At 40.5% G+C, this 70,994-nt stretch overlaps 5 protein-coding genes across 5 annotated transcripts in view; 2 read left to right on the forward strand and 3 right to left on the reverse strand.

The window, feature by feature from the left end:
• Nucleotides 1-3,339: 3,339 nt before the first annotated feature.
• On the reverse strand, nucleotides 3,340-33,530 carry pgbd5 (piggyBac transposable element derived 5). The gene is made up of 7 exons (XM_015944819.3): nucleotides 32,776-33,530; nucleotides 23,189-23,619; nucleotides 18,435-18,569; nucleotides 14,058-14,238; nucleotides 11,502-11,699; nucleotides 10,224-10,329; nucleotides 3,340-10,131 (listed from the first exon to the last, which is right to left on the reverse strand). The coding sequence occupies exons 1-7, from the start codon at nucleotides 33,149-33,151 to the stop codon at nucleotides 9,936-9,938; spliced, it is 1,623 nt and encodes a 540-aa protein (XP_015800305.1). The 5' UTR covers nucleotides 33,152-33,530; the 3' UTR covers nucleotides 3,340-9,935.
• Nucleotides 33,531-39,447: 5,917 nt separating this feature from the next.
• Nucleotides 39,448-50,785, reverse strand: LOC107375968 (THAP domain-containing protein 6). Its single transcript, XM_015944820.3, has 5 exons — nucleotides 50,419-50,785; nucleotides 50,049-50,244; nucleotides 49,836-49,943; nucleotides 49,550-49,754; nucleotides 39,448-41,593 (listed from the first exon to the last, which is right to left on the reverse strand). Exons 1-5 carry the CDS (start codon nucleotides 50,496-50,498, stop codon nucleotides 41,490-41,492), a joined length of 693 nt encoding a protein of 230 aa, XP_015800306.3. The 5' UTR covers nucleotides 50,499-50,785; the 3' UTR covers nucleotides 39,448-41,489.
• Nucleotides 50,786-51,308: 523 nt separating this feature from the next.
• On the forward strand, nucleotides 51,309-59,396 carry cog2 (component of oligomeric golgi complex 2). Its single transcript, XM_015944821.3, has 18 exons — nucleotides 51,309-51,492; nucleotides 51,925-52,086; nucleotides 52,403-52,468; nucleotides 52,550-52,630; nucleotides 52,854-52,957; nucleotides 53,183-53,291; nucleotides 53,490-53,669; nucleotides 54,260-54,384; nucleotides 55,257-55,383; nucleotides 55,466-55,602; nucleotides 56,847-56,908; nucleotides 56,987-57,138; nucleotides 57,239-57,415; nucleotides 57,817-57,889; nucleotides 58,134-58,276; nucleotides 58,475-58,614; nucleotides 58,703-58,886; nucleotides 58,967-59,396. Exons 1-18 carry the CDS (start codon nucleotides 51,436-51,438, stop codon nucleotides 59,063-59,065), a joined length of 2,178 nt encoding a protein of 725 aa, XP_015800307.3. The 5' UTR covers nucleotides 51,309-51,435; the 3' UTR covers nucleotides 59,066-59,396.
• A 1,825-nt stretch (nucleotides 59,397-61,221) lies between these two features.
• agt (angiotensinogen) lies at nucleotides 61,222-65,630 on the reverse strand. The gene is made up of 7 exons (XM_015944822.3): nucleotides 65,489-65,630; nucleotides 63,320-63,745; nucleotides 62,858-63,224; nucleotides 62,644-62,768; nucleotides 62,370-62,518; nucleotides 62,079-62,235; nucleotides 61,222-61,994 (listed from the first exon to the last, which is right to left on the reverse strand). Exons 1-7 carry the CDS (start codon nucleotides 65,495-65,497, stop codon nucleotides 61,818-61,820), a joined length of 1,410 nt encoding a protein of 469 aa, XP_015800308.3. The 5' UTR covers nucleotides 65,498-65,630; the 3' UTR covers nucleotides 61,222-61,817.
• Nucleotides 65,631-68,794: 3,164 nt separating this feature from the next.
• cuzd1.2 (CUB and zona pellucida-like domains 1, tandem duplicate 2) overlaps nucleotides 68,795-70,994 on the forward strand; it is a 9,059-nt gene continuing 6,859 nt past the window's right edge. Inside the window, exons 1-7 of the mRNA XM_054750318.2 lie at nucleotides 68,795-68,933; nucleotides 69,061-69,102; nucleotides 69,181-69,325; nucleotides 69,431-69,615; nucleotides 69,702-69,800; nucleotides 70,568-70,603; nucleotides 70,684-70,782. Coding sequence (XP_054606293.2) covers nucleotides 68,885-68,933; nucleotides 69,061-69,102; nucleotides 69,181-69,325; nucleotides 69,431-69,615; nucleotides 69,702-69,800; nucleotides 70,568-70,603; nucleotides 70,684-70,782 — 655 coding nt within the window. The 5' untranslated portion in view covers nucleotides 68,795-68,884. The remainder of the gene's footprint in view (nucleotides 68,934-69,060; nucleotides 69,103-69,180; nucleotides 69,326-69,430; nucleotides 69,616-69,701; nucleotides 69,801-70,567; nucleotides 70,604-70,683; nucleotides 70,783-70,994) is intronic.

A 70,994-nucleotide genomic window follows, 5' to 3' on the forward strand; every position in this document is an offset into this window, starting at 1 on the left:
GTCCGATGAATCCTGGCATTGTCATCTTGGAATTATATGCCCGTGGCATCAGGGAATATGGAACAACCTGGTCATTCAACATATTCAGGTAGTCAGCTGACCTCTTGCTTGGAGTGCATCCTGTTGCTGAACCTAGACCTGACCAACTGCAGCAAGCCCAGATCATAACACTGCCTCCACATGCTTGTACAGTACACTAGGCATGATGGGTGCATCACTTCATCTGCCTCTCTTCTTACTATTCATGATTATTGTTTTGGAGCTGGATTTTGGCAAAAACACAAAAAATGTTTTGTCCTAGACCAAAAAACTGTTGGTGCAGAATTTAATAATATCCTTTATGACATTACCACGGAGAGGCTAGCTGTTGAGAAACTTTCTATTTTATTTTATTTATTTTTTGTTTATGAGTCTAAAAATTGGTGGATTGAACATCTGCTCAGATCTATTGAGATATTTATGAAAAAAGGATAAGGAAAATAATGGAAAGAAACTGAAAAAAATAATGAAGTAAAACACAACAGAAGCTGTTTGAGGAGCAACCAACGAGAAAAAGAAAGTGTTGTATTCTCTGACTCAGCCAGAGCTGGACAATGGTCTTCCGAGGCCCTTTAGCAGATAGAGAATTGTGGTCCCCACTCTAAGCCTATACTCCAATGGCGCAGCACCATTATGATCTATTATACTATATTTATATTAATCTCTATTCTAGTCTATTAGCATTCTGAAGGTGAGAAAATGAGTCAGTTTACTGAAAAACAAGATGTTGCTTAACATTCACAAACCACTTTCTTTGAGTTTATAATTGAAAGACAATTGGAATCAATGGTAATGAGACACTATGATAAATAAAAAAGCAGGAACTCAGGTATTTTTTTTGCCATTTCTGTCAGAGAAGAAATTTTTATGACAGTCAGTAGTTAAAAACTAAGGATTCTTCTTGATTTTCGTTCATTTAATGAACAGGGTGGAGTGCTTTTATCAATGTCATTACATTATTGTCCTGGATTCACGACTGTTTAGGTGATATTGACAGTGATAAAACATACACACACATAAGTGTATCAAACCTATAAAATTTGTCAAAGAAGCTTGGAAGAGAAAGAGAAGGAGAAGTTTAACCAGAAACTAGTCTACATGAGAATATGACTGTGGTTGGTTGGAGTGCTGATCCAGTCCATTTCCCTATAGGTTAATTACACAGAGGTTGGAAATTATTTAGTCTTTGCTCCACGTCTGTCATGACCCTGAATGAATCTGTCAGGGGCTTAGAAGCTTACAACCAGATTTTTTCTGGATCGGTCAGGGATATAAAGGTTTTTGGACACTAACATCATGACAATAAAGGCAAACTAAAAATTTGCCTTATTTGTAACTCATTTTCTGCTTAGCCTCCCTGAAGGTGATCAGGTATGATTTTCAGACCTCAGCTCCACCGTCCTTTAGTAATGCAGCACAGTAGACCTGCAGACCAGGGTTAAGATGCCTCACATTCATGCAAATCTTTCAGGCCTATAAAAATGGAAGGTGAAAGGAGACATGTTATGCAAAACTCATCTTCTGCATCCTTTTGTGTAGCCATGTGGGTCTCTAACGCTCCAAATCTGAAAAAAATAAAAAATAAAAAAATAAAATCAAGCTGGATACACAAGCTGGATGGGTATGGGCACAACCAGCTCCAACTTGTTTTCTTAAAATTACAGAGCCCTAAAACAGCTCATTCTGGTACTGCAAACTGTCAAGAATAAAACAGCTGGAATCACTTCATGTGAGGGATGTGACCATAGAACTATAATTATTTTAAGATGTAAAAAGTAAGAATGAAGTAAGTATGACATCCTGTGGTAAAATTTGGTTACTGCAATCACTTTTTCGCTGCTGTTCCATGAGTTTCATGGCTGTTGCCAGTTACGGATCAGCACCAGAAGATTCTAAATGACAAGCATAAATGAGTCATACAGTAAGTTGAGAGGAGAAATACATTTTCATATTTGGTATTAGCACTCTTGGGTGTTTTACGGTAGGGCGCCCTTACCACACTTATTATGGTATTTTTTTCTCCAGCATTAGAGGAAGTGTGGGTGTTTGCTGTCTTGCTGTTAGCTTGTTGTTATAGATCTGAACAACTCATTAAAGGAAGTAAAATGCTGGGATTGACTCATTATTCACTTCACACACATTGAATATACTGTAATGTAGTATTTCTTCATAGAAAAAGTTGCTTGAGATATTTTCCATGCCAGCTGTTCTAATTCATTATTAGCATTATTAGCTCAATGTTAGCCTCTAGCCTGTTTCACCAGATATTAGAGTAAACAAAAAGATAGTGTGGCTTCTTCAGGGTACAACTTCTGGGTCGCTCATCTTTAGAGACTGCTTCCGGTCAGTAACAAGATGGCGCCTGTGCTTGGCTTAGCCTCGGTCACCGGCCACTTTTTCAAACTTTTCTCCACTAACCTCCTCTTTTCCACCTTGCTCCTGCCTGCGATCCTCTTCAGTAGTGTCCCTGCTACCATCTCCTATGATCACCAGACTCTTTTGTCCTTCAGTTCGTTCATGATCGCCCAAGATGCACCAAGGACGTACCTCCCTGTTTGGTTATCTGAGTGGTGCACTGGCCGGGAGTCAAACAATGATTCCAACCCATGCGCCTCCAGCAATGTTTATCCGGCCCGGGGAAAACGTCGGAGGAAAAGAGGTAAACGAGCAGGAATCCAGGTGAGAATAAGACTTCTCTTAAAGCGTGGTTTATCTAGTAAACATTGGCGTGAGCTTCTAGCTTCTTATCCTTTGTTTGGCGACTTGAGTGCCAGTTCCGCATTCCCGCCAGGCCGCGTTGCAACGCGGTTTCTCCATCCAAGTTTTTTAAGGCCGGTTTATCCTCATTCTTCAGTGGGTTCTCATCCTGTTCCCTCCATAAGTGGTTTTTATAAACTTTTATGAACTTCAGGGTTCATTTCAAGATCCTGGTTCTGGTCTATAGGGCCTTACATGGACAAGCACCATCTTACATTGGTGATCTTTTTTTTTTATTATCTTTATTTCATTCAATAAAAAAATAACACAACAGATACTAAACAATATTCATAAAAACACAATGTATATTTGAATGAAAGGGAGCAGATAGAAGAACAATCTTATTATTTCTGCCCCCTTTTTAAACTTAAATATCAATTTATATTTGTGCAGTCCCTCACCAGTTCTTTCAGTCCCGTAACTGTTCACATTTGTTAATTATTATGTCCACATCAATTGTCCGTTGTCATATACACTCAACACACGTGATTTAATGTGTAGACTGAACACTTTTAGAGTTCTTGACTCTTTCCATTCTCTGTCCAGGCAATTCCACAACTTCACACCATTCACAGATATGCTCATTTCCTTCATTCTTGTTCTAAATTTAGGTTTTTTGAAGATTTCAAATCCCTTCAACGAATAACTGCTATCTCTCTTTTCAAATATATGCTGAATATTCTTTGGCAATGTACCTTTATTTGATTTATACATTATATGCAATATTCTTCAGTTGACCAAACCATGAAATTTAATTACTTTATATTTTATAAATAATGGGTTAGATGGAGCTGTACTATGAGTGTTGTCTATAATTCTCATTGCTCTTTTCTGCAAAACAAACAAAGGTTGTGTATACGTTCTATATGCAGTTCCCCAGATTTCTACACAATAATTTAAGTATGGCAGAATCAGTGCATTGTATAGTAATAACAATCCTTCACTATTTAGTAAAAACTTTACGCTATATAATACTGCAATGGCTTTGGCCACTTTACCTTTTATATAGCCTATATGTGATTTCCAGCTTAGAGCTTCATCAATCATTACTCCCAAAAATTTGATTTCTTTTACCCTTTGAATTTCCATGTTATCTATTTCTAATATTACGTCTATATTTTCTTTGTCATTAAATAGAATGAAATTAGTTTTTTTAAGATTAAGTGTTAATTTATTTATATCAAACCAGTTTTTAACTTTTATCAGTTCAATATTTATCACATTAGTTACTTCATTTATATCAGACCCTGAATAAAACAATGTTGTATCATCTGCATACAAAACATAACCTAGTTTGTCAGACACATTTACCAAATCATTAATATACAGGTTGAACAATTTTGGTCCAAGGACCGACCCTTGTGGCACTCCATAAGCAATATTTCGTAGCTCTGATGTAATGCCATTAATCTGAACATATTGCTTTCTGTTATCTAAATAACGTCTAACCCATTGATGAGCAACCCCTCGTATTCCATACTGATATAATTTTTGCAGTAACCTTGAATGATCGATAATGTCAAAAGCTTGCTTTAAGTCAATAAAAACACTAATAAAGTATTCTCTATTGTCTATCGCTTCAGATATTTTCTCTGTTAAATCCATTATTGCCATTGTTGTTGAATGTTGGGTCCTGAATCCATACTGTTCATTATGTAAAATCATATTTTTTTCAATAAATTTATCCAACTGTGATGCAAAGACTTTTTCTAGTATTTTGGAAAACTGTGGAAGTAGTGACACTGGCCTATAATTTGTGAAATTATGTTTATCACCATTCTTAAACAGTGGAACCACTTTTGCTATTTTCATAGCATCAGGGAAGACTCCAGTAGAAAGTGACAAATTACATATATAAGTAAAAGGATCAATAACAGATTCTATTATGGTCTTTACAGTCATCATGTCCAAATCCTCACAATCAGTTGATCGCTTATTTCCACAGTTTTTTACAATTTCTCGTATTTCCTCTTTTTCTATTTGCCAAGGAAAATACTACTGACATTATTTACTACTGTACTCAAATTGTCTTCAATTAAAGTGTCATGACCCATCAAACTCCTCCCTACATTTACAAAAAAATCATTGAATTCATTAGAGATTTCTTTTACATCATAAATGTCTACATTGTCTTTGACAAAGTAATTTGGTACCTTAGATTTAGTTTTATTTCTGTTCATCACACTATTTATTATTCCCCATGCAGCCTTTGTATTAGCCTTATTCTTTTCCAATAATTCACCATAATAATCTTTTTTCCTTTTCCTAATTAATGCTATTAATTTATTTTTATATTTTTTATATCAGTCTTCTGTTACTCTTGTCTGTGATTTTAAAAAATTCCTATACAGCTGGTTTTTTTTTGCACATGCATTTCTTATTCCTTTAGTCATCCATGGTTGATCTACCCTTTTACCACTACTTTTGAATAATTTACAGTTATTATTATATAATTTCATCAATTTTTTCATGAAGGACTTATATGCAGTGTTGACATCCCTTACATATACTTCCTCCCAATTCTGCATTTCAAGATCCTTCTTTAGCGCTTCCCATGCTCTAAATGATCTATCTCGTTTGTAATTTAACGAGGTTTCTTGCTTTATCAATTGTTTATTTTTCATTACTGCAAAGACAGGCAGATGATCACTAATATCGGCCATCAATACCCCACTCCTCAATACATCATCTTTTTTATTTGTAAATATATTATCAATTATAGTAGCACTATGTGCTGTGATCCTGGTTGGTTTGGTGATTAACGGAAATAATCCTAAACTGTACATAGAATTGATGAAATCATTTGTTTTCTGTCCAGCAGGCAGCTCTATATTAATATTAAAGTCTCCACACAAGAGCAAGGTTTTGTTCTTTATGTGATCACCCAATTCACTGATTCTTTCAGTGAATGTCTTAATACAAGCACCAGGTGCTCTATAAACACAACCAACCAGGATATTTTTTGATGTATTATTATTAATTTCCACAGTTATTACTTCCATGACCCCATCCTCAATCATTGTCATGTCTTCAACTAATTTACATTTCAAATCTGTTCTAATAAACAAAGCTACCCCACCTCCTCTTTTGTATGTTCTATTAGCAAAAAAAAGTTCATATCCCTCTAATAAACTTCATCCATCATGTCGTTCCTGAGCCATGTCTCTGTTATTGCAATCACACTTAATTTATTTTCGAGTTTACTGAAATAATCTTGTATTATTTGTAATTTACCAAACAAACTTCTACTGTTGATGTGGATAATTGATAGCCTATCTCCTGTGATTATCTCACTGTTCAATTTTTCATCTTCATAATAATCACAATTTATGTTTAAATCAAAAAAGCTTTCATCTATCTTATTATCAATATCATATATTTTTTCCTCTGTGTCCATGTAAACTAATTTATTTCCTCATTTTTTTACTATTCAGTAGCCCTACTGGTAGCCTGCAAGTTCTTCATAATTTTTATTTTCTTTAATTTATCAGTATTTCTTATCCATATTATTCACTTGTATCTTTCTAGTTCTGCCATTTCTTTGATAACCAAAATCTTTGCCTGTTCTGGAGACCCGTTCAATTTAATGAACACTGCAGTTTGAGGTCCATGTTGATTGTATTTTTTTCTGCTTTCTCAGAAGTCTTGCTTGCCTTGCTATGTCTGCATATTTCTTAATCAGGTGTTCGTTTATATATACATTTGTTCCCTTCAGCTTTCTTCCTTGTTTAAGCAATTCTTTCTTTTGTTTTCTGTTCACCAATCTGATAATGATTGCAGGTTTCTGATTTTTGTTCTTACTTGGAAGAGGATGGCACCCCTCTATATCCTTGCTATCTATGTTTATCCCTTTGCTGCCAAGAAAGTCTATTACCTGTTTCTCTAAGCTGTTTAATTCATGCTCTGGTGGATCTCTACTTTCTGCTGCTGTTACCCTAGCATAAGTCCTGTGCATTGTTTCAAGTCCAGTCACTATTACATCATTTATTCTAGAGTATTGTTCCAGCTCAGACACTCGAATTTCCAGCATAGCAATTCTTCTTAATTTTGTCTTCTCAAGTCTTTGATCTCTTTTACTAATTCCAATATTGCTTTCTGCTGCTTCGAGATTGTTGACGTTTCTTCTGACATGAAGTTTAGTGATCTCTTTATGTCTTCCAATTCCTCCTCAGTCACGTTATTATTTTTTCTTCTTAGTCCCTACACCCCCAGCAGGTTCCTGAGGTCCAGTGACCAAAGCCTACTGGTTGTGCAGCACACCAGGCTAAAGACCAAAGGTGACAGATCATTTGCTGCTGTGGCCCCCAGACTCTGGAAATCTCTCTCTCTCTCTCTGAGCCTGAGATCAGTGGACTCAGTGGTCTCCTTTAAAAAGCAGCTGAAAACGCACTTGTTCAAGCTGGCTTTTGTATGACCTTCTTCACCACTCTCTCTTTATTCTGCTCTCCCCACCTATTCCACCTTCCTCAGGATCCACTGATTTCCCTCTTTCCTATTCACTCTCTCTCTCTTTCTTTACATTTTTTTAACCACAATTGTCTATTTTTTGCTCATTTTAAATATATTTTTAACCATTTTATAAATTCATTTTTTGTATTTTTTGTTTTTGTGAAGAGCCTCGTGATTTTTATCTTGAGACACGCTATAGAAATGATATTTTCTTCTTTTCTTCTTTACCAGCTTCTGTTCTTCAACTCTGGAACTTTTTGCCTGCCGGTGATGTTGAATTACAAATATTGGTGCTGCAGTGTTAGCTTGTTACAGATTCGGCAACCTCACAAACTCACTAATTGTAAACAGTAACTACATCCATTTTTTAAAGATTTTTAAAAAGAGAAAAACTGACAACCCCCCAGCCGACAGGAAATTAAATCTGTTCCAACAGGATTGAGATATTACTGTTTTGTGATTTTGGCACTGTAGAATTCTCACATATTGCTCCTTCAATCCATCTCTTCATTTGCAGCTTCTATGTTCCTTCTCATTTATTTTGTTCACCGCTTGATAGAGTTCCATCTTTAAATCCTACTTTCTTGCATTTGAAATAAAAAAAAACATCTGCAGGTGAAAAAAAAACACGAAACAGGTCAAGTCAAAGCGAGTATGTTGATTTTTGGGATCTGCCCATATTTCTACAAATGAAGCCTTATTTTTTAAGAATTCCTTTTCCCTACTGAGATCAAACAATTCTTTATTTTAGACACCTAGAAAGAAAATAAATTCATTGACGTACACAATTTTGATTTGCCACTGAAACAAACAATGCACTGTTACTGTTAAGATCCCCCTACTGGTGTGGATAACCAATAGCAATGCTTAACTGGTTAGATTTTCTAGCTGATAAAATATATTTTCAGTATTTTTTTTTTTAGAGTTTTTGTCTCATCAAGTGAAAACAACCACCATGGCATGATATCAAACATTGTATTAAAATCATGAGTTAACAAATAGGTGACATATATGTGAGATAAACAGAGTTAGTTGATAGTGGACATTGTTTAGACATTCAGTGGTTTACACACACATTAATGATTTGGATTATAGTGAGAAAAATGAAAAGAAAAAAAATCACAATCTTAAGTCTCAGTGACTTAGTCCTTATCAACATATTCACAGTAAGTTAAAACCAAAATATACACACGTACTTGCTCCCTAACGGTACACTGGAAATTCTTTTGATGTTAAGAGTTCTACTTATTGTGTTTTTACATAAAATTAGTCATCTCATTTCTCTAGTATTTTTTATAGTTTTGACCTAAAAGAGCAATGTATAATCATTTACTTTCAGTCAAAACTAAAAGGAAACAGTTCATACAAATTTTACAGATTTCAAAGTGCAAGACTATGATGGAGGGGAGAAAAGTGCATGAGTCCTGCCTCACAAAATTCCATCGTGTCACTGTTTTAGGTAATCACACATCAAAACCATGCGGATACCGCGACCACACACCAGAACTTTTCACGTAAAATCTAAAAAAGAAAAAAATGTTCCAGCATGAAGATGTGATCACCTAGTGAAGCAATGCAAAGGTGCCTTTTGCCAAGCCACAGGCAGCAGTGTGGTACAATAACAAGAACATTTTCAAAAAATATATAGTGATACATATTGCTAGCAAACATGTAAAATTACTCAATTATAACTGCTTTTATAGCATTTAGTCAAATAACCAATGGTTTTACTTACGAGGTTTAGATACTTTTACAGCATTTTTTTAATTTATCATTATTTACCGGTCCTGTCGTTAATGACCAAATAAACCTCTGCTTGGGGGGCCGAGGCTGGAGATTTGAGGCATGTTATGAAAAAACGTAAGGGACTTGGTGCCACACACTGCTGTGTGTGGCTTTGTCTTCACCGACATTTGTCCGGCAGCAAGCACAGTGTGCAACAACACGACACATTTGGGTCACAAGTGCCATACATTTACATCCTCAGGCTCAATGTCTCTCTCTCACACACACTCACACACACAAACACACAGACACACACACACACACGCACACACACACACACACACACACACACACACACACACACACACACACACACACACACACACACACACACACACGAGTGGCAGTTCCGTTTACTAAACACATACACAACTTTTCAAAGCTCACCTGGAGCAGAAATTATTTTCACACAGAACAAAAAATGTATTTATATTATCACAATCCAGAGTCTTGATGCATGCAGTGCTTCTAGGGTTTTGTTCCAGGATTGGACATTATTAGTTTTTCAGAGTGTTAATATTGATGCATGTGTAGTTTTATAACCTCAAGGCTAACTAACTAATTTCACTCTTAGATGTGATATAAGACTATAGTTGACATCATTTTGGAACAAAAGTGAAATTATGTTATTCATCTTTGCTTCAGCTGACAAATTTAGTTTGTGTGGTTAGCCTTAACATTAAGTGTGTGTGTGTATTAGTGGATATTTATAGGGTAACACAAACAAAACAACTAGAGGGAAAGGGGAAAAAGCCTTGGCACTGATTTGGTATCATCACACTGACACAGACCAAGGAGTCTGTACAACAGAGTGTAAATAAATGCGTCAAGGATTGTGTTTCCTTTTATGTTTACTTCTTTTCCACATACTCCTTAAATCTTCATCCACCTCCTCCTCTTCTTTCTCACTGTGTGGGAGAGCAGTCGTCCAGATCCAGCAGCTCCCTGACCAGTCTCTCTCCAAACTGCGCTCGGCTGTAGCGTTTGACCGTGTAGGCGTCGGACATCTTGTAGAGGATGTATGCGTTGTTGATGGCGATGCTGATGCTTAACCAGAACACCTGCTGCCAGGTCTTGTTGGGCTTATGGAAGATAAAATACCTGTGGGACAAAAAAATAGCAGCTTACAGCTAAGTTTTTTTTTTCTATCTAATGTCGGAGAACACTTCAGTTCTGGTTGATGTTGCACATACTTGCTGTACTTATCATCGTATTTGCAGATGTAGCTGAGGTGAGCTGCAAATGCCTCAACAGCCAAGGGACATGGGATTTCACCACTTTTCCTCTTAATGATCAGACCTGCCAAGAACACACAGACAACAAACATGAAGTGAGAAATAATTAGTTTTTTTTGGACTTTGTTTCAGCACCGGCGATCACTTTGTCATGCCGACTGGGCTAGTACAGTAAACTGAAGGCTTTAAAAAGAGGTTTTTATTTTATTTTAATCATAGTTTTTCCTCCTTACCCCATGATTACCTGTATAAAACACCTGCAGTCATCATTACTTTGCAGAAAATGGCTTCTCAGGCAAAAGCATTAAATTTCCTCTAATTAAAACTCTTTTCTGATTGTTTGGGGCATCTAGAAAAAAATGTATGGAGAAGACAAGGTGAGCACTATACCATCAGTCACATGTCATGCCAACAGTAGGGGCTGCTTCTCAGTAAATGTTAACTCACGTATGGTTTCGCCTCAAAAACAGACACGAATACAGAACGGTAACTAAATATCCTCCCAGAGGAACTCCTCCAACCACCCATGAACATCATGGAGCACCGTCCCTTAAAGATAAAGCTGGGATCTGCAGCCTGTGGCTCTTGTACCATAGGAATGATAAACAAATTCATACTTTTATATATAGATATAATGGAAAAAAAAGGTTTATGCAGCTTACTCTTTGATGGAATAATTTCCAATAAAGGGGGTAGACTAATTAATGCTGTGTATTTTTAGAGCTATTCCTGTTTTTTATGATTTCTCACAAGCGTCAACATCCCATATTAAAAAATAAATCTACACTCATATCTGAGATCTGAATCTTTTTTTCAGAATCCTGACTTTAATCTCAGAATTCTGCCTTTCTTAGCAATCTTGATTTTAATCTAAAATGACTAACTCTGCCTCATCCTTCCATCACATAAATCTCATTTAACAGTTCTAAACAAGTTTTATTTGGGTGGAAAAAACAGCTCTTTGGATTGAAAGAGTGGCAGACCCTTGGGCTAAAGTGAAAGCATTAATATTTTGGTTCCATGAAAAGGGAACTCCTGACACCTGATTTCCATCCAGAACTTGTGGTCAATCTTTAAAAGGGGAGTGGACGGACGGGATGCTTACTGACGTGCCAATTTTAACTTACCGGTATGTTGTATTTCAAAATGTCAATAAAGCTTGTTTTTGCAGAAATTTGCAAGTCATGTGAATACACTTTTAAAATAAAGATCTTAATGTCTTTCCTTCTTTTGCACCTTGTTTTGTTGGGGAGTATGCATTGGAGAGGAACCTGAAGTGTCCCTTGTTGTACCAGCTGATCAGAGACATGCTTCCTTTCATCATCACACGGGACTGGCCCCGCTGTGCTGGTGTGGAGCTGCAGACCAGCATGCTTTGTGGTAAACCTGTGCAGTCACTTTTCCTGGTGCTCAACAAACCACAGCAGTAGATATCTGGAGTGGGATAAAGAAAGAATTCAAATTACTTCAATTTGTATGAAGATAAGACCTTTGTAGAATTTCAATTGACACTTTTATTAATGTTACAAAATGACCAAAAAGTGATTTCGCTGGAGCGGTTCGCAGCAGAGTGTGAAGCAGCTGGGATAAGGATCAACTCCTTTAACCCTCCCACTGTCCTAATGGGTGTGACCCCGCGAGGAAAGTTGACCATTGAGCAGGGTTGATGGCTTATCCCTTGGGTCCACGTGGCAGGGGTGAGGAGTGAGCACCACCTCACCCCTGCCATGTGGACCTCAAGGGATAAACCATCAACCCTGCTCAATGGTCAACTTTCCTTGCGGGGTCACCCATAAAGAGAGTGGGAGGGTTTAGCTGAGACCATGGTCTTGGTAGAATGCCTTCTCTGGGTCAGAGATGAGGTCCTGCCTCAAGTGGAGGAGTTTAAGTATCTCAGGGTCTTGTTCACAATTGAGGGAAAGATGGAGCGGGGGATTGACAGGCTGATTGGTGCTGCATCCGCAGTGATGCGGGTGTTGTACCGGTCTGTCGTGGTGAAGAGAGAGCTGAGCCGGAAGGCAAAGCTGTCGTTTTACCGGTCGTTCTACGTTCCTACCCTCACCTTAGTCACGAGTTTTGGGTAGTGATTGAAAGAATGAGATCACGGATACAAATGGCCAAAATTTTCTCCGCAGGGTTTCTGGGCTCTCCCTTGGATAGGGTGAAAGCTCGGTCATTCGAGAGGAGCTCGGAGTAGACTCCCTGCTCCTCCGCATCAAGAGGAGCCCGTTGAGGTGGCTCGGGCATCTAGTTAGGATGCCTTCCTGGTGAGGTTTTCCGGGCACACTCGTGAGGAGACCTAAAGAAAGACCCAGGACATGTTGGAGGGACTATGTCTCTCACCTGGCCAGGGAAAACCCTAAGATTTCCCCAAAAGAGCTGGCCCAAGTGGGTGGGGAGAGTGAAGTCTGGGCCTCTCGACTTAGGCTAGTGCCCGCGCAAGCCGACTCCGGGTAAGTGGATAAATATGGATGGATGCATGTTTACAAAACTATTCCACATCAGTCTGATCTTTAAATTGGAAAAAAAAAATGTTTGCCACTGCACAAAAAGAACAGACTCTTTATCTCTAAACAACAATTCCATATCTTTATTTCTTACAATAATATGAGGATGCAAAACAATCGTGAGCAGATTTAAACTTCTTCCATCTGCGTCCACAGCCATTGCTGAAGAATAATGCAGGATAATTAAATGCTAATTAATTCTACAAGATAAAAATGCTGGACGTCTTCCCACAAAGAGGTTAATAGCTTCACTAAATTAGAATGGCAAATGACAATTTTATCTCTGGAATTTTCCTCTTTTACTTGGTAAACTCAAATTCCAGCTGTGCTTTTTGAGTCGAGGTCAACTCAGAAACCAAAATGAAAAACATCTTCTTCAGCTTCCACCGTTTTTAGACTCCTGACTTGAATGCATGATTGAAAAAGCAAATTTTTCTTTATTCTTTTCAAAAACATCATGATTTTTTCCTAATCAGCTCCCATCAGGTGTTAAATGGAGGCTTTTTTATTAATCATATCATAAAAATATATACAGGGTCAAATTTTCTTCAAAATACCACAAAATCTAAGCATAAATTCTAATTAGAAGACAAACACTGATGCAAAAGATGAAGCTACAAATAATTATGGGATGGAATAATCTATTTTTTCCTTTTCACAATGACTGTTCGATGTTCCCTTTGCTAAAGGAGATAAAAGGGAGAATCAAAATGTCCTTCTCTAGTATTTCGAGAGTGCAATCACCTCTTATTATACCACTCAGATTATTCTGAGTCATTTCACTCGATTATAATTTTTCTAAAGGAAATAATCAATCACCATGATCCTCAGTGATGAGAATAGCGATGTGAAATACTCTTTCATCTTTCTACTTCATTTTCTCTTCCTTCCTGGACATTTAGAGTCATTATCATGAACATTTCGGAAGAAAACAAAGAGGATCCACGGAAAAATAGCATTTGATTGTGTAGCTGAGAAAAAGACTGGAAAATACAAATTTATATTAAAAAAAATTTTAACTCATGCTTTGTTTGAGCTTTTCTTATTTTTTTCTTTGGCATGGAAATCCTTAAGTGTATGTTTTTGAATTAGAAGACACCCCCATCTTTTTTGTGCCTTTTATCTGTGGATGCGTCATTAAACCACAATTAAAATTAAATTACTAATAAATTACAAACACAAAAAACACTTAAAAGTGAAGGGGTGATGTGATGAGAAATATTGCATTGTGCTCCCAATCAGATACAGGTGGGAGAGAACATACTACTACAACATGTTTGTGCACCTTGTTTGCTGAATTTGGAGAAGAGGCTGAGGCTCGTGATGGACGGTCCGGTAAAGATGATGGCGTTCTTGCCTGAGATGTTCTGGCAAAGCTGTTTGGCCACAAGGCTGTGGAGCTGAGGTTTGTTCTTCAGGGTGGCCAGACCATCTGTACCCTGTCCATCCTTAAGATGGACGGAGATCTGCAGTGTAGGCGGTAAAATAGGTACAAAAACAAACGTTATTCCACTTCTAAATTGAGCCCCATCGTGTTTAGATGGAGGCAACATGCAAAGTCCAAATCTAGGCTGTGGATATTCAGATTCTTTTGGTCATGCCCATCTGCTAACAAACACACACACACACACACACACACACACACACACACACACACACACACACACACACACACACACACACACACAATGACAATGTGACATCATAATGTACCAGCTAACATCATAGTGTACCTCTTGGTCAATAGCGGTGGCAATTTTAAATTTAAATGCAGCGCAGTTTTTACCTGAAGACAGCACAACACTGACAGTTTTAAGCAGTTTTAAGATGCACTAAAGTGCCAAACTATTGACCGCATGTGTCTACAGCACGATTAGACACTCGTTTATATAGTTTATCAGCAAAAAAAAGTTGATTTGGGGGTGACTTGCTCTTTAAAGAGGATGCAAATGAAGACACAACTGGCCAGATCCCACTGTGGATACTTTCTGCTTTGTTGACCCAGAAACAGGTTTTGGAAAAAAAAAAAAAAAGTCACAAAGATTTTTCCAGTATCTTTCAAAGTTAAATTGAACAGACTTGCACTTTGATTTCAAATGATTAAATGCAAATGTAACATATTTTCTGGAGTTGGTTCAGCCACATTTAGGCAAATATAATCTTTATAATTTCATTACTTTTTCACCAGTTTTAAATCTCTGGAGGCAAAACTCAGACATTGGTTTCCTCTTCAATTGCATATTGGGGAAGTACGAGTATTTCCATTTAATATCTTGCTCTGAGTGATGCTCATAATTTTTAGAGAATCAAAATAGAAAAACAAAATAGTTTCTGAATCCACGTCCCTACTGGGAGCCGTGAACATTCACAGGATCAGAGTGTGCTGAGACATGATGCTTTGCACAACGTGCCAAGTCTTAAAAGCAACACAATGCTACAATCAGCAATGAGAGCCAATATTAAGCATGCCAAAAAAAGTTTGCAAACAGTTCTATGAAACTTTTGCACTTTCAGTTGGGTTGAAAGGCAGTAGCCTGATCAGCTGGGGTCTACTTTAGTCTTGCAGCTGTTTGAATAAAGTGTGTTATCACACCTTTGTGTATTCATGTGTGTATCCACTGGCTAATGGAAATGCATCGATTTGTTTCACTAATTCATTTTATTTCCTTGCCCCCCCCCCCGACACACTTCATTTAGGAAGAGAATATATCAGTGGAGACATAAGTTGGTGTGCAGACTGTCTGCTAAATGGCTGCAGTCAAGTTAAATGGATGGGAAAATACAAAATGACTCCAATGACCAAGCATTTATGCTTTCTGCACAATACTCCTTTATTTACACATAAAAGACGCAAGATTACAAGGAGTATGGTGCATTGATGAACTAATCTATTTATTTTCTATTCATCAAAAAAACTGTCAAATTAAAATTCTATTTCTATTTGCTACTCACCCTTGTTAATGCCATTCTGGCCTGCCTCCAGTTAAAAAAAAAATTGAAACCCTCCTCTTGTACTATCTGTGTCCCTCAGTCCTTCAGAGGCACTTCTCTAATTGCTCCCAAAGTCTGGCTATGGTTTTATTCTTGGGCAGGTCATTCTCAAATAAAGTTCTCCAGTTGAGAAATATTAGTTCAGTTAAAAGCCATGAATATGAGTTTGTTTTATGCTGTGCTACTACAGTTTTTCACAGCGTTAGTAACAGGGTAAAAAGTGTGAAGCTGTGACATCAGACACTGTTATCTTCTTTCTCCAGGTGTCTCTGCCTGTCCTCCTACCTTCGTCACTCTCTTTTTCTGCTCTGTCTCTCTCTTTCTGAGTGTGCATGCCCTGTTCACTTTGGTTTAGCCCTTCAAGTTTGTACATTTTTCCAGGTCATTGTTTTAGATGAAAGTTGTCAAATAGCCTATTAAAAGATTGGCTTTTCACAGAAAAACACAATTCCCTCATCTTGATTGCTTATACTTTAGAGATGTTGTAAGCATACAATGTTTAGATAATTTTAGTTATGTTCTTTTTTGTAATCCATTGAAATCTAGAAGTGACCTTTTTTCTCTCTTATTTTCGCCAAAAGCAGAGAAACATGGTACTGAAGTCTATCATCTCGAGATGCAAATAACTGGTTATATAACTAAAACTGACTTTGCTATCATTAATTATTTAATAATGTGTTGTTGGCTACTAAATTCGGTGACATTTAGCTGTTTTCCTTTAAAAAGCACTGCAATTTCCAGAAATTAGTCACAGCTGCAGAAACTCCCTGCAGCATTCAAAAGTGAATCATAGAGTAATGGGGAAAAATGTGTTGCTTTAATGTCACACATCATTTTCGTATCATGCAAAGAGCCAACTGTATTTCTGTCTTCAACTGGTGAAGCAATGGCAGCAGGAACCTCTATATACAGCATGTGAAGAAGGGAAACCAGTAAAAGCAACGTGACTCACAGGTGTCACGTTGTTTTACGCTAGCTACCGCTAGCTGCACACATCAAATTCAAATCACTAGCATTGTGATACAAAGTTCTGTTTGGTACAGCTCCCATCTATCTGAATCCTCTTGTAAATGCTTACGTCACAGCCCGGCTGCTCCGGTCATCGTGGGAATGTCGGCTAGCAGTGCCTACGCCACTCTCAGGACAATCCAGACTCTTTTCATGTATGGAATAACCTACCAAGCACTACTAGAACAGAGGCTTCCTTGTCGGTTTTCAAGAATCTCCTGTAGACCCTGTAATTAAGAAAACATCTTCTAAACTAGCACCCTGCCAGCACCTGTACCCCACTCAACTGCACACTCCATGTTCGCTTCCCTCTATGATTGATTATGCTGCCTCACTGCCACACAGGATTGACCAAATAGTGTTTGTTGTTAGCCTCAAGGGTAACCTGCTGGCTTGATTATCACCTGTAAGCTGCTTTGGACAAAAGTGTCTGCTAAAAACATAGACATAAACATTAACATAAACAATACTGGAGGGCAAACACACAACTTTGAGGTACTCCTGATGCCTGTTGTTGTTTTTTAACAGGAAAAAATATGAGCTGATGCACAACAAAAGGTGTTTGATGTACATGCTGACTCTAAATCCAACTAATCATCTTCGGCATGTGCTGAAAAGTCACAATTGGACTAATTGGACTTAATAAATGATGAATTTTCAAAAATATTTTTGCTACCAACCACATTTACTTCTAAATGCTAAATTAAACCACATTTACTTCTAAATGCTAAATTAATTTATCTGCCATAAAAAACAGAATTTCAACTAAAACTGTTTTCCATCAACCACATTCTTCCCCTGACAACAGGGTCATCACTGAGTAACTAGGACACTCAGTTAGAAACATGTTGAAGATGAAACTTTAATTGGGTTTTTTAAAGCACAATTCCAGTCACTTTCATTATTATGAGCAGAAGTTCCAGCGGCAAAATTCTCCAACCTTTCTGACATAAATGCCTCATGTCAAAGACGCCATAGGGCACACATACAAAACACCTGCGCATTGCCAATGGTATATTTTAGGATAAAAAATCTGCAGTCTGAAAGTGGAAAAATGTTGAAAAACCTGGGATATTAATACAACAAAACTACGAGTGTGTGAGATGGGACTTCTTATCTTATGGAAAGCCTGCAGTGTTTCTGAGAGTTGGACAGGTCTGTCAATCTCTTTACATTTGCAGTCCTGCAAATAAGTCATGAATGTGGTGTTACATAAGAGCCAAGCATAGGACTGAAGGTTGAATAAGGGCAACATTGTTAGTCAGCAAAGCAGCTGTCTGAAGTTGCTGCAGCTCTGATCTTATCCAAATCCAGGAAGTACTTCACTTTTAAAACTACTTTATAAAACTGACCCTTGCATCTTTTGCACATCAGTGTGGAAAACTGTGATATGAAGCAACATAAACAACCTCAGAATTAAGGTTCAAACTTGGTCAGATCCTCTGATGTTTTCATGAAAGCCTTTTTGACTTTGATTTCAGGCAGAACAGAAACTTCTAGCTCTCATATTTCATGTACCACGCTCAACTTTTGCCATTTAGTCTGAAAGAAAAAAATTAAATAGCATCAAAGCAGACACGTTGTCCCTTCAGTTTTTCCTGAAACTAAAACAATTGTAACCCCTGCTGACTGTCGCACCCCTTCTATCGGTCTGCAAGTCTACCTGACAGATAAATCCAGTGGAGGTGCACTGTCGAACCCAGAGGCTGAACTTCCTCTTCTTCCTCTTCCTCAGCTCTCTTTCTGTACAGGTGGTGATGAAAACAGGATCCTCATCTATTAACGGCTCATGAAGAACCTTCAAATACAAGAACAATGGTTGTAAAATTATTTTTTAAATCGCTACAGGAAATTAACCTGAGATTAAAGAATTCAAATATGTAATTAAACAGTCTGAAGACAGTACAAAAGTGTTAAAAGTCAACCAATGTTTTATTGGTGATTTGATTGAAGTTTAAGTGAGCGATGATCAGAAGCCCCGATCTACCATTGCACCAGTAAGAACTGGGCATTTACCAGTCAAATATGGGGTTATTAAAAAATTATGAGGCTACAGCAGCTCTTGAACACATTACAACCTGGGGCTTTTAGTTCTCTGTAGGTGTCCATTAAAATATTTTGTTTCACTCTGAAGAAACTTGAAACATGAAATCTACAGCACTGGTTTTAAACATCGTGCAACACAAGAGGACAGCATGCAACTTGTTTTACTGGTCTCAAATTTTTTGACTTTTTATAAATGAAATATTTAAGTAAATGAAATAAAAAATCACAAAATACATTAAAGGGATACTATGCAACTTTTTCATATTTTAAAGAGCGGGTCAATTGAGCCTCGGAGTCCTTCTCCACCCACGTATCAATTTTAAAAAATGCAACATTAGTAGGCGTTGCCTGGAGGACCGAGAGGGCGGAGCCGCGGCAGTGACGAAGACGATGGCTAACTAGACGAAGCTAGCTCCCTTCACTCTGAGCAGTTGATAGAAGTGGAGGACGTTTCTCCCCCTCCTTACACAGACACTCGAGAAGAAAGGGACCAAGTCTATTTGGAGGAGACAAGCGGACCTGAGTCTTATTGTTTTGAGCTTGTGAGTTGCCTGAAACTCCCAGAACCGACCCAACAGAATCACCTCTGAAAGGTAAGTAGCCGTTAGCCATAGCATTGGATTAGCTGCAGGGTTTGTCTCCACGGCCCTAAAAAGCTAGTATTCAGCATGTTTTAGAGGTTTATCTGCTTCAGCACACCTGGTTTTAATCAGCAACAAATAGCTGAGCTGCTTAACAGCTAATCTAACCTGTTAAAGCAGGAAAATCCACTGAAACATGCTGGATAGCTCTCCGGTAGCCCTGGGCTCAAGTTACAGTCTGCTGCATATAAAGTTATGAAAATACCCCATGAGAAAATCATTCTGTAATGTGTTCAGCCCACTAAAACTGCCCTGATTTCTTTATTTATTTACTAATAACAGCTGCTCTCTCGGTTCTAGGTCCTCTGGTGTCTGCAGCTGGTCTCTGCTGGTGTCCTCAGGATCAGGAACTTCCAGAAGAATGTGCCTTTCGATGACTCTTTCCCCCTTATTTGTTATATTAATTAAATAAATCTCAATATATATATTTCCTGTTTTTGTTCATGTCCATAAATACTTAAACATGCTTGAAATTAGAACGAGCTTTTAACAGTGAGGTGCTAGTTTAATTAATTACAATAGAGCTAGTTAAACATGCAACAAAAATGTGATATTCAATGTAATTTATAAATATCCATTAAAATATCAAAACTGGAATCTAAATGAGATATTTGGCAGCACAAAAAACTTGTCAAACACAATATTTATTATAATAATTGTAGGCAGACAGGAGACAGAGCTGATGGAGGTTCTCAGTCATCGAAGGATGGCTGAAGGCTTTCCAGGAACAGGAGATGTGGTGTTGTCTCTTCTCTCTCTATTCTGCCAGATGATCTGATAGGTTACAGGTGTGTGAGGACATCCTCATGCTGTCATAACCAGATGACAGGAGTTATCAGGTGATCAGCCAGGCTAATGAGATGCAGAAAGAAAACAAATTCAGGACAGTGTACAATATGTGGTGTTGCTCACCTTATGTGCTCTTATAGAATATTAATGTGTGCATGCCTCATGGTGTAGAGTCCATATTTTGCTGAATGTCCTGCAATAATGCAGGTTATTAGTTACTTTACTTTTGATAGCAAAAACAAAATATTTAATGTAAAAGTTATTTTCCAGGAGAATCAGCTCACACGTCACCACCAAGTGTCACAGGGCAGAATCAGTAGCCTCCTTCATGATGTAATCACATACTTATTTAATTGTTAATATCTTAAAAATTCTGAAATGTTTTAATTTTTTTTTTTTTACCTTGAACAGTTCACTGAGCTTGCACTGTCACTGAGGTGGAAGCTGGAATCAACAGCAGACACCTTACATCTTGGTCTTTTCAGGGGGTCTGGACGCTCTGGGACCTTCTGGAAGATGAATTTTCATCATGGTCCCTGTGGGTCACCAGACACACTGCGGCTGTGAACTCCATTCTGGGTGGCTATGTAAAAACAAAGAAGCAGCACATTTATAAATGTTTAAAAGAGCATAAAATCACGTGTAAAAATAATCTGTAAAACAAATTAAAACTAGACGGTAATAATAAAATGTTTACATAGAAGATTATTAAAAATAATTCACCTTTGCTACAGGGAAGGTTTCACGTCAGCCTGGACAAGTGCATTCTTGCAGCTAAATCAGTCTGACAGCCAGTGTCTTGGGTAGATTTAGCCTGAAAAAAAAAATAGAAGCACATTGTTGTTGGGAGTTTATAAAGTCAGATAATATACAAAAGAATCTCCTATATAGGCGCTTTATAACATTCCTAGTGTGTGATCGTTGTTATAACGTAAAAGTCAGTCACATATGATGTGGAGAGCCTGAAATGCGACCTCCTGAACAGAATTCCTCACAGAACCGGGTCACAAGCTGGGTTTCACGCTGTAATGCTGTCAACTAGTGCAGCGTTAGTTAGAGACACTGTTGCAGAATTGCCGACTGACTAGCTAAAGGAAGTGAACCACGTCTCTCAGACTTTGCATTTAGGTAGGGAATTGTCTTTAGAAGATGTTAAAACGTTTATTTAGCTGACTCACCTCAGACTGGAGCCCACCGTGGTGGGGGAGCAGAGTCGATGGGCTGCATCTAAATCGCGGAAGAGCCACGGTGGGCAGCCTCCCTCTTCAAACGGAGGCGTGCAGAATCGCGGGTAAAATGCCCACAGAGTCACCGCAACCATACTACACTACACCTACTCACCAATACTAAGACGATATGGAACACTAAACCCGAAATACTTTCCCAATTACACTAACAGCCAAACACTAACTAAACTACAATATACAACAGCCAAGCTAACACTAAATAAGTATTTATAACACTAAAAGATATGCTAAAGACTAGGATATGCTAATGCTATATGCTAATGCTGAACTACCGCTGACCTCCTACACTCGCTTGCAAATCCAACTCCCACTCGCCACAGGGCGTGGCCGAGACGCTCGTTGCTTTTATATCTTTGGCACGGAGCTGCTACGTAGTACTCTACTGGTTTACGTAGTACTTTACTCTTTAGCCATTGGCTAAAATTTATTCAAAATGACTCAAATTCTATGTTTTCAGCTGAAGGTGGCGCATTACTGTGGTTTTTAGACAGAATTTTTAATTTTTAAAGAAAATGCACCAAAATGCTAAAATAAAGAATGCACACATTTAAAACACTATTAGACACTCATTTATACAGTTCATCAGCAAAAAAAAGTTAATTTAGACGTTACTTGCTCTTTAAATAATTCTCTTGAGCCAGTATGTGATAAAATGACCCTTTACAGGGTTAATGAAATGCCACTTAGACCCCCCACTGCCCTCTGTGGCCAGAATATGCACTTGCAACTTCAGAGTTGCCGGTCTGGTCCCTGCTGGTGGAGGGAGCTGACATGCATGAAGCTGCAGTATGCTTCCAGCATGTTTCCTGCATGTTCTAGATCATGAACACAGCTGATTTGTTTGACTTAGTGATGACTCACTCCTGTGGACACTACTGAAGGCTAAGGAGACATTTCAGCTGTTGGATGTTAAAAAGACGAACGCACAGTGAGGAGATAAGTTTCACTTTTGCTTTGACCACAGAGAATTAATAGCAGACACTAGGAGTTGCTAAAAGCTAACACAACTGCCAAGTGGGCCCAAGTCTAAAATACTTTCCTCTAGCTGACAAATTATTGAATGAGTTTGAAAAAGCATCAGTTTCCACTTGGCTCCCAGACAGATAAAAAACCTGACCTTGATACACACTACTGATGCTTAATATTACTAACACACACACACACACACACACACACACACACACACACACACACACACACACACACACACACACACACACACACACACACAGGCTAAGTGACAAGGCACCTTGTCCTACTTATTTGAAATTTAGGCATTTTTAAATGTAGGCAGACTGACATATTTTTTTATGAAATTGCATCTCACACTATGTTCGTTTTTTGGTAATTAATTAACTTAAGGGAATTTAAAACTGTACAGCTAAACTCAATGTGGGTGTAATTAAAAAAAAATAAAGGGATTGCTTCTGAGAGATTCCCAAATGCATTTGCAGCAATAGCATTTTTCCCTATGAGGATAATTTTACAGCCACTTAACCTGTAAAAGCAAATGACTCAATTCAATAACAGCATTGATTTTTATAGCTTGATGGTGGCTACAGGTGTGACAGCACATGCGGATAGAATATATTAAATCACCTCAGGGGAATTTTTTAAAATATAAACATACAAAACAGAAAGCATAACAGGGGTTTTTATTAAGAAGTGAAACTGAAAGTGGTCAGGTCACTCACCTGTGTCTGTGAGGGTCTGAAGGTGCAGCTGAATGCCTGCTGCAGAGAGTCCAGGAAAGGCTGGATCTTGTAAAGGCCCTGGTTGCTTCCCTGGGAAGGCCGGAAAGCCACAATGTGAAAGTACTTGAGGATCTTCTCGAACCGGGATTGGCTCATCTTCAAAGCGATGCTTCTGTTGCTGAAGAAGCCGGAGCTCCAGATGCTCAGGACCGACTCGCAGCGGTGCACACTGGTGGAGATGACAAAGCCTAAAAACGCCTTCATCTCGTGTGCCGTAACAGGACACCAGCCTTCCTCTGAGCCGAAACGCTCCTGAAACTTCTTGGCGTACATGTTAGTCTGGGACACCATGTTTTGGATGCAGTTGTCTGGAACAAAGAGCTGGAAGAAATCCAAGGCAGTGGCTGCTTCTGGCATCTTCTGAGTAGGGCCTAGATCAGGAAAGGAAGGGGAAACGTTTGTGAAATCTTGAGGCAAATCTCTCTTAGTTCCTAAACATTGATAAAAGACATTAAGTTTTTCTGAGCTTGCTGAAAAACCTTTTCTCTTTTGACACTTTGAAAAGATAAAATTAGATTTTGCTGAGCTGTCACTGTCAAGGCAGAATAAGATGCTTGCAGGATAAAAGAGAGACAGCATCCTAACAACCGCTTGGCCTTTTTTATGAATCAACCACGGCAGCTTTTGGTATGAACGTCAGAAGCCCAGGGCAGCAGTTGGAAACTTTACACGACTTGACAGTCGCCTCACTGTGATACTTGTCACATAGCCGTGTTTCCTTCTTTTCAGAAGGTTTTGGTGTCTCGTTGACTTACGTTCAGTGGCAGGAAATGAATCAAATCATCTTCCCATGCAGTCAAATCAGGATGGAGACATGACAGGGGGAAGTCTGCAGCCCGTCAATAAAGCTTCAGATAATAAAAGACGGTGTTGTTTGGACAGCAGCGTTTAGAGCTTTGTCTAAACAGTGGATCAGTTTTAGCCTTAGCTCAGTGGACTGGCAAACAGACAAAGCAAACAAACCTGCCTATTCTTGATTTACTAAAAAGGTGCAACCATATAGGTGTAGTTCACCTGTTGACACTGATAATTTTAGTGTACTGTACTAATAAAAGGTTTAACCCTTCTTTTACGTTCGGGTCAATTTTGACCATTTTAGAAGTTTTCTCTCTCAAATATGATTTATCTGAGATTTCTGACCTTATCCACACAATTAATCAGAGCATACAAATTAAATGTGGGTCATTTTTAACATGTCAAAAACGACCAGTCATATGAAATGAATGAGCCACACCCTTTGTGAATAAAACTGAAATCTTACGGACGTAATCCCATTTATCGCAACCTCTAACGAACCTCATTCCCTCTTCTGAGTCCCACCTAAACACTTTCTACTAGGTTGGTTAAAGAGCACCAGCCAGAAGCAGTCTACTACCACCAGAAGGTCTTTGTCCTAAGAGATATCAAATCTAGGGATGTGCGATATATCTGAATCAACATCGGTATCAATCGATGAACTGAATTGCTTCTGATTGGTAGAATATCCCCAATATTTCCAAATAGCTGTCTGTTTGAAAAACGTGTATGAAGGACCTGACGTCATTTACACTGCAGGTCACACCCTTGTGGAAAAGTATCATACCAAGGTTAAGGTCTATGTTGACGGTTCAGGTGAGGTTAAAAGGTTCTGGGTCACATCGTGGCAAAAACTAGCCCCAAAATCTAGGCCAACTGTAACATTAGCAAAAGATTTTTTCTCTGCAGGTCAGTCTAACCATGCTCCATTGTAGCCTCAGCAGGTTCAGCCAATCACAGTGCTCTATGTTTCTAGAGAGACATTGGGCAGTCTTAGCAGCAGACCTGCAATGGAGAAAAACTACAAAGATGGCATCAACTTAAAAACGGTGCTTGTTTGAAACTGCTTTGGCATCAACTTTGGACAATTTAGACTTGAGATTTTCTTTGATACATAAGTAGATAGAAGTACTTAAGTCCTTTATTTTGAAAAAGCATATATGTGCTTCTTCTTCTATGGTGTATGGGGGACTGCCACACAGGGAGCCTAAGTCACGCCCATCTACTTCTGGACCACGAGTCCCTGCAAGAATGAAAAAATGAATGAAAGTCAATGGGGCTAAAAACACTATTTTCTAATTCCGCTTGTTATGTTCCATGGATTTCACATAGGAGGTCCGTGAATTTTAAAGAAGCATTTTGATACCAATAAAGCACTTATTTTAGAATGGGGAGAAACTTTATTTTAGGTTTTGTGTGAACTTTGTGTGAAGTCCAGGACTACAAATGCGCATCACCAAAGTGACATCATCAAACGAGACAGGGAGAAAAACAGAGGGACAATGGCTGTAAGTTCAGCAAACTTCAAATCCTTCCTTCAGGAGGAAAGAACCACCATAAATCTGGCCATTTGGTAAGTAGCAGCTACGCTAGGGGAAAGGAGATAATGTGGGAACGTCATATATGCGATGTGCTGATGTCTGGTTTGTAGTCATGCTAATTGCGAACTTTTACAAGCAGATAAATGTCAAAGTACATGACAGACATGGTTGAAACACCCATCATTAGTTTTCAATTAAATTGCAGTACAACACATGTGTGATCAGGGCGTAAGGCAAAGCAGATTAGAAAATGGCTCTTTTAGCCCCTTTGACTTGCATTCATTCTTCCGGAGACTCATAAGCTGACCGGAAAGGGAGGAGACAAACTCTCTATTGGGCAGTCAGCACCAGCCCTGCAGTGGTAAAAAATTCAAAGATGGCATCAACTCAGGAATGATGCTCATTTGAAACAGCTTTGGCATCAACTTTGGACATTTTACATTTGGGGTTTTCTTTAAGCAGATAGAGGAAGTTAAGTTCTTTATTTAGAAAAAGCATATATGTGATTCTTCTTCTTCTTCTATGGTGTATGGCGGACTGCCCATTGATAGATTTCTGTAGCAAAGGATATGTCACATTTTTCCTTGTTCCGATTGGTCCTAGTGCTGTCAACCTGTGCATAGAGACAGTTAGAATGACAATCATAGATTCTGCTCCATGTCTGATTTCTGCCTATGGGTCATGGTCAGACTATATTTTTACATTTATAGGATGGTTGTCAAGGTTAGGCTTTAATGTATGAAACTAACATCCATACTCTATCAGTGGTCTTTGAAATTCTTTAGGTTCATGGAAATCCACCAATATTACAGCCGATTCAGATCATCATACCATCGGCACACAAAGCCAATAGCAAAGATTCTATCTAGAGCTGTTGTTCTTCAGATCTTGAGCACAACTTTAAGCTCAATGGAGCAGAGCAATTTCATTATCCACAAACATCCGAAAGCAACATTTTCATTTTCTCCAAACCGCTGCTCTGGTTCTGAGTGGTTCTCTGCAGCTAAAACAATGAACGACTCTTGCTTCAAGTCTCTCAATGTTGAATTAATGACAACGCACAGAAGAGTGTCTTTTCTAATAAGTGTGAAGGAGGAGGACAAAACATGATCAAATAAAAGGCAGTGGCATCCAAGCACACCCACACAGCAGATGCTTGCAGCCAAGAAGACAACCAAAGCTACGATGCTGATAAAAAAAAAAATCTATGCATTTTCCTTCTGTTCAAGTTGAAATCTGAATGCAAAATCCAGCAAAAATTGCACTGATTGTCAGTCTCAACACTAAAGATAAAGGTATTTGCACCAGATTAAAGGAACTTCAATTATTGCCAATGCTGCTATAAAAATGCACGTTTCCTTAATAGATTTTAGTTATTCATTATTATTTACACAAATATTCCATCTACTAACATTGTCTAATGTTAATTTTTCTAAGCTATCATGAGCTGATATGTTATTTCTGACTAATCTCTGCTTAGTAGATCTTTTATAATCAGAGATTTAAAAATATCCAGAGATTACTGTACATCTGCTGTGGATCAGCCATGCACATAAAGTGGGCTGCATGGTGGCACAGTGGTTAGCACTGTTGCCTCGCAGCTCGAAGGCTACAAGTTCGAAACTCAGCTCGGCTGCGGCCTTTCTGCGTGGAGTTGCGTGTTCTCCCCATGCATGCGTGGGTTTCCTCCGGGTACTCCGGTTTCCCCCACAGATCACAACATGTCCTGTAGGTTATAAATTGTAAGTCGCTTTGGATAAAAGCGTCTCCTAAATACATAAACATAAACATAAAGTAAACTGAATGTGCTTTAGGCTCAGTTTTTAGCAAAAAAATTTTTTAAAAAGCCCTGGAATTGAGCTCAACTTCCATCTATCTTTGCTAAAAGGTTTTTCCTGAGAAACTTTCTGACGTAATTACACATGGGAAAAAATATGCAATGCTTGATTGCAATGCATTACATAAGAAAACCCCTTTACATATTTGTAAAAGTTAATATTTGTTATATAAGAGTGTCCACTTTCAACTGAATGCAATATGTGAACAAGTTAAGACCGTCAGAACGGGGTCAAACAGATATGGTGGCATATGGTGAGCCAATGTAATCTAACAAACCCGGTCAAGTTAAATCCCACCAACATCACCACGAGTTGATTATATAATCTAAGATTTGGTTAAATGTTTTATAATCCTTTAAAAAAAAAATCAGACGGTGAGATGAGTCTTTCCTAAAAACTGACCTTGCACGCTAAAACCCCCACAGGGTTTTTTCTAGCTCTGCACCTGTTTCAGTGAGAGTTTGCATGCGGTTGACTGAATATTTTCTGACAGCGCCCAATGATTTATGAACCGTCACCTTATCGTGGTGGAGGAGTTTGAGTGCCCTAATGATCCTAGGAGCTATGTTGCCTGGGGCACTTAGTGCCCCTGGTAGGGTCTCCCATGACAAATTGGTCTTAGGTGAAGGGTGAGACAGAGAACGGTTCGAAGGATCTTTCATGGCGGTGAAAACGAAGAGTCGGAGTACCCGGCCCGGAGGGTTACCGGGGTCCCACCCTGGAGCCAGGCCTGGGGTTGGGGCCCGTGAGCGAGCGCCTGGTGGCCGGGCTTTCGCCCATGGGGCCCGGCCGGGCCCAGCCCGAACCGGATACATGGGCTCGTCCAACTGTGGACCCACCACCCGCAGGAGGAACATGAAGGGTCCGGTGCAATGTGAATCGGGTGGCAGACCAAGGCGGGAGCCTTGGCGGTCCAATCCCCGGACAAGGAAACTAGTTTTTGGGACATGGAACGTCACCTCGCTGGCGGGGAAGGAGCCGGAGCTTGTGGCAGAGGTTGAGCGGTACCGGCTAGATATAGTCGGACTCACCTCGACACATTGCATTGGCTCTGGAACCCGAGACCTGGAGAGGGGTTGGACACTCTACTTTGCTGGAGTTGCTCCGGGTGAGAGGCGGAGGGCTGGGGTTGGCTTTTTGTTAGCCCCGAGACTCTCTGCCTGTGTGTTGGGGTTTACCCCGGGGGACAAGAGGGTAGCTTCCTTGCGCCTTCGGGTCGGGGAACGGGTCCTGACTGTTGTTTGTGCGTATGGGCCAAATATCAGTTCAGAGTACCCACCCTTTTTGGAGTCCCTGGGACGAGTGCTAGATAGTGCTCCATCAGGGGACTCCATTGTCCTGCTGGGGGACTTCAATGCTCACGTGGGCAATGACAGCTTGACCTGGAGGGGTGTGATTGGGAGGAACGGCCCACCTGATCAGAACTCGAGCGGTGTTTTGTTATTGGACTTCTGTGCAAGCCGCAGTTTGGCCATAACGAACACTATGTTCGAACATAAGGATGCCCACCGGTACACTTGGTACCAGGGCAGCCTAGGTCACAGGTCGATGACAGATTTTGTAGTCGTATCATCTGACCTGCGACCGTATGTTTTGGACACCCGAGTGAAGAGAGGGGCGGAGCTGTCAACTGATCACCACCTGGTGGTGAGTTGGATCAGATGGCAAGGGAACATGCCGCGTAGACCTGGCAGACCCAAACGCATAGTGAGGGTCTGCTGGGAACGCCTGGCAGAAGAACCTGTCAAGACGGTCTTCAACTCCCACCTCCGGCAGAGCTTTGACCACGTCCCGAGAGCAGTGGGGGACATTGAGTCCGAGTGGGCCTTGTTCCACTCTGCGATTGTCGAGGCGGCTGTTGCTAGCTGTGGTCGTAAGGTGGCCGGTGCCAGTCGTGGTGGCAACCCCCGTACCCGCTGGTGGACACCAGAGGTTCGGGGAGCCGTCAGGCTGAAGAAGGAGGCCTACAGGGCGTGGCTGGTCTGTGGGTCTCCGGAGGCAGCAGACAGGTACCGGATAGCCAAGCGGGGTGCAGCAGTGGCAGTTGCCGAGGCAAAATCTCGGGCGTGGGAGGAGTTTGGTGAGGCCATGGAGAAAGACTATCGATCGGCTCCAAAGAGGTTCTGGCAAACTGTCCGGCGCCTCAGGAGAGGAAGGCAGCAACTCGCTCACACTGTTTACAGTGGGGATGGGGAGCTGCTGACGTCAACTGAGGCTATAGTCGGACGGTGGAAGGAATACTTTGAGGAGCTCCTCAATCCCACCAATGCGCATTCCGAGGAGGAACCAGAGCTGGGAGGCCTGGGGATGGACTGTCCGATCTCGGGGGCAGAAGTTGCTGAGGTAGTCAAACAACTACACAGCGGCGGAGCCCCGGGGGCGGATGAGGTTCGTCCTGGGTATCTCAAGGCTATGGATGTTGTAGGGCTGTCATGGTTGACACGTCTCTACAACATTGCGTGGTCATCGGGGGCAGTTCCTAGGGAGTGGCAGACCGGGGTGGTGGTCCCCATCTTTAAGAAGGGTGACCTGAGGGTGTGTTCCAACTATAGGGGGATCACACTCCTCAGCCTCCCTGGAAAGGTCTACTCCAAGGTACTGGAGAGGAGGGTCCGATCGATAGTTGAATCTCAGATAGAGGAGGAGCAATGTGGTTTTCGTCCTGGCCGTGGAACTGTGGACCAGCTCTATACCCTTGCAAGGGTGATGGAGGGGGCATGGGAGTTTGCCCAACCAATCCACATGTGCTTTGTGGATTTGGAGAAGGCTTATGACCGTGTCCCCAGGGGCACCCTGTGGGGGACGCTCCAGGAGTATGGGGTGGGTGGCTTTCTGTTAAGGGCCATTCAGTCCCTTTACCAGAGGAGCGTGAGTTTGGTCCGCATAGCCGGTAGTAAGTCGGACCTGTTCCCAGTGAGGGTTGGACTCCGCCAGGGCTGCCCTTTGTCACCGGTTCTGTTCATCACATTTATGGACAGAATTTCTAGACGCAGCCGTGGTGTGGAGTGTGTCGAGTTTGGTGGCAGGAGAATCTCGTCTCTGCTTTTTGCAGATGATGTGGTCCTCCTAGCTGCATCCAGCTCTGACCTTCAGCTCTTGCTGGGTAGGTTCGCGGCCGAATGTGAAGCGGCTGGGATGAGGATCAGCACCTCCAAATCTGAGACCATGGTTCTCGACCGGAAAAGGGTGGCTTGCCACCTCCGGGTCGGGGGAGAGGTCCTACCTCAAGTGGAGGAGTTTAAGTATCTCGGGGTCTTGTTCACGAGTGAGGGTAGGAGGGATCGGGAGATCGACAGGCGGATTGGTTCGGCGTCTGCAGTGATGCGGACGCTGAGCCGATCTGTCGTGGGGAAGAGGGAGCTGAGCCAGAAAGCCAGGCTCTCGATTTACCGGTCGATCTACGTCCCAATCCTCACCTATGGTCATGAGCTTTGGGTAATGACCGAAAGAACGAGATCGCGGATACAAGCGGCCGAAATGAGTTTCCTCCGTAGGGTGGCCGGGCTCAGCCTTAGAGATAGGGTGAGGAGCTCGGACATTCGGGAGGGACTTGGAGTAGAACCGCTGCTCCTCCGGATCGAAAGGAGCCAGTTGAGGTGGTTTGGGCATCTGGTCAGGATGCCTCCTGGACGCCTCCCTGGGGAGGTGTTTCGGGCATGTCCTGCTGGCAGAAGGCCCCCGGGTCGACCCAGGACACGTTGGAGAAGTTACATCTCCAATCTGGTCCGGGAACGCCTTGGGGTCCTGCCGGAGGAGCTGGTGGACAAGGCCGGGGAGAGGACGGCCTGGAGCTCCCTAGTTGGGATGCTGCCCCCGCGACCCGGACCCGGATAAGCGGAGGAAGACGAGACGAGGCACACAGATTCCAACAAGGGAGTGTTGTCAAATCCAGACTGTGTGTGTGTGTGTGTGTGTGACTGACAGGAGGGGGGGTGGGGTGGGGGGTCTGACAGGGAAATGCAGCCACGATGCATAATAGTATTCAAATAGCTGACAGCAAGGATCAACTTAAACAGCTTTCCATCCCTTTTAAACCTACGTCCAGTTTTAATTTCTCCAAATGAGTAAATCTGCAACTGATGTGGTTTTCAACAGTTTCTAATCATTCGAGTCAACACATGTTACACAGTTGTTGTGCTAAAGCAAACAGACCCAGACTGGTTTATAACAAATCCAGACAGAATATACAAAGCCGACAGACACACCTGCTGTCATCTTAGATTAAGCCAATAGCAACAGAAACAGAACAGGTTGTTCCAGGATGTGGGAGCATCCTCTAACTTTCTGTCTCCAAGGATGGCAAAGAACAATAAAATGGACCAAACAACAACTGGTGTTGGATTAGTCGAGTTAGTTAGCTGGAAAATGGAGATGGGAAATAACCACACAAGCAGCTCCAACTTTCCTGTGGTCCTTTATATCTTCGTGTGGCACATTTCTGTTTTTTGCTGACATTAAAACAGCTTGACAAACAAATCTTTGTACACATGCAGTACGTTTTCCTGACACTGCAGTGGCTTCCTGGCACTTCGTCTAGTCAAATTGTGCTATTTCATATTTTCATAACTGAGCTATTAGGTTGCAGAGGAGAGGAGCAGGACTCGGTTCATTTCACCCCATGGCCACAGGCTAGAAATCTGCTTCCAAAGCTGCAACGTGCATGGTGGAATACATTTTGGATTTCATGCAGGAAACAGTTGATTAAAGGTGGTATTGTTGAAGTACTGTTTGCGCGTGCAACTATTACCATTACAATTTAGGGTAACAAGAAACATCTTAGTGTTTCTCCATTACAAACCCCTGCAATACACTACAGCAGGGCAGGGGTATTCAATTCCAAGCCTGGAGGGTAGGTATCCAACACGTTTCTGTTTTAACTCATTTTCAACACACCTGATTTCAATCAGCAGGTGATTACCAGGCTTCTGCAGAGCCTGATGAGCTGCACAGGTGATTCGACCACTGAATCAAGTGTGTTGGAGCAGAGGAACAACTAAAACGTGCTCCAAGACCAGTATCATGGAAGTGGTTTCTTTATTTATTTTTTAAGGGGGATAAGTATACATTTTTTGTATATTTACTTATAACATCAAAAATACTCCATGACCGGAATTGAATACTACAGCATGTGACCCACAGCACCAAGAGGATTATCAAAGGCAAATCGTTAGTCAGGGATGCAGTGTCATGCTCCTTTCCACTACTACAGATGCACATGGAGCAAAAATCACACGAGAATTTTAAAAATGCCCAGAAGCCACAGAAATGGCCTGCCTGACCTACAAAATACTCAGCCACTCCTGTCCAATCATCCCACAGCCCAGATGACCTTACTCATCTGATCACGTCTCACCGTATGTGTCTTTGTACGGTGGAACCGTGACATCCTGCAGCGTCTCCATCCAGCCCTCCTCCTCAGCCTGGCTGCGGGACAGAGAGCCCGGGGGACCTGCTCCGCCGCTGCCTCCACCAGCTCCCCCGCTGTGCCCGCAATCTCTGTCGCTCCTCTTTGGGTGGTGGTGGTGATGCTGTGGCGGATGCTGCTGCTCATCCTCGCCCGCCTCGGCAATGTAGTTGTCGGAGTCGGAGTCCCCGGAGGTGCTGTAGAAGGGATTGTCGCTGCTGTCATCCCCGGACTCTCCAAACACGTCGTCGGATATCTGTAGGCTCTCATACCGGGAGCGGGCCGCTTCCAGGAGAGACAGCGCCTTCCGCCCGCACTCCGCCATCTCTCTCCGCACTGATGCTCCTCTTCTCCTCTTCTTTCTTCTTCAGTCTGTCACTACGTCTCCTCTGGCGTGCAGGTTGTCACGATCCTGCAGGCTGGGGATGTGTGTGTATGAGAGAGAGAGAGAGAGATTGTGTGTATGCCTCGAATAAGTCACCTGCTACACCCTCCCAAGCCCGAGGTACTATAGCTATAAATTCGGATCCACCTGCGTCCTCCCGGCAGCTCAGATGCGGAACCTGGCGGTCAGGCTGCAGCCTACCAGGGAAAGCTGAGCATCAAGGGTCCGGAAATAATGCCGCCCCCTCGCTGTGCACCGGGCAAGACACAGCATCCGGGTTGGGAGAGCAGCGAGCTCAGATAAATGAGAGTAGTAGCTAGTACACACCGCCAGCCAGCCAATAAAATGGCACTCTTTTAGCCCAACGATGGGTATGGAGTCACAAGTGTCCTAAATATATATATTCATTTTTTAAAATGTGTAACCAACTTTTAATTTTTCTAATAAAGAATTGTGCCATTTTATAACTTATATTTTCATTTATTAATATTGTATATCTTTGAATGAAAAACAGCTCGTTGTTTTGGTAATATTAGGCCATGTTTTTTTATGTTGACAGGCTTGTTTCTTTAATTTTACTCTTTTGTACACAAAATATTCTCTCAATAATTTGCACACAATGTACTAAGCCATTTATAAAACTATTTAATTTAACACAGGTACAAGTGTTTGATTTATTTTTAGGAGCTGGTGCATGATATCACATTAAACAGCACAAGTCAGCCCTTAAAGCCAAGATATTTCAGCCAAGAACTGTTGTGACGTGTTAAAACTTGCACCCTAAAGGTAAAGCATGTAGTCAGCCATAAATGTGTTTGAAACAATGAAAGCCGAGCGTAGACGTGGCAATTTTTGGCCTATTTTGAGACGATTTTCCTCTCATGAGAAATTTTTTAGGTCTGGGCAAATTTTGCGTCACGCGTTGTGTAGTAGGGGTAACAAGAAGCAATAAACACCTAAATCTCAACAAAAGCTCCCGATCAGCAAGTGTGCAATTGCACGAATATCAAACATGTTTGATTTTTTTGCTCGTCTCGCGTCAGGGAACCACTCTGTTGAAACGGCGCTGTGACTGAAATGTACAAAAAACACTCACACAGCATATGCACCAGCACCTCTACACATTTGACGTGTAGAACAGTGTAAGAACATGACTCGTGAACTTTGCCCTGCGAGGAAGTCGTAAAGTTTGAGATGGAGCTTAATGCAATGATTTAAAAAGTGGAACAGTGTAAGCCCAACTGAGGACATGCCTCCATGATCACTGATGGTATCCCAAATAACTGATCTGAGAACAAATTAATATACAACTCTAACTTACCATGTTCATCCGATTTTTCCTGAACTACTTAACATAGACAAAAATATCCTGAAAGGGCCGCAGTTGTGGAGATGCTTGATCCATCTCTAACAAATGGCTTCCTCGATCTTCCAGAAGAACAGTAAGTTTAATAAGATGTCACACATTGAAAAAACACTTGTTTAATAAATGCTGAATTAAACATCAATTATCAATCTAACTAGATCTACATCACAAATTGTAAACATGTAAAGATAAATCAATAGTAGGAAAACACTAATTTAGTTTTTCTGCTTATTACTTTCATTGGTCCTCTCTAGACAAAAACCCTTTCAGTACATGTACAGTGCAATGGAAAGATGTCAGAACAGTTGAGAAAGGAAATTTGTTTTACTTATGGAAGCAAATTTTACACACTTGAAAAACAGAAGCCAAGGACAAAATGATCTTATTACAACAGGCCAGTAAAACTATTTCATAACAACGCTTTGGATTTTTAATAAGACTAAAGATCTTTCACTGTTGTCAGTTTTCAACAAAAACATTTATTGTTCTTTTAGATTTCTAAAAAAGAAGCATCAGTGTTATAGATTGTGAACAAATATTACTATTAATAAACTCAGAGTGTGTGGTGTTTCTTTTTAACCACCTTAGTAAAACTGAACTTGTTTCAAGAGGTCTTGCCTTTGCCCAGATATGTGATCCATTATAGTTTGGCTTGATAGGAGATTCAATTCAATTCAAGTGTATTTATATAGCGCCAAATCACGACAAGAGTCGTCTCAAGGCACTTCACATAATAAACATTCCAATTCAGGTCAGTTCATTAAGCCAATCAGAAATAATGTTTCCTATATAAGGAACCCAGCAAATTGCATCAAGTCACTGACTAGTGTCAGTGACTATACAGCAATCCTCATACTAAGCAAGCATGCTGCGACAGTGGAGAGGAAAACTCCCTTTTAACAGGAAGAAACCTCCAGAGAATCCTGGCTCAGCATAAGCAGCCATCCTCCACGACTCACTGGGGATCGAGAAGACAGAGCACACACACACACACACACACACACACACACACGCACGCACACACACACACACACACACACACACACACACACACACACACACACACACACACACACACACACACACACACACACACACACACACACACACACACACAAAGACAAGTAATGTGTCTATAGTTATACAGGTGCTGGCCAGTAAATTAGAATATCATCAAAAGGTTGAAAATATTTCAGTAATTCCATTCAAAACGTGAAACTTGTACATTATATTCATGCAATGCACACAGACCAATGTATTTCCGATGTTTATTACGTTTAATTTTGATATTTATAGGTGACAACCAATGAAAACATCAAATCTGGTATCTCAGAAAATTAGAATATTCTAAAGGCCAATGAAAAAATGTTTGTTTCTCTAATGTTGGCCAACTGAAAAGAATGAACATGAAAAGAATGTGCATGTATAGCACTCAATACTTAGTCGGGGCTCCTTTTGCCTCAATAACTGCAGTAATGCGGCGTGGCATGGACTCGATCAGTCTGTGGCACTGCTCAGGTGTTATGAGAGCCCAGGTTGCTCTGATAGTCGTCTTCAGCTCCTCTGCATTGTTGGGTCTAGCGTATTGCATCCTCCGCTTCACAATACCCCATAGATTTTCTATGGGGTTAAGGTCAGGCGAGTTTGCTGGCCAATCAAGGACAGGGATACCATGGTCCTTGAACCAGGTGCTGGTGGTTTTGGCACTGTGTGCAGGTGCCAAGTCCTGTTGAAAGGTGAAGTCTGCATCCCCATAAAGTTGGTCAGCAGCAGGAAGCATGAAGTGCTCTAAAACTTCCTGGTAGACGGCTGCATTGACCCTGGACCTCAGGAAACAGAGTGGGCCAACACCGGCAGATGACATGGCACCCCACACCATCACTGACGGTGGAAACTTTACACTGGACCTCATGCAACGTGGATTCTGTGCTTCTCCGCTCTTCCTCCAGACTCTGGGTCCTTGATTTCCAAAGGAAATGCAGAACTTGCTTTCATCAGAAAACATAACTTTGGACCACTCAGCATCAGTCCAGTCCTTTTTGTCCTTGGCCCAGGCGAGACGCTTCTTGCGCTGTTTCATGTTCAAGAGTGGCTTGACACACGGAATGCGACACCTGAATCCCATGTCTTTCATGAGTCTCCTCGTGGTGGTTCTTGAAGCGCTGACTCCAGCTGCAGTCCACTCTTTGTGGATCTCCCCCACATTTTTGAATGGGTTTGTCGTCACAATTCTCTGCAGGGTGCGGTTATCCCTAGAGCTTGTACACTTTTTTCTACCACATTTTTTCCGTCCCTTCGCCTGTCTGTTAATGTGCTTGGACACAGAGCTCTGCGAACAGCCAGCTTCTTTAGCAATCACCTTTTGTGTCTTGCCCTCCTTGTGCAAGGTGTCAATGATTGTCTTTTGGACAGCTGTTAAGTCAGAAGTCTTCCCCATGATTGTGGTGCCTTCAAAACAAGACTGAGGGACCTTTTAAAGGCCTTTGCAGGAGTTTTGAGTAAATCAGCTGATTAGAGTGGCAGCAGGTGTCTTCTATATTCAGCCTTTTCAGAATATTCTAATTTTTTGAGATACCAAATTTGGAGTTTTCATTAGTTGTCACTTATGAATATCAAATTTAAATGTAATGAACATTGGAAATACATTGGTCTGTGTGCATTGCATGAATATAATGTACAAGTTTCACGTTTTGAATGGAATTACTGAAATATTTTCAACCTTTTGATGATATTCTAATTTACTGGCCAGCACCTGTATTGTGATGTCTTAGTAAATATTGTATTTGGTGAAAGATAAACTTTATTGTATTTATCCTCGTGGATCTATAATTAAACGGATAAACTAGTATTAGCACATCAAAAGTCAATGAAAACAAAAAGATATTTTCAGAAGAGAGAGAATGTATTAGTGGTTAGCAGCAGTGTCCTAGTCGATGGCCCCCTCCATGAGGCCACCACAGCTCAGCAGAACGTCATTGTAGCTTCTTCTGGGGAGAAAAACACTTACAGAGAAAATAAAGTTAACAGCTGAAATAGCAGGAAATAGTACAGTTAAAGAGCAGATTGTAGAAGAAAGCAGTAGAGTGTGAGAAGTGGTCAGTGTGTCCTCTGCTTAGATCTGCTTAGACCTGCTCTTCATCTGAAACAGACAAAACCTCATCACTGTCAAATAAAGGTGAACGTATTAAAACATAAACATTTAATGCTGATTTCATCACTTTTTTTAATCAAACATAAAGGTCTGTTTCTTATTAGCGTGAGAGATTTGACTGCCGCCATCAGCATAACAGATATTTCATTTCTTCATATATTATTTAATTCACATTGTTGACCTTTATAATGCACACAACACAATAAGTAATGATGCTCATTAATCCAGTTTTTTGTAAATTGAAATTTTGCCGAAAATAAAGATCAGATAGTTGCAACAAATTGCTAATATTTGTTTCTTTCATATTGACCTAAAGGACAAAATGGTCTGAGACAATTGAAAAGTAAATATTACTCAATTTATTTGAATGCCTTCAACAGTACTTGAGATGAATGTTAATTCTGATACACTGATATTTTGTGTTATGAAACCCAATTTATATATACGTTTTTGAGAATCTTACATGCAGACCTTTACTGCATGTCTTTTGTGTGGTGCAATTAAAACTCAGACTGCAAGTTGGCAGATTTTACCACCTCCATTCTGACAGAATGAGATCTCGTGATAACACTGGATGTGTCTTGGAAGCGTCTGGCTTGAGTTTTCCAATTAAATTCAGTCTTAAAAATGGAAAATACAGTCTGGCTTTTTATTACTGCAATACCTTCTATCATCTCGCCTATAGCCTAGTGAACAAGACCAAACTCTTGCTCTCTAAAGTTTGGTCTTGGAACACTCCGTGGAACCTTCGCAGACCCTAGCAGCATTCTGATGGGCCAATCACAGCTCTCTATCAGGATTTCAAACCGATAAGAGCGCTGTGAATGGTCCACAGTGGTGGGCTAATCACAATGCTCTTTAGATTTTGTGGGCAATTCGGGCAGGATGATGTGACAGAGTGGAACAAGATGGCGACAGCTCATTTGAAAAGGCTTTTACATAAAGTTTGGCCTTTTTGGACTAGGGCTTTATTAGAATCAGCGCCTTGGGCTTCCTGACAGTCGCGGAAGGCGCTTTATAAATAAAGCTTTGATTGATTGATATTTAAGTCCTTTACTTAGGATAAGGATGTATTTTCACCTTTTTCAACAGCGGACTGCTTCTTTGACCGATATTCGTTGCTGTGAGTATGTCACATTGTTCGTTGTCCAGTAGCATTCCGAGACCGTTTGAAAGACAACGATAGAACCCGCCCCACGACCGAGAGCCGTCAAAGGAGCACTGCGTCTGAATTTCCAGACTATTGTCTCCCCTGCATTGTGATATATATCTTATTCTAAAGATGAAAAAAGTCCAGTTGGTCATCACATGATGTGTGGTGAAATGTGTTCTCCGTGACTGACCAATCCCCTGGGGGAGTGCTGAGCTGCAGACATGGCTTCACTCGGGAACTATTTGGTGTTTAACCCCCCGATCCAAATCCTTAATGCTGAATGTCAAACAGGGAGACATTGGGTCCCATTTTTGGTATGACTCGAACGTGAAAGCCCCAATCACCCAGCAAGCAGATATTCATACAATTAGGCATGAGCTCATGCCAATGCACACCCCCAGTTAATAGTATATTTGAAGCCCATATTTTAAATATTCAAGTAGTGTATTTTATTTTTAAGCAGTAATGTCAGCGAAAACCAATTTTTCTCTATCATTCCTCCCTGTAAATGCTAGTTTATCCCATATAACTGACAGCTTAATAAAAACAGTAGCAACAATAAAAGGTAATGTGATTAAGGTAAATATTTATGTAACTATAAGAATGAAAACTTGACAGACAACAAAAAGATCACAAAAATAGCTAGCGATCCCCAAATGGCTGCAAAATATGTAGCAACCTATAAACCTGTGAGTAATCATGAAAATGATTAAAGTTTAAAAGATGAAAATAAAAAGAAAATATAAAATGAGCAGATAACTGTAGTTTGCCTTGCTGAACCAGCATGCAATGTCACAAAACCAAATAGATAAAGGTAAAACAAGAAAGGTAATCATCTCAGTAGCCATAAGGGGCAATGACTCAAACCAACCAAAACAAAATGAGACAAGCATTAAAACAAGAAAACAATAAGCAAAGTAATAAACACTACGATCAGATGTGAAAGGCTCAGAGTTACACAGCACGAGGTGCTGCAATCATTTGTCAATACAAAAATCAGCAAAAAGAAAATCATAATAAGCACAAATAAAATAATAAACACAAATAAGGCAAACACAACTGCTTACAGCAGTACACAGAGATAGAAAATAGAATCAGCTAAACCAACACAATTACAAACTTAAAAACTATTCCAAACATATTTACTGTGATGCACAACTCGAAGACCTATGGCAGTTTCTGTAAGGAGACTGGGAAGGTTTAACAAACTATATATTACCCAGAAAACATCAGGTCGGTGTAGTAAAGCATCAGGCGACTTTAGTTTAAAGCTTCACGGTGCAGACAAATCTTTCAGTGAAGCAGGAAAACTGAAGGTGGAATATCACTGTACGCATCTCTAACTATGGCAGAGCTGAGGTAAACCAGGCGTTCTTCATTAAAGGGCATGTCCGTGGACTGGGACTCGTGGTTGGAGATTAGGTTTGGAAGTCAGAGTCCTCTTCCGTAGATCAATTCAATTCAATTTTATTTATATAGCGCCAAATCACGACAAGAGTCATCTCAAGGCACTTCACATAATAAACATTCCAATTCAGGTCAGTTCATTAAGCCAATCAGAAGAACGATGCTTCCTATATAAGGAACCTAGCAAGTTGCATCAAGTCACTGACTAGTGTCAGTGATTTTACAGCAATCCTCATACTAAGCAAGCATATAGCGACAGTGGAGAGGAAAACTCCCTTTTAACAGGAAGAAACCTCCGGAGGATCCTGGCTCAGTATAAGCAGCCATCCAGTGGATCAGGATGGTGTTGCATTAACATGGTCCTTATTATTTATATTTCTGGATTAACTGCCAGGAACGAGGATGGGGGTGATGGTTTCCAGAGACCACCAAACATCGTTCATGCATTTCATCAGGCTTGCGGTTCCAAGATGGGGAAAGATGTTGTAGAAGAGTCCTTTCGCATAGTGTGGAGTGTGGCCTTTGTGGTTGGAGAATGGGCGGAAAGCCACAACAGGCTTAAACTCTCTTTTCTTCAGCTCTGATGTCTTCAGAGAGACCCCTTCCTCTGTGATCTGAGGAGGGTTGCAGCCGAGCCAAGCTACAGGTGCTGCACCAATTGCGGGGCAGGTAGAGGTTGAGAGAAATGCTGCACTTCCAGATGTATCCAGCAGGGCTTCCCATTCCAAAGTGCGAAGAAACCTCGAGAAGATGGTTGTTTGTAGAGGTGGAAAAGTTAGCAGGGCGTGCCGAGGCAGTTGTCCATATGTCAGGGAGCTGATCTTGTCCTCGAAAAGGTCCTACAGGTCTTTGACCGTGAAACCAGTCTGGAGATTTGGGTGCAGGTGCTTGAAGTGGTTGATCCTTTCCCAGCGTCTCTTCTTCGCTGTATCCTGTTGTAGTTGTTTCCAAGGGGGCTTTCAGCCAAGGTGGATGAAGGTCACGTTGTCATGTAGGTGGGCTCAGGGGGAGCCCCAATCTGTCATTTCAGTTCCAGTTCCCCCTCAAATGCTGCTGTCTCAGTTGTTCCATCAGGTTCTGAGAGGCGGCCCAAGTGCAGGGCCATGAGTACGACCACCAACATCAACAGTGTGGTGAACTCAGCAAGCGTGAAGCCGTTCTCATCTTATCTTTCACTGGGGTAGATGTATCTCAGCAACATTCACAGCAGTGGGAGAGATGAGGAGTACTTCGAATGGACCTCTGGCTGCCCCATCTGTTTCGCTTCAGCACCTTCATCAGAACCCAATCTCCTGGTTTCACGACCTGTGGCGATAAAGCACAAGAAAATTCTGGGAGATCACTGTTGATTTTGAATTGTTTTCAGCAACAATCATCTAATATTTAAGGTACTTCCGTCCAGGCAGACTAATAATGCAATGACTTATTAATAATGTGGGGAAACTGTTATCAGCCCAGTTATCACCCCCCTGTGGATGCATTAAGTAAATTAGGGCTCGCCAGAAACAAAACACAAACACAAACATTGCCCCACCCGATGCTAAAATCAGGTCCCACACATGTGAGGGGGAGAAAAAAAATCAGGGACTGGCAATTACTATTACCAGCAGGGGGCAGAGTCCTGCAGCACAGTGTACATAAAACCAAAACCAAATAAGCCAAACTAAAATAAACCCACATAATCTAAGAAACTAAATAAAACCATAATCCATGTAAAGGATACTGAAAATAAAGACAAAGTGATTTACATCACAGCAACAGGAGAAGCCGTAGTGAAAAGAAACAACCCATCAGCTTCCCCGATCAATAACAAAACAAAAGCACCATAAAGCCTACGTAGTCTCTCTCATTAGGCCAAAACTATCACCTCTAGTGGCCTCATAATTCAATCTCTTTGTGTCCAACCTTTGAATTAACAACAGATCAACAGAAAATAAAACTCATTAGACAGTGAGTGATCAAAAACCTAACAACTGGAGGTGACCTTAAATACACATCACCCTAAAGGGGTTTAAAGGCTTTCCACAACAAAAGAAAATAACACATAAAAATATACACAATAAAGAAATGACACATAGATAAAAATAAAACAAAAGACTGATTCATCTGTACCACCACAAAGCAGCTATCAGGTCATCTCACTACTGACCAAATCCAAGGGACATGTAAGACAAGTGTCACCTTATAATGCTTGTCTAGCGATTAACAGAACGATGATGATGAGTCAAGGGCAGAGGACTGTCTAATGGGCTGTCGTTCAGTCCTCATGATAAGAAAGTGGGAGCTGATCTACTCCAAGGCAGGGATTTAGTCAAAACAGCAAGCGCTCACCAACCTACAAGAACGGGTTTCAACATCCCTGAAGTCTCATGGAAACTAAATCAAAGTTCGGGACACCTTCAGTGTAAGGGAGATTTGTTTAGACGACTTATTCGTTAGGAAATTTCAACAGTCAGCCTTTAAGATGTGTAAGATGTAAACAACATAATGCAAAGAAAAACAACCCATGGTCACCCAAAAAGCTATCCACCTGCAATAGATAGTATTTTGAAGATAGATAGAGTTAGATTTGTAACAAAGTTCTACATTGGTATAACCATTGTATTTAAGAATCAAAATAAAAACAAATAGAACATATAAACAAAATCAAATTTGAACGAAAAGGAGCAGAATGAAGAAAAATATCCCATAATTTCTGTTCCCTTTTTCCAGAAGAAATAATTTATTTACATACAATTCCATTTGCCAGACACACATACAGATTCATTCTCAACTTCTTCCTGGTCTCAATGTCACGCTGACGGGCAGGAGGTTTGAACCCAAGATGCAGAACACCAGATCACGCAGACAGGAGCGGAGTTAATGAAATTAATTCCTTATTCTTTAAGGTGAGGCTTAATCCAGCGGTTAAAAACACAAAAACTGAGGCCTAGTCCACACGTAGCCGGATTTATTTAAAAACGAATATCCGCCCCTCCAAAAACTTGCATCCACACCACCTCGCTTTAAAAAGAAACTCTGTCCACACGTACCCAGATAAATACGTTGTTAAGGACATGCCAGACCTGTAGGCGGCAGTACGTCCCCCGTTCTTAACCTCGTCCTTCGTCTGTGGTCTTCCGCAAGGAGCAGTAATTCCGCTTGCAAAAACAAACAAGCAAAAAGCGCTTGGACAATTGATAAAGCGAGCGCAGCTCTGAGGGCATCCATGCTGTCGGCTAGTGTAAACACAGGTCGCACACGTGATGTCAGCATTTTTTGTCGTGGAAAGTGACGTTGCGGACCTTAAAACTCCGGTTTTGTCTGTCCACACAGACACCCAAAACGGAGAAAATGCAGATCTTCACTTTGGCCGGAGTTTTTAAAAAGATCCGTTTTCGTGTGGATGACAGGCCAAAACGTAGAAAAATATCTACGTTTTGGCAGATCCCCGGCTACGTGTGGACAGGGCCTGAAGTTTCAAAAACAGGAGCAAGGACTCAGGCAAAAACACGGGAGGACACAGAACAGCTCAGACATATACAATGAACCGACAAACACTGAAGGACAAGACAGGGGTTTTAAACACAGAGGGAGGTAATCAGGGGAACAGGTGGCAGGTGTGCGTAGTGAGAGCCAATGTTGATGTTTACAATTCAAAAATGGGACGGGAAACCACATCAACTGGCCAACTGAGTTTCAAGCGTGCAAACTCTGTTTTTAATTGAAGGCCTTTGCTTTTATTTGTTTGACATTTTCATTCAACAATTAATTCCCAAAACCTTCCAGATTTTTGCTTCAGCCTCATGGCTGATAGAATAAAAAGACCTAAATTAATAAATGCAAATTACCCACAGCAGCTTTAATCTGCTGTGTCATATAACTTATCACATGTAACATATCACAGGATCCACTAATCGGAGGTTTGAACAAGTTTTTACATATGGACGGCAGAAAGATTCAAGTGATGACAAACAACATTTTAGAATACTCAAAATGCAGTTTTGAAATCAAACAGGTACTGCAAGACTGGTTTCATGTTCACCCGGGTGTGGTTTGTCATCAGATTAACTCCCCTTTAAACGTCAAAGAAAAAGATTCAAAACCAAGAATTGAAAACAAAACAACAATACAAGAAGATGAAATTCAAAACAACAGTCATTAGGTCTGGATTATCGTTTGGACCAAATATATATGCCTCGTTTTATTTGGGTCACCAAAGGTGACACAGTTTATAATCCAAATTATTTTAATACCAGAATTTAAACCATTTTATCCACTTTCATAACCATCCCCCATTTGCTATGAAAGCTTCATGAAGCATGGCTTAAAGAAAAGGGAACGGGTAGAACCAGGAGAGGCGATCATCTCTACAACCCTCTATAATCATAGGGGCCAATGCGGTACAAATCAAGCAATTCACGACAAAAATCGTAAGCCTCAAAACAAGAAAAATAATGATGAACCATACGATTAGATAAGAAAGGTTCAGAAACAACTTGATGAAGGGAAATCACAGCATGTGGAGCTGCATACGTTTGGCTATTACGGATGGTAATCTCAATCCTGATAATTTCATCCCAGGAATCATTCCACATAAAATGTAAAAATAAAAATAAACCCACACGGAGAGTCTCAGATGAAGAAAAAAACAATCAACAGCTGTGCTCGATACCAAAACAAATAAATCACAATTTGAAGAACCTGTTCAAATTATATTTGTCATCGTTATTTTGTAGCTTTAACCTTCAGGCCTCAATTGATAAGAACTTACTAGCTCAGTAGTAACCGTTTGTTTGGGATATCTCTCGTAGTGGGCCGGCTGTGTCTCTTGGCTCCTGTCTGAAACGGGAGTGATCAGGCTGGAGATTGATATGCACACAGCTAGTTCGGTTTTCTGGTCTTTTGGAGCCTTTACCTCTATTATAACCTCCTTGGTTCACTCGTCCCCCACCACGGCCATGTGGTTTAACACTCTCCCTTCACACACACACACAAACAGATTGAGCTTCAAAAGCACTTCCTGACACACACACAGAGCGACTCCCCTTTAAAACAGCAACCAAAAACCGGACCAGAGCACCAAGCCAAGAACCACACACTTACAGACCAAGAAAATTTGAGAATGTAATTGGATTGTTTCGTTTTAATTTGATTGTTCATTCAGCTTTTAGCTTTGGGCGTTACTTTTTTCTACAGGGTTAAGCGACTTGTTTTAGAATCAATTTAATTTCCTTCTTTTGAGTATCAGTTGTGATCGTATTTCAATTTTGTACCTTTACAGCACCTTACAGAAATGCTTATTAATCGAACCGACAGTGTGACTTATTAACCTAATTTGTCCTTAATTTATCTGCACATCACGTCCTTTACAACCCCGTAAGACATCAGGCTGACCCCATCAATCTTTGCAATCTGCATCTCTAATGCTTTTTCAATTCTTTTCTGTGTACTGAGTAAAGCATTTCCAAAGCACTCCAACGCAGACAGCATCCAAAGAATCCGTCAAACCTTCCTTTCACGGTGGCAAAGGAGTATGCGCCAAGCCAAATAGTAAAATTTAGAGTTATGATCCGACTGCTCTTTAACGAGGAGTGAGGCCGTTGACATCACACCTTTTAGTATGGCTTTTTCCCTTTGTTCTGCTATTCTGTATTATTACCGCCACACCTGAGACCGCAGGGGGTTGAGCTGAATGCGTCGATTCAGCTCTGTTTACAACCTTTTCCGGTAGCGTCCGGTTTACTGTTTTTTTCTTTCACATTTGTTTCACACAGTTTATTAACCGGACAGCCGGACCTAGGGAAATACTCGACACCCGTCGGGGCTCAAAGCGTCCTTTGGGCCTGAATAGCAGAACGAAATCACACTGCCAAATAAAAAAGGGTACTTACTCCTAGGGGTGGGCGATATAGCCTAAAATCTATATTGCGACATAATTTGAAAAATGTGCGGTAATTGTATATACTGCGATAAATGACTTTCTTTTGTATATAAGTCAAAATCGACTGTTTCTAAACATACCCACATACCAGATACATTGCAGCAGCAGAATAAACACTTCAAACAGTATAAAATGCCATAATAAGAAAATTTATTGTGCAAAAATCAAAAAGCTTTACGAGTAATATTTAAGATGTGTAACACCATTCTTTAATAAAAATAAAATTTTGGATATTTTGGCACATCTGTTTGGCTGAAGTGTTTGCGGCTCGGTACCTCGTAACGTGGATCGAGTGTCTTAATCATGTCCCGAAAGCCGCTTTTCTCCACTGTAAGAAACGGCACCATGTCCTTACACAGGTATGTGGTAATGGCATTTGTAATATCAATCCACCGTTGATTATTTCTCTCATACTGAGTGCCTTTAGCAAATGCTTGTAAAATATCCGTCTGCTGGTGTGTAAGACCACCTTTTTTCTTACTGCTCGACTGACTGGGCGTTTGTTGAGGATGCAGTTTTTGGCTTTCTTCGTATTCCACAACATGCTTCGTTTTGAGGTGGTAAAACAAATTAGATGTATTCCCTCTATTCGCTAATACTTTCTTCCGGCATACTTTGCAGATTATATTGTTCTGCTCCACATCCGACTCCTTAAAGCCAAACCAAGTCCAAATGACCGATGTTGCCCCGGTCTTCTTTACGAGAACCTCCTCCTCCTCCACCACAGGCTCCATGCTTTCATCCTCAACAGACGCCGCTTGATGACGTCATCAACATGCGCTACCGCGATAGGCCGATATAGTCAAAATTTCTACAGTTGGCCAAATTAATATCATTTCTACCGTATACCGTTTATACCGCCCTCCTCACCTCCCCCCCTGTGCGTTCGGTTCACCCCGAATCTGAACGCACGAGAGCCGTTGGCGGAAGACATCCTGCGGAGCTAGAACAGCCGGCCAGCGGAGCAATTCAGCCCCCTGGGCTTTGAGGAAAGCGGTGCGCCCCGTCGGCTCCCCGGAGAAAGCCTCCCACGGCGGGCTCCGTGCGGTCGGTCACGGCACCAAAAATGTTGGGTTATTTTTTTATGAAACCAGGTCACCTTAAAGAGAAGTCAAACGCACAGAGGATTAGAGCAATATTATTGTTCAGTTTTCTTTGCAAAGGGAGAAAAGTGAAGCAATGAACATACAAACCCATAAGCTTGGTTCACACAGTCTCAGAGAACATCCGTTCTCTCAGGGCTTTTACTACACACACGAGCAATGCACACACATCACATCACATTCCTAAACTGCTCTGTAGACATTCAGGTGGAAAGCTGTTTAACGTAGGGAGTAAAAACAATGCCACAACTCCCTCATACAAAACAAGGTGCATTCAGTCAACATTCTGTGTCCCATGGGAGTATAACTGATAACACAGACCAGCGTGGTCTGAGGAAGGTTGTTGTCCTCCCTGTTGAGACGGGAAAGCGCACAAAGGATAACACTTGCATTTTAATGAAGCAACAAGTGTTTTACTTATAAGGCAGCTATGATTTTAAGCAGTAATATCAGCGAAAACCAATTTTTCTCTATCATTTACAGGCAGGGGTGCAGATAGGATTTTCAAACTGGAGGGGACAAAGTTCCAATGTACCCTCCCCCAAACACACACACACACACACACACACACACACACAAACTATTGCAAGCGCCTTAACTAGAGCTCAGTCAGTTTGTGTAATTTCATCCAATGGTTTACGTAAAAACGAACTCTTTTATATACGTGTTTGAAGCCATTATGCAGTGGAAAACTGGCAACAAAGCTCTGCCTGATCAACACTATAAATGATAAATGATCAGCACTTGTATAGCGCCTCTCAGAGTAAGGACTCCAAAGCACTTTACATTACAGCGTATCATTCATCCATTCAGACACACATTCACACACTGCTGGTGATGAGCTACGATGTAGCCACAGCTGTGCTGGAGCGCACTGACAGAGGAGCCCCACTATTTAATTCAGTCATTTGTTATTCTCCCAATCAATTACAAACCAAAACCTCATGCTTTATGCAACACATTAAATGATTTTCAGCATACCAATCTTTACAGAAAACATAAAAGCCCTAAAAAACTGCACATAAAATATATTAAAAAAACGAAATTCACTTATCACTTAGAGCAGTAGTTCCCAAACTTTTCAGCCTGACCAACAGATGTTCCTTGGTATTTTTACGTTATTTATAAATCTTCATTATATTTGGAAAGTTTTAATTTATATATAAATATATAAATCTCTTTTTAAATTTTATATTTTACCTTTTTCATGATTATATGGCACACTTGACTTCCATACATAACGCATTGGCATCTGCCCCTTTTTACGGCTTTCTTTTTTAAATTTTTTTTTACATTGTCGCTACGTCTGTCACGTTTGCGGTGTTTTACCATTATTTCTACATCCATCACGTCCCAGAGAAGGTTAAACCAACATCAAACCCAATATGTGGAGCTTGTAAACTCCACACACCTCTCGTGCAGCACCAGCTGTCTGATGCTGCAGCAGCGTCAATCTTCCCGGCTGGATGAGTGAATTTCTTCATCAGAGTCAATATTCTGCTTCATAATCAGAGTCAGTCATTACCAGACAAAGTGATCAGTCAGCAAAGACCAGACCTTCCAGCAATTATACGTTTTATCTAATATTTGCGCTCTTCACATTGCGCACATCTCCTCCTCTCCCCGACTGGGAGCCTCTCGGCGGGAGGCATTTTTCAAGCTCTAAAAACTCCCAAACTTTGCTCAGCCTGAAGGATACACATCTCCACTATCTTCTGGTGTAAAGTAGTAACTTCATGAGGGGTCATATTTGTAGATGAGACTTGTAGTCAGCAATGAGGCTTTGGCGCTTATAACGAGTAAGTCCCAACACTGACAACAATGCACTGAAACTAGAACCAACATGCATAAACAGACAGATCGGTCCCGCCTACTTACACTGTTGGTCTTTTTTAAATACGCAGTAATCGTTGCTTGCCTTTTTTGCTTCATCCTGCATCCTAGCAGCAACCACTTTGGTGCCTCTGGAGTCTGTCTGTTTACTCATGCTGCATTCAATGTAATTGGAAAAAGGAGCTTCAAGCGCTTAACCTCCGATTTTGTTTTCTTTCTGGCCTTAGTTGGGGGGGACGGATCGGGGTCGATCTGAATCTGGGGGAGACAGATCCCCCCCTTTCCCCTATCTGCGCGCCTGTTTACAGGTATATTTTTTATAGCTATGGATGCTGCTACAAAAAATGGGCAACTGCTTTCAATGGTGTGGGCAGAACATTTTGGCTGATAAAGAAAACTTACCAGCCTCCTGGAGCAGCTTTAGCTGTAGTTCCTCTGAAATCTTCCCTTTAGTTTTTAAATCATCAAGAAGTGACCTCAAAATTTGTTTCTGCCTCCTCTCACGATCCTTGGCATTTCTCAGTTGGCGTTCCAGTTCCTCCACTCTTGCTTGAGCCTCGCGTAACTTAATTTTAATTTGACCAGGGTCCAGAGCATAGTGATGATCCTGTGAAAAGGAAATATTTGTTTAGTATAAAACTCCTTGTTCTAACAGTGTTGTGGATAAAAGCAATTTTGATATACTTACAGAAGCTGAAGGCTTCTGAGGCTCTGGAGGTTTAGAAACAGGCACGGGATCATTACTTGGCTCAAGAGTGCGCTGTGATGTCCTAGTTGATCTGATTTTTATGGGACCCTACAAATTCAATAATAAACGTTGAAAAATACAGATAAATGAAATATTAATTATCTGATTCAGTGCATGTTTGTTATGTTTGCAAATAATCTTTTGTGTGCCAACCTTCTTTAGATGATCCGGAAATGATTCAAATATGGATGGGATCACAGCTTCCCTCAATCGAACAGTTTGTCCAGTTCGGTCAAAATCCTTTTCTTTGAAATGACTGCTGCAGAGAACTGTTTTACGAGAAGGCTTGAAGTCCCTCCGTCTAACAGCTAAGATCCAAGCTTTCCTAAGTGTAACATCTTTAGGAAACCTTTAAATAAAACAATCATATCAGCACTTCTTTAACACTTTGCAGTTATTGCATCAAATACACTATTATGATTTTAGTTTCATATCTAAGTCATAGCATGTCAGATCACTTTTATAACTGTCTCAAGCTCAGTTAACAAATGAGAACACAAAAATATAACAAATAGCAACTTACTGGTGAAAGGTTACCCCCTGGCCTTTGCTAAGAGGTGTCCTTCTGTTCTTACAGCCGTAAGCTGCACAAGACACGGGCATTTGTCAAATATGATCAAGTTAACTAAAGAGCTGATTTAATCATACGGTGCTGAAATGGATGCCCTATCCAATATGGCGGGCACGAAGACGTACGACTCAGTAGCAAACGAGGCATTTATGTTTTATACATCTTCAGGCGCATGTAAAGGAGTAACAGACGTAAAATAGTCGTTAAAAAGTGAACAAAACATGCCAAATGTAAATGTTTTTTGTAAACTCTCCAAACATCGATGCAACAGCACTTCCTCTCGTGTTGGCGCTGCGTGGTCTCGAAATACCAGCCCGTGGAAAGCAGGGAATCTGGCAAGCCGTTGTTACATATAATCAAGAACACGCTGGTCAACGTTCAGATTTGCATTATAAAAACAAGTCATAAAACGTTCTTACTTGAAAAATTAAGTTCCCCGTCTGAAATTTTATTTGTAAAACAAAATATCTCAATAATGTTTAAAATCCTCAACTTGTCATATAATAATTTATGATTGCAGATATCTGTAATTTAATTCTTATTGGCGAGAACGAGTATTTGGCAAATTAGGAAGATTTCTTCGCCCAGTCAGCTGATCTTTCAAATTATTTTCCTTATTAATTCTTTCATGCATTCATTTCCTATTTCAAGCATACACATGTTTAGGTCCAGATTGCAATTTGTGGATGTCTAGATGATGTTAACTAATACGAATGCAAAGGGGCTTTTTTTCTAGAAGTTTTGTCGATTCAAGACTGCTGAAAGTTCATTTAGAGTTTTAGATTAAATACTTTGACCCAATAATTATATGACAAATGAGCTTACCCAACAATCGTGTCGTGCAGAGTTTCTTCTTCGTTGGTGTCTTATGCCATGTTTGCGGAAGCTTGGTTGTGTAAGCTAGCCATAACTCAAATTTAGCCACTTTATGTTGTAAATATTCCAACTTCTTGTATTTTACCGTCCAAAATGAATCTGCCAAAGGGACCAGATTCTCTGTGCTTCGACAAGGATGTTTTTATGAAGGTGAGTTTGTTAAATTTGCGTCATTTTAGGAAGCTAACGTTAGCTTGTGTCATTACTCCTTTAGAATATCAGTGAGCTTGCATTTAAACGTTTGATTCGCATATCTACTATGTTAAAGTTATTAAAATTTTATTTGCAGCACACAATTAAAACTGATTATAAACTAATCATTGTTAGTACTGGTCGTTGTCTTCAAATCAAATGCGCATAAATCGGTACTCATTACTAAACAGATTATTTTAATGTAATATTGAAATATTCTTAGAATAATATATTCAAACACGTTAGAGAGTGTACTGGCTAAGGCCTTTGGCTCATACATTTCTGTAACTGCATTTTTAGAAATGTTATTTCGTTTTCTTTACATGTTCCATTTCGTTTTCTTTACATGTTCCAACGATGTTATTTTTTCAAAAATTCCTCTCTTTGCAGGAAGATTTTGATGTTGACCAGTTTGTCACTGAGTGTCGAAAGCAGGTCCAGCTGGAGGAGATGAGAGAGGATCTAGAGCTGTACTACAAGCTGCTCAAAACAGCCATGGTGGAGCTCATCAACAAGGACTATGCGGATTTTGTCAACCTCTCCACCAACCTGGTCAGTGGTTATTTGAAGCTATCCACATTTTGACTCACAGTTTCAGGCAGATAAGGAGAAGAATGCCCGTTTTAAAGAAAATATGAGTAATTGGAAAGTAATATAGGTCAATCGAAGAAAGAACATTTTACTCAAGAAATTGTTGTTGATAAGCTGTTTTAATTGTTTAAACAATTCAATCAAGCATAAATGAAGATTATTATTTTTTTGCTGTCACTGTCAGACTGTGCTTTAAAGCTTGTTATTTTTTTACAGTAAGTTTTACAGTAGATTGGTATTTTTAAATATCTTCTAATCTGATCTTTCATAATTTCAGGTGGGGATGGACAAAGCTCTAAATCAGCTTTCAGTTCCTCTGGGACAACTGCGAGAGGAAGTTATGGTACTTGTCCTTAATAAATAAAGAATATTTGATCTAGAGCTGCACAGTGTGTTCAAGCATGTTTCTGTTCTTTTACGGAAGAGTCTGCGGTCTTGTGTAAGTGAAGTGATCCAAGCTATTGACAACCAGCTGTCCAAACAGGAAGACCTGCAGAAGAAGAAGGTTTGAATCCCCATCCTGTTTGACTTAAATTATCATTTATTTTGTATTGGTCATTATCATCTCTACTAATAATACCTAGCATAGGTCTAGGACATATTGCACAATATATCATGAGTCATGTTTTGAATATTTTAATAGTATTATTACTTGTATATGTGTTTGATTTATTTAGAATTTGGTCTTATTTAAAATTAATTTTCCTGTCTCTAACAATATTCATCAGGTGTGTGTGCTGAGGCTGATCCAGGTGGTGCGCTCCGTGGAGAAGATTGAAAAAATCCTCCATTCACAGAACTCCAAGGATTCAAATTCTCTGGAAATCGGCAGGTGAGATACCAGTAAAACTACCGGTATCCGTCAGTAGATTTGAGTTGCAAATGTGAACAAATATAGCATTTTAATTTTTTCATTTGTTTAAAATAGTGAGAGCAGTGTGTGTGTGTGTGTCAATGAGTAGCCAGAAACAGTCCATGCAGTTGTTTTGTGTTCTTCACCCTTTTTTCCATGCTCCTTCATGTCTGTGTGACTGAGCACATCTGTGTCTGTGTGCAGCCCCTTGTTGGAAGGTCATATCCTGGAGAGGATTGCTACAGAATTCAACCAGCTGCAATTCCATGCAGTACAAAGCAAAGGCATGCCCCTCCTGGACAAAATCAGACCTGTAAGTGTTAAAAAAACTCTGCTGGACAGACTGCTGATGAATCTTGTGCCTCTCAGCCAGTCAATCAAACAACTTCCTGCTTTCTATCGATCTGTCATAGTTATCTGATAATCAGCTGCTATGCTGTTGTTTTTAGTGAGGAGGTAAAGAGTATCAGGGCTTCCGAAACACTTGAACATGTTTGATTTGCTCTGACAGCGTATTGCGGGGATCACCTCCATGCTGCAGCAGTCTCTGGAGGGCCTGTTGATTGAGGGCCTGCAGATGTCCAACGTGGACATGGTGCGTCACTGCCTGAGGACCTACGCCACCATCGACAAAACTCGAGATGCTGAAGCCCTGGTGGGACAGGTGCTCGTCAAACCCTACATGGACCAGGTAAACGTGCCTAACATTGTTTTATTCAGATAGAATTTATTTTTAGGGATGGCATCAATATCGGTATCCGCCATTGTTAGTCATTTTTTAACATATCGGTATCGGTCCGATAAATAAAACAGGGCCAACATTAATAACCAATATTTTTTCCGTCTTGTCTCAATTAGTTTGCCCTATTTCAGAGAGTGAGAGGGGTGATGTGTAATTGTTTAGTCATGTGAACAGTGAATGTAATCATCTGAGAAGCGTAAATGTGTGTTGTGTGTACATAATAATGTAAGTTCGACTTTAATAATTTTTATTTTATGCAAAATTGCTGATTTTAGAAGTATTAATGTCAGTATAGCGCTATCGGCAAATATCGTTATTGGCCACAACAGTGATCTTGATATCGGTATCAGCCAAAAAATGTCTTATCAGTGCGTCACTAATTTTTTTCCCATATTGTAATGTTTTTTTTTTGTTTTTTTTTTTTTTCAATATCTGGATGAAGGTTTGCTCCTAAAGATGGTTATTTAAATGACTGAGTTTACCATTCTAGTAATATGAATAAAACTGTCCTCATTTATTTATTTATTTATTATTTTCAGGTGATAGTTGAAGAAGTGGTGAAGTCCAATCCAAATGGTCTCCAGATGATGTACACCAGACTGCTGGAGTTTGTTCCTCACCATTGTAGGCTGCTCAGAGAAGTGACTGGAGGAGCCATATCCAGGTATTTACCTGCCTGTTGAATAAAACTCAATTTCACTTTGTTTCTGGGTCAGTACTATCGGGGCTGGCTCGTGTCAGGCCAGGCTTGTACGGATGTTTTTTTGTTCACATTATGGTTCCCACAGACTTCTCAGGAATGTGGAAATACCCGATAACGTGGGCTGTGCAAAAGGCGCGTGGAAAACTCTGGTGTTTTCCTTAAGATAAACAAAGGCAGGCTCTGTTGCTTTTGGAGACTCTGAACCACATTATTTTATTCATTTGCTCTCTGTTTTCTTACTGAAACTGCTGTGCATCCTCGTAACACTCTGTCCACCACTGCTGCAGCTGTGGTCACGGCTGCTTCTCCCTGCTCCCTCCTTTCTTGTCCCACTGAGCAGCAGTCTGCCGCCACAGTGGATCGGGAGCTCCATGCTGCAGACAGAGAGGTGTTTACACCACAGCATCCAGACTGATAATGAATCGTGCATGCGGGAAGCCCCTGCTGGCTGATTATACCCTCCAGTCAGAGGCGACAGGCGTGAATTTCAGCCGGCCAATCAGTCAATAGTGTCACCTTGGTCCCAGTCGGACCGCTGAGTAAGAGTTCTTTAATAGTCACCTCAGAATGGAAAACCCACATATGACCCAGATGTGAAACCGCAAAAGGGATCCAGCCCATACCGTACTGACCCAGACGTGAAAGCAGTATAAACTTCACTTATAGGATCATTAAGTTTGTCGAATTTGCACAGTCACATGAGGAACGGGAGGAAATCTTATTTTTGTAAAAATTATAACTTGAATTCAGAAAAACAATTTTTAGTCAAGTTAATTCACTACGCTTCTGTAAGCTCTTTCATTATTTATTTTCTTTTGCTTTTTTCCCCTCAGTGACAAAGCGGACACAGTTCCAGGTTATGATTTTCTGGTGAACTCCGTGTGGCCTGAGATGATCAGAGGAATAGAGGAACGGCTGGCCTACATCTTCAACCCAGGAAACCCTGATATATTCTATGAGGTGTGTACTGAGATTCTCATGCAAAAGTTGTAAAAAATCCTGTTGTTTTAACGAGGCTTGTATGTTGTTATTGATGTTTCAGCGTTACAGCGTTAGTGTGGAGTTTGTACGGCGGTTTGAGCGACAGTGCAGCTCTCAGGCCAGTGTGAAGAGACTCCGGGTTCACCCTTCATATACGAGTTTCAACAAGTGGAACCTGCCCGTCTACTTTCAGCTACGGTGAATTTTACCTTCGTTTGTTTAAAAATTTTCATACTAGGTATGTTTGATTGAAAAATGTGTTGTTCATCCATCTAATGAATATTAGAGTTAAGTAAGATCGGCCTAGGGCTGGGCAATAAATAGAACATTTCTTGTTGTCAAAATTTCGGACTCTAACCAATATCGTTTTTTCCCATGTCAATAAATTTGATAATTTAAAAAAAGAAGAAGAAAAGATGTGTTTAGGCTAGCCATGTTCATGTCCCTTTTAAGAAGCTGTACCGCATCAAGTAACATGACAACGTGACTCAAAGTAATACACGTGAGAGCCCCATCTAGTGGACAACGTTTGATTCTGCACACATGTAGTTATCGTGGATTTACCGAGATGAAATCCTCAATATACTGTGATATTGGTTTTAGGCCAAATCACCCAGCCCTAGATTAGCCTAAAGTTACAGTTTGTCCCCCTTTAAACCATGCTAGCTTATGATTATGCTAGCAAAATAGTTAAATGCACGTCTCAATAGCAGTTTAGAAGTCCGGGTATTTTTTAAAAATCTCTCAAGATCTTTTATTTTACTGTGGCATAATCTATTTTCTATTTGTAAAAAAGAAAAAGTACTTATTAGCATACAGTTATACAAATATTATTTGAGCCCGATATCAGTAAAAGCAGATTTTCTGCACTGTGTGTTCTTTTGTTTTCGGTGTGGAATCGAGTGTTTGAGTTTTCAAGAGTTTTTCTGTAGATAAAGATGACTTGGCAGATGCTCACGACTTGAGCAAAGCCCAGGTTTACTGGAACCTGGGAAATTGCTTATGGCCGTGAGTTTTATGAAGGATGATGACTGAAGCCAAATGTAAATTGTGGTTGTGTGTCAACGTTCAGGTAATTATAGCTCTTAAATGTGACTAGACCTGAAGAGAATGACCTCTGTCTGTCTGTCAGCCTCCTCCAGCACACGCACACTCACTCTCTCTCTCTCTCTCTCTCTCTCTCTCTCTCTCTCTCTCTCTCTCTCTCTCTCTCTCTCTCTGTCTCTCTCTGTCTCTCTCTCTGTCTCTCTCTCTGTCCCTCTCTCCGTCTCTCTCTCTCTCTCTCTCTCTCTCTCTCTCTCTCTCTCTCTCTCTCTCTCTCTGTCTCTCTCTCTGTCTCTCTCTCTGTCTCTCTCTCTGTCCCTCTCTCCGTCTGTCTCTCTCTCTTTCTCTCTCTCTCTACCCCTAACACATGGTAATGCATGACTCTCATCGCTTTTCAGGTACAAGGAAATAGCTGGACGCTTGGAGAACACCATAAATGATGGATTAGAAGCAGCACCAGGTAAGAATTTATCCTCTAATGCCCATTTCTGTATGAACTGAAAAACGTATTAATGTTTTAATATTTGTTCATATCCAGCCGGTAGCTCGTACCGCCTGCAGGTCTCTGAGGTGCTGTGGTCCTGTCTAGTGAGGTGCTGGTCAAATGGTGTGTACCTGTCACCTCTGGCACATCGCTTCTGGAAACTGACACTGCAGCAATACTCTCGATACGCCAAGTTTCTAGTTGAGGTAAGCTTGAATTCTAAAGATAAAAGCTGTTCTAAACAGACCAATGAACTGCTAGCTGATATCTTGCTGTCGTTTCTCATTTTGGTCTGTGTCTGCGCAGGTGTTGACAAAGACTGAGGTACCAAAGGAGCCAGTCAGGCCTCTGCCGAGCTCAGCCTCTTCCACATCTAGTCGAACATCAGTGGAGGAGGGAGGCAGTGAGAGTGGGGGTCCTGCCTTTCTGTCCACCAAACAGCTGGTTTACATAGCAGCCGACGTCCAGAAGCTGCAGGAGCAGGTGCGCATGCGCACACACTCGCAGACTGCTTATTGGTCAGAGAGAGAGACATCACCTGCAGTAGTCTGCAGCAGCTCTAGTGCTAACTCACTTGAGTTTTTACAAGCAGCACACAGCTTACAGTATAAATGACAGAGATGTCATTTTTGCACATTTCATGCATGATTCCACATGGATTTATGGATGACCTCCGTAGCTTGGGTTTGATATGATTGCTTACAAAATGTGTTCAGTCTTTTTTTCAACACGGGCTTTTCACGAACTAACTGCAAAATACACTTCTACTTGTAATTTTCTTTGAGTTTCAAACTTTTGCAGTACATATAAAAATCATATCACATAGTAGCTTTTAGCTTCTGCACTCCTCTATCGTTCCCATACTCAGTCGTTTTCCTCCTCAGATCCCAGAGTTGTCGGCGATGATCAGGCAGCGGCTAGAAGCCATTGGATTCAAAAACTTTGCTGTTATAGAAGGTGAGCTGTCCATGGCTGGTCTCATCATACACAATCCATGTAAATAATAAAAAATGAAGAATAACTAGAATTTCTTGATCTTTATAAAGTATTGAATATTCTGTTTTGGATGTCAGGTCATCTAAAGTGCCATTTTTTTATTCAGTAAAATATCACTTGTTTGTAAAATATGACCTATTTCATTGCTTCATCACAAGTAAACAGCATGTATTTGCTTATTTACGAGCCCGTTTTTGTTTCTCAGATGCTCTCGCGGACTCTCGGGCTTGCCTGTCCAGCAGTATTCCTTCGCTGAACAGCAGGATGACGCTGCATCTAACTGAACGCTGCTGCCGCTTCCTGAAGAGTGCCTCCGAGGTCCCTCGTCTCTACCGCAGGACAAATAAAGTAAGCTGATATGTTTGCCCTGGTTCTTATGGAGAAATGTTGTCCCACATGTTTTGGACTAATTGTTTTGAAGGAGAACAGTCTATTTGGGCTTGAAGGGGGTCATCCAGGCAAGACTGATGGTGTTATTAGTTAATTCAATAAATAAAGTAGTTTAAAGTTCGAACAAACAACTGACATCATTTAATCTTTGTGAAGGATGTGCCCGTGCGGGCATCAGCTTACATGGAAAACGCCTTACAGCCGTTGCATCAGGTTCTGACTGACTCCACGGGGTCCGTCACCCCCCAGATGGCACAAGAATGGCTGCGAGTTGCACTTGCTGAATGCACACAGAAGTAAGCTTATGTTGCACATCTATTTAAAAAAGTAGATCAAAACGGAATGAAAGCACTTTAAAATGTTCATTTTTCATCTGCTGTTCAGATACTATGAGACCATCTCTGAAGTCCTGAGCTCAGTGAGGAAGATGGAGGAGAGTCTGAAGCGTTTAAAGCAAGCCAGGAAGGGTGCATCAGCAACTACCACAACAGGAGGGAACGGTGGGCCGTCGGACGACGGCAAGATTCGTCTGCAGCTGGCACTGGATGTGGAATATTTAGGTGAACAGGTACGTGATGTTTCAGTGCATGAACAGAAACCACCTGAGATACATAAACTATGGTCTAACCCTGCTGCTGTGTGTCTCAGATCCAGAAAATGGGCCTTCAGCCGAGTGACATCACCATGTTTTCCACCCTGATGGATCTCGTGAAGGAGGCCAGAGACCTGGCAGAACAAAATCAGTAGAATACTGACTCTAAAGTGACTTTTAACCTCTGAATGTTATGTGCTCCGCTGCAGACTTGTGTGGCAAACATTTGTCCCAGGTTATGCAGAAAGAAGGATGTCCCAGGTTGAGACGAAGAGGGAAGAGAACTGAGATCCTGAAGCCATTCTGCAAACCTCAGAGTCACACAAATATTACACAAAGTGCTGAGGGACTCTGTGGCATCATATACTACTGTGTAGTAATATGCACCACTTTGTACAAACTGTTGTACCAATAATCAGTTGGGTCTGAATGTTCTGTAGTAAGAGGTTCAATTTTTATTTATAAAGGGAAAAATCAGCCTGAGAATATTTGTCTAATTTGTTTCATTTCAGATTAAATATTATATTAATAATTATGACATTTAATTGAGAAATTAACACAGTGAGATTATGAATAAACGGAAGGGCTTTTGGTTATATTTGACTGAGTGTGTTTGAATTGAGAGATTGAATATTTGTTAACCATTTGTTTACATGACATGTTTTATTCTTGACTCATATTGAAGCTGAAACTCTCTTTAAAGGTCAGATTTACTCATATTTTTAGTACATCTGCAGTGGTCTAGCAATGCCTTAATACAGGGGTGTCAAACTCATTTCAGCTCAGGGGCCACATTGAGGGAAATCTTGTCCCAAGTGGTCCGGACCGGTAAATTAAAAACAACTTCAGATTGTTTTCTTTGTTTTAATACAATCAATATCAAACAAGGCTGGAGCCTGAGGACAGTGTATCCAAAATAGTACAAGTACAACACCTGAAGTGTACTTGAAAATTTGAAAAAAAAAAAAAAAAAAAAATCAATAAATTTAAATAAAAAAACATTCCTTAGTGATTCAAAGAGCTTACAGATCACATGGCTAGATCAGTTTCATGTAGCACTTAAAATATATTTGACTCATTTTACTTTACATCTTTTAGCTTTCACCAGCACATCAATATCAGGAGTCACATCCTGAGTGGCGGCCAACTTCAGGATGTGATTCAAGTTCTTGTGTGAGCCTTGAGCGCAGCTTTGTTTTATTTATACTCATTACAGAGAAAACTTTCTCACAAATATAAGTTTATTTTCACTCTACATTGTAAAGTTTACACAACCATCTCGCGGGCCGGATTTAACCTGCTTGTGGGCCAGATCCGGCCCGCGGGCCGCATATTTGACACCCCTGCCATAATAAGTTGTTTTCTGGAGGATAGAAAAGTCGCCTGAGTACGTAGAGGTCAGGTGGAGTAGAAAGTGGCTTCAGATGACAGAATTTAGCCTTAATTCCTGATATTCACACATCTCGCCTCTATTTGGCTTACAGCAACACAACTCCACCAAGGACTATTTGCTCTGCAACACTGATGTTTTATCTTCACAAATAACACAAGCCTGGAGGAGTTCTGCTCTGTGGTGGAGTTGCGAATGCTAAGTTTGCTTCTAATAGCCAAGACGTTTTCTGCTGTTTCCTGGACGTTTAACCAACAACAGCATTCCCCGTCGCGAGTCAAGATGGGCGAGTCCATGAATGTTAAGTGACAGTGTGACGTAGATCTGTCAGGCTTTTCTCAGTCGAGTGTTTTTTTAATCTATTTTCTATCAGAAGGTAGTATGAAATAAGGGTAGAAGACTATTTTCACATCCAGCCTGCATAATAAACTCAGAGTGACCAAATATAATCTGACATAAGTAAAAGATGGTTTCTCAGTGAATCTTCTCTAAAGTGTCTCATCAGACTGAAGATAGTTGATTTTCAGTAACAAAAATACACACGGTTCTAAAAAAGTAATATTTATTTTGGTCAGTTAAGTTTTGGTGAAAGTAATAATGGGTGAGAGAAAACCTAAAACAAAAATATTTTGTGGATTTTATCTTTTAAAAGAGCTTTTAAGTAGTTTTGTAATTGACCAGAGTCAGTATAACTACTGGTAGGTGAAGCCTGGACCTTACATGGACCTGTATCAATACGAATCATTGCCAGGTTTGCTGGCGCCGCTTTATGTGTCATTTTACTACCTTTAAATGTACTAAAAGTATAAAAATAATTTCAACTTTTCAAATCTATTTAAATAGATCAAATGAATCATTTCATTTACATTTTCACTCCCTTTTTATCTCCTTAAATAACAGCTGAACATCTGAATAATCTCATAGTTTTGACCATATTTATTTCAGCAATTACACAAAATAGACTCCGTTACAAAATGCAAAGATATCAGTCATTAACAATAGACAACAGTGGTTACTGTATACTCTTCAAAATACAGTTTAGAAATTTGTCTTAATAAATTTACAAGAAAGAAAAAAATGGACATTTGGTAACACTTTACAATTAGGGTCTCTTTATTAATGTTACTTAGTGTGTTATTAAGCATTAATAAACAAAGGGGTCCCTTTATTAACGTTCCTGTTATTGTTATTGGGGGTGGGGGTGATGGGAGGGGGTCTGCTTAGTAATAAATTACATAGTATGGTTAAGAAGTTGTTAATACTTTGTTTAATCGTCGATTAATGCTTAATAATGCATTATAAAGTGTTACCAAACCTTTTAAGTAGGTGACCAACAGGAAGTAACTTCCTTTATAAATACTGACACGTGGCTCCTAGTCAAGTTGTAACAGATTTTTTTAAATTAAAATAACAAAAGTACTGTTGCATATTGCGATATTTAACATTTGGCAATTATTCTATAGAAAAACACAAAATGTTGGTCTGGCATGTGAGTTGTTTTTGTTCATTTTACATATTTAGAGGGTAGGATTAATGATCTTGCCCATTAGAAGGATAGATTTATAATACCTATCTATAACAGAGAAAAAGAACGGCCTGTTGATGGACAGTTTCAGGGGGACTCCTTCTTCCGGTTGCTTGTCTTTAGCGTCTGCTCCTTCCTCTGACATCTCAAACAGCACACTGTTGATGGCCTGAGAAGAAGCAGAAAGACCTTTTAATGACACAAACACAGAGAGCTTCTGCTTTTAACATAACCTCAGGCCCGTTTGGTTAACCTTATTTATGGTGAAGGGTTTGATGTTGCTGAGCTGGCTGAACTCTGCCTGAGAGCCCAACAGCATGGCCTCAAGCTCAGGGTTCATGTTGGTCAGCAGGTCACGCAGGTCGTTCACAGACGACATAGAGAACTTAGGGAGTGACAGCTCCAGCAAACTGGGAGAACAAATGGATATTTGATTTGAAAATGCAAACTGTAACCCGAATCCCAAACCCTTATACATTAAACTGATCAGTTAACACAAAGCAGATAATAAAAGAAGGAAAGTCTAGTAAACTTCTTCCCTCACCCCTCTTGGAGGTTCTGGTGCCATCTGGTCATGAGATTTGTGAGCAGCTTAAACTCAACTTCATTGATGGGGACCCCTTCGTGAGGCAGGACCAGTAACATGTAGGAATGTTCACTCAGAGACAGTTTCACAACGACACACCTGTTCACCTTCAAAGTAAAGTGCCAACGATCAAAAAAGATGACAGACATTCTTCTGCCCATCTTTGTTGTATTTGCAGCCATAATGCATTAAAACACCAATGGACAGACTATTCTGATCAGATAAGGTTCACCTTATCATTCAGGTGGTGGTAGAGGCCCGTGCGGGTCATCATTGATGTCATTACTGTGGTTGACTCATCAACATGGAACTCCTCCATGGTGGTCTTATCTGGTTGAAAAGCTGTCACCCAGTTGCCTAACAAAACATGATCACATCAACAAAAATGAGAACTGAGTCTTTTTGGGGAGTAAAGAATATGTAAAACAAACTCAACAGAAGCAGACCTTTGAGGCTAAAGGAGGAGATGAACAGAAGATTACTGGTTGAATTCAGATCTTTGATGACGTTCTTCATCTTTCCATCCGAAGTCTTCTCCACAAAGCTGTTAACCAGAGTCTCTGCCTCCTGAGGTTTTGAGAAGTCCACGCTTCGGACGAATGACTTGTCTGAGAAATCTTGTGTGCCCTGAATAAAGTTACCTGACAACTGAGCCTCCTTGCTAACGAAGGCCCATATCTGGGTGGCAATTTCATGTTGAGACGTATTGTCCATCAGAAAGTTGATGCCCCGTAGGGTGCTGAGAACCTTTTGTCCATCCACCAAGGACACACAGTCCTCTCTGTCGGTGTCACTACTCAAGCCAAGAAGTATCTAGAACAAAATTACCAAACTGTTTATCTGATGCAATTTTACAAAAAGTAGTAGTAGATTATTTTAATTAACAAAAAACAAATTAAATTCTGCACCTGGTAAGATCTCGCTGTCTTCTTAGAGGCTCCCAGGTAAAAGGTGACGAGGGATCCAAAGGTGTTGACCGGAGACAGAAGAGTGTTGTTGTGTTTCCTGCTGAGAGCCTGGTACATCCTCAGGCCCAAAGGGTTCAGTAGACCAGCCAGGACCGCTGTCCTCTCTGTGACGTTCTGCCTCTGTGCATCCAGATGGGATGGGTCCCTCTTGTCTGGTGTCAAGATGTCTCCATCAAGAGGGGTCACGGGGAGCAGATCCAGAGGCTTAATAGTCGGGTTCTGCAGAGTCTCACAGCTGACATTCTCCCCAGCGAAAAGGTAAAAGGGGTGAACATAGACGCGGTTGGCTTGGCTTCCAGAGAAGATGCAGAACAGCAGCAGGACCAGAACGTTGACTGATTGTAGCATCTTAGCTTTAATTCTTCTCTGTGGGTGAAAACATGTACTTTTATTTTTAAAGGACTTTCTCAGATAATAAGCTGTAATAGGTTGGTGGTGGTGGTGGTGGTGGTGGTGGTGGTGGTGGTGGGGGGGGGGGGGGGTGTTAAATTGTTGCCCCATCGGACCCCCCTCTAAGAAAATCCTCTGAGGGCACCACAACCTTACAGCTTACATCACATCTCTGGCTGACTCTAGTTTTGGTTTAGACGTCAGTGACCGACAGGTTTTGTATTTTTTGTGTTTTCTCAGTGAATGAAAGCAGACACAACCCTTCGCAACAGAGGTAATAAACACACATTTGTGTGTTATTAAGGTTGTGTGTATTTGGGTGTGTTTGACAGACTAGAACCCGCTAAACCAGCCTTCAGACTGGAGACAGCGTGTCCTCAAACATGTTTGCATAATCATCTGTAATGACAGTTAAATCAGTTATTAATAATGAGTAATGATTGATGAAGCTCTAAGCTGGAAATCACATATAGGCTATATAAAAGGTAAAATGGCCAAAGCCATTGCAGTATTATATAGCGTAAAGTTTTTACTAAATAGTGAAGGCTTGTTATTACTATACAATGCACTGATTCTGCCATACTTAAATTATTGTGTAGAAATCTGGGGAACTGCATATAGAACGTATACACAACCTTTGTTTGTTTTGCAGAAAAGAGCAATGAGAATTATAGACAACACTCATAGTACAGCTCCATCTAACCCATTATTTATAAAATATAAAGTAATTAAATTTCATGGTTTGGTCAACTGGAGAATATTGCATATAATGTATAAAGCAAATAAAGGTACATTGCCAAAGAATATTCAGCATATATTTGAAAAGAGAGATAGCAGTTATTCGTTGAAGGGATTTGAAATCTTCAAAAAACCTAGATTTAGAACAAGAATGAAGGAAATGAGCATATCTGTGAATGGTGTGAAGTTGTGGAATTGCCTGGACAGAGAATGGAAAGAGTCAAGAACTCTAAAAGTGTTCAGTCTACACATTAAATCACGTGTGTTGAGTGGATATGACAATGGACAATTGATGTGGACATAATAATTAACAAATGTGAACAGTTACGGGACTGAAAGAACTGGTGAGGGACTGCACAAATATAAATTGATATTTAAGTTTAAAAAGGGGGCAGAAATAATAAGATTTTTCTTCTATCTGCTCCCTTTCATTCAAATATATATTGTGTTTTCATGAATATTGTTTAGTATCTGTTGTGTTATTTTTTTTTTGAATGAAATAAAGATAATAAAAAAAATACAACAGAGATTGTTCATGCATGTTTACAGCAGTCAGTTGTATGTCTCTTAGATCTTTAAAGATTGGTGTCTAAACAAGGACTTTATCCTTTGACTTGAACGTGGAGACATGTGGACTGCTGGACTCCTGTTGGAGGTGAACAAACAATGTCTTTGTCTGGATGCAGAATTTGGCCTTGGTCCCTGATCAACAAGTGATCACACAGCCCAGACTGGACTTAAACGAGGTTACGGTGAAAAACCAGACTCCTATTAATCCGTAGTAATTTTTTCATTAAAGCCTAATCATCTTTAGGAGATGTTTATATGCTGTTTTATAATTCAGGTCTAAATTTATCACATGAAAATTATTACAATGAAAAGGTTTTCGAAAAGCTGCAATTCCAATTTTGTTTGAAGAATCTGATCTGATTATCATCAAACTTAAAAAAAAAACAAGATAAAGTCAAAATTTGATCTTACCTTGTGCATCTGCAGTTGTTTCTGAATGAGGTCCTGTGCCTTTGCTCCCTTGTTTAAACCCAGCAGCTGTGCTTGTACTCTGGTTACAGATTAACCAAAGGAGCATTGAGTCTGGGGCTCTGCTGCCATCACTCAGTCTGTTGTGTACTGATGGACCTCAGCAATAGATTACATACTAGATAGGCCTGACAGACAGGCAGGAGTAAAGCATTGGGTGAAAAAAGGTCAATTTCTATTGGTTAAAACCAACCTTGCTTGTGTTTTTCCAACATTTATCTCTGCCTCACTCCACAGTCACTGTTGTTGCTGAAGTGTTTGCAGGTGAAAGGGGCAGGAAGTGATTTGGATCAGTCCTGCTTGCGCATTACTTAGTGTAGGCGGTCACATAAGCATTAAGTAAACAAGTCAACGTCAAGCTAAGTTGGCCTAGACATGCAAAAGTTTTCAAATCCCTCAAAATGCAACAAGAGCAAACACAACCCCATGTTTCAGAATACACATTTTTTCCCCCAAGAACCCATACCTGATATTTGTTAACGCCATTTTCTGCTCTTACATTCAAACTAATACTTTTTAAGGTCATTATGCCTTTCTTCCTGTGAAATGATGCAACCTCTTTAGTCACAACCCAAACAATGAATGACAAGAGAATTGACTGGTTGTAGAGCATCCAGCTTTTCACAGAATGCATTTTGCAACATATCAACAGCTGTTGGAAAGGGAACTGTTTTGCTTTTTGCACATAAATGAGTCATTTGAAATCAAAATGCAAACAAAAAGGAACAGATGGAGAGTTTCAAACAAGCTCAGACCAAGGCTTTGAAGTCACCTCAAAAGTCCATGCCTTCCTGCTTGGATTTCCCAAAGGATAGGGTGTCCCTGATGATAAAAGTGTGAAAGTTCTTGTATAAAAGTACAGGAAATGATCTGGCAACAGTTCTTTAAGCTTTTAATCTCCTTTATTTGTCACTTTTGCTGTCCTCAAAGTTCAAATTGACCCCAGGTTTGCCTCAGTGGTGATGGAAAGTCACACAATCACAAGTCCAGGGTATAAATGAGCAGCTGTGTCTCACATTCACTCAGGAATAAAAACAGCTGCGCCTATCGGTTATTGCTTCCAAATATTCAAATATGCTAAAATCAGCAAACATCCGGACATGTTCTGTTATGAATAACCTTTTCAACAGTTCTGTTTGTGTCCAACAGTAAAACCTTTGTCCTGGGATGAAAGCTAACACGTGTCCATCTCGTGCTTTATCGAGCAGTATAAATAAAAAAGGATGTACTGTTAAGAGCTACATTCCTGGTTTTAATGTGAAAGAGCACACCTGATTCAACAGGGAAGGGCACAGTGGATTTACTCACAAGCAGGAGAAACATCACCGTGTTGGCTGGTTTATTAATTTATAGATATTCTCATCATGTACCGGTAGTTAACTCCTGGTAACAGGAAGAGGAGAGTCAATAAAGTAAAAAAAAAAAAAAAAAATCCATCTAGATCTTGTTCATATTTATAATTTGTAGGCAATGAAATTGATTTGGATTTTAAAAGATATAAACATTTTTAGAAGTTCAATTTCATAAATAAAAACACTGCAAACTTCAAAATTTGTTGTAGCTTTAATCAGATTTACTCTGACAAGTAGATTAAATGTGTATTTTTTTTTACCTCAAGCATCCAGAAGTTTGGAAAAAGTACATACGTAAATCACTGCAACCAAGTAGTGTTTTGTGTTTGAGTAAGACCTTACCAACCAACACATTCTCACACCCGAAGCATCGAAAAATGACGATGGGTGACCAAGCGTTTGTTTCTGAGACATTGGGAGCCCTGTGCCAGAGCGTGGTTTTCCAACTGCCACGGTAAAACGGAGATTTCACCGAATTGTGACCTTTGCCCTCTTGCTATTTAACCTTCCCCTCATCCCCATTAACCTTAACCCTAACCTTAGTCCCGCTCCAAAGCGGTTAACAGGAAGTTTAGAATGAGAAATTGGGTTAAGGTTAGGCTGGGGGTGGGGAGAAGGTTAAATTGCAAGAGGTTAGAGGTTACGTGTCGGTGAAATGTGCATTTTACTGCCAGTGTTGGAAAACAACGCTCTGGCACAGTGGGTCGCCTCCCGACGCGTCGAGAAAAAAAACGCTTGGTCACCCATGATCATTTTTCTACGCTTCGGGTGTGAGAATGTGTTGTAGCAACAGATGACCATTAGGGTCAAAAATCCCTGGAAGCGCCGCCTCCAGCAAAATGACAAGCACATCAGACTTCCTTTCATCACTGGCAGTGAGTTAAGAGGTAAATGTGTAAAACAACAATGTTTATAAATGGCTTAAGTTTTGTAACCGTTTGTTACAAACCAGTAAATGCATTTGGTCCTCATGGGCTCCCGTAGAAGGAAGCATGATGTCTAATATGGCGAGCCAGAGACTTGGACCCGCTCCCATGTATTTTAGACACAATTTTTACGTTTTAGTGACGTGACGTTCACAAAAGAATCAAATCTTTTAAACTGGTTTTTAAAGCGAACGATGAGAGCCGAGTACTTATGTGGAACCATTCATCTTGTTTTCCACGTCCTGAAAGCATCCAGATAGAGTATTAGGACTAGTACTTTCATCAAAAACCATAAGGGACCTGCTGCCATTTGCAGTTCACATACATGTCTTCTGTGGCTGGGACCAGGTTTATTGTTCTAATTGCTGTTATCGTTGAATAATTACCTGATGAAATAAAATAAATTATTAAAAATTATGTTAAAAACTAGATTTTGTGCTTTAGGCTTCAACGGGCTAAAAGACGTTTAAAGATTAAATTAAATGTTCAAATATTTCATAAAAATGGGAAATGAGCACACTGACCCCATTGTAATACTGAATTATCTTTTCTCTTCTGAGATTTTAATAAACCAGGTTTTTAAAAATATCCTTTTGAAGAGGAAAAAAAAACCTGAGTCACAAGCTAAAACTCTAAAGCACCAGGATCATTAACGGTTACACTTATATAAGTGGCAAAAGCTGAATATTCCAAACAGGAATCTTTAAAAAAATAAAAAATTAAAAACTTTATTCAGCAGATTTGCATAAAAAAAACAAGTTACACCAGAATGTTACATCACGTTTTTGTTGCTTTATTATCTGCCCGTTTCACAGAAAACTTCTCAGGAAAACCAACATAAGCAAATACCTTATAACACCCTAAATCTTCAGGTAAATAATCCCAGTTTATTATATTTAATCATCTGCCTGTTTCTCATGCACAGTGAATTGACGAGTAATAACTCACCTTGACATCGAGTGGCATCAGGAACTTTATGAACACCATAACAAGTCAACTGTTGAGTATATAAACTTCTGCACTCAGGAACTGAAACAGACTGGAAGAGGAACGGATCCATCATGTGGGCTCTCGTGTTCCTTTGCAGTGTGCTCACACACAGTGTGCAAGGTGATTCATTCCTTCTTTCAGAATTTTCAGACTTTTTTATTTTTAATGTAATTCTTGTGTCAGATGCAGATAATTAGACTTGCTGCAGTTTGGAAAATGACTTGTGATGTTTTCTTGAATCCACCAGCTCAGACAACATGGAAAATGGAAATTGCATCAGCTGGTGCAGGTAAAAATTTAATTAAAACCACAAAACTAAAATATAATAAGAAGGTGGGTTTATGAACTCATTGTTCCTGTTTTACAGTTTCCAACTGTGGAGGGTACCTGTATAGCAGCAGTGGCAATTTTATGAGCCCCAACTATCCAAACAACTACCCAAACAACTTAGACTGTGTGTGGTACATTAGACCAGGCAGTCAGATTATTCAGCTGGACTTCTATGATGTAAGGTAAGTGAATCCTCTTCCTACTCAGGGGGCGGGGTTACTTTTGATGCATCAGTTGAGCTTTTTGTTCATGATGAACTGCATCCTTTTCTTTTGTGCATGTCACAGCACTGAGTGTAGATATGATGATATCTACGTCTATGATGGCAGCAGCACTGGAGACAGGCTACTGGGGCGTTTCTGTAACACAAGCAGCACCATCTTACACTCCACCGGCTCTTATCTGACTGTACGCTTCAGGACCGATGGTAGCATCATAAATAAAGGATTCCATGCAAGCTACAGAGTCGTGTGTAGGTCACTGTGGTCTTTGATCATCTCACAGAATGACAAGTGTTTGTTTTTTAACAACAAGAATTCTTACCTGTTTTTGTGGAAGCTCGAGGATTGTGTAAATACAACTGTGGCTACCAGGTGGGGCAGTGCTCATGTTCTTCAGGCTGTGAATACAGAGGAAACTGCTGCTCAGACTACCAAAGTAACTATAATTATTTGCTTTAATACTTTTTATAGTAACTTAATGAAATAATAAAGTCCCATATTTCTTTTAAAGATGTGGAACACTGAAACAAAAATTTTAAAATCTCATTTCTGATTATAACCGGTCACTCTGAGTTTTTTATGCAGGCTGAAGATGAAAATAGTCTCCTACACCTATCTCCTGCATTAGTTTCTGATAGAAAATAGACAGTGAAACTCTAGGATTTGAAAATCCTGACAGATCTACGTCACACTGTCACCTAACATTCATGGACTCACCCATCTTGACTCATGACGAGGAAGGCTCCAGGAAACAACAGAGAACGCCTCGACTAGGAGAAGCTAATCGTTAGCGTTAGCAACTCCACCACACAGCAGAACTCCTCCACGCTTGTGTTATTTGTCAAAATTAAACATCTGCAATGCAGAGAAAATAGAATGTTAGCCAATCCAAGGCGAGATGCCCAAATATCGGGAAAGAAGACTCCAAACCCTGCTGTCTGAAGCTGTGATGTGGCTTACTTCTAGTTCCTGGAAATCATGCACCAGAGCTTTCCCCTCCCTGATTCAACTAACAAGGCATTCTTTCTCACTAGAGTGTTCCGCACCTTTAAACATCTGCCATATAGACTATAGTCTATTTATGATGTAACATCCATTAAAAACAACATTAATACCAGTTCTTGTGCTTCCTTTGACAACTATGACTAGTGATCAGACAGTGTGGAGATGTTTAACATTTATACTCTTTCCCCTGACCTGCAGCGTACTGTAGCTCAACCACTGACACGCCTGTAACAGGTATGAAAACTCTCAGGAATTTAAAATAAAGAAGCAAAAATCAAACTGTTGGAACATTTATATGCTATTTTGTTTTCCAGCTCAGCCATCATGTCGCCACAACTGTGGTTACAACATGGGGAGCTGCTCCTGTGCAAGCTCCTGTCAGTACTATGGCAACTGTTGTCATGACTACAATGGTAAGTATCCCATCCCTCAAAAGCACAACAGAGGTGCCAGGATACAGACTGGTGCAGCTGAAAAGTATGTTGGATGTCAGTAAAACGCACAGCTCAGACATGACCATGTAAGAAAAGTCCTCTGGAGGTATTTTGAGTGAAGATCTAAAAGTAATCCAATAACAGCAGTAAATTTAGCAAATTTCAGTTTGCAACAAACATTTTAAATGCAT

The sequence above is a fragment of the Nothobranchius furzeri genome, chromosome 12, assembly GCF_043380555.1.
Source record: "Nothobranchius furzeri strain GRZ-AD chromosome 12, NfurGRZ-RIMD1, whole genome shotgun sequence".
In the NCBI taxonomy this organism is placed as follows: Eukaryota; Metazoa; Chordata; class Actinopteri; order Cyprinodontiformes; family Nothobranchiidae; genus Nothobranchius; species Nothobranchius furzeri.

Excerpts from the sequence above, each read along its gene's own strand:
- pgbd5 (XM_015944819.3), bottom strand. The coding sequence starts at position 33,151 with ATGGCGGAGTGCGGGCGGAAGGCGCTGTCTCTCCTGGAAGCGGCCCGC. Across the intron at positions 14,239-18,434 it reads CCACTGGATTTATCTGTCAG|ATCTCCGTCCATCTTAAGGA; the intron begins GTAGACTTGCAG and ends CCTACACTGCAG. Across the intron at positions 10,330-11,501 it reads ATACTCCCCAACAAAACAAG|GTCTGATCATTAAGAGGAAA; the intron begins GTGCAAAAGAAG and ends TGTTCTTGGCAG.
- LOC107375968 (XM_015944820.3), bottom strand. The coding sequence starts at position 50,498 with ATGCCCGTGTCTTGTGCAGCTTACGGCTGTAAGAACAGAAGGACACCT. Across the intron at positions 50,245-50,418 it reads CAGGGGGTAACCTTTCACCA|GTTTCCTAAAGATGTTACAC; the intron begins GTAAGTTGCTAT and ends TTTTATTTAAAG. Across the intron at positions 49,755-49,835 it reads CTCAGAAGCCTTCAGCTTCT|GATCATCACTATGCTCTGGA; the intron begins GTAAGTATATCA and ends TCCTTTTCACAG.
- cog2 (XM_015944821.3), top strand. The coding sequence starts at position 51,436 with ATGAATCTGCCAAAGGGACCAGATTCTCTGTGCTTCGACAAGGATGTT. Across the intron at positions 52,958-53,182 it reads AATTCTCTGGAAATCGGCAG|CCCCTTGTTGGAAGGTCATA; the intron begins GTGAGATACCAG and ends GTCTGTGTGCAG. Across the intron at positions 57,139-57,238 it reads ACGCCAAGTTTCTAGTTGAG|GTGTTGACAAAGACTGAGGT; the intron begins GTAAGCTTGAAT and ends GTGTCTGCGCAG.
- agt (XM_015944822.3), bottom strand. Across the intron at positions 62,769-62,857 it reads CTCCTCCTTTAGCCTCAAAG|GCAACTGGGTGACAGCTTTT; the intron begins GTCTGCTTCTGT and ends ATGTTTTGTTAG. Across the intron at positions 61,995-62,078 it reads AACCCTTCACCATAAATAAG|GCCATCAACAGTGTGCTGTT; the intron begins GTTAACCAAACG and ends GCTTCTTCTCAG.